Genomic DNA, 72,089 nt, shown 5'->3' with positions numbered 1-72,089 from the left:
ATACATTCTGAAAAATCACATACACACACACGACACACTCAATACACACACAGTGTCTTTATAAACTTGTTTGAAAATAACTTGCCAATACCTTTCAGTCTTTGACTTGTGTCAGTTTGCCAGTGGGGGAGAATGAATTGTAGATGACATTCCAAGTAGAGGAACGAGCTTGTAGAAAGACATTGCGTGCTATAAGGACCTTGAAATTTGTAAAACATGGGAAGGAAAGTACATCTGGCACAGAAAAATAAACACAAAATGAGGTTGTAGCTGTAACTTGGAGTAAAGCTGAGAAGAGCCTTGCATGCCAAGCCTCAGACCCTGGACATAATCCAAACACACGGTGTATGAATCAAGCATCTGAACTCAATCCAAGTGATACAAAGGGCATGAAAATCATTTCAAATAAAATAAAAAGTTTTAACAACTTTTATATACACAATATGATTAAAGTGAATTTATTTAGGGGCGCCTAGGTGGCTCAGTCGGTTAAGCGGCCAACTTCGGCTCAGGTCATGATCTCGCGGTCCGTGAGTTCGAGCCCCACATCGGGCTCTGTGCTGACAGCTCAGAGCCTGGAGCCTGTTTCAGATTCTGTGTCTCCCTCTCTCTGACCCTCCCCTGTTCATGCTCTGTCTCTCCCTGTCTCAAAAATAAATATAATGTTAAAAAATTTAAAAAAAAAGTGAATTTATTTATATTTTCCCCTTAATGGTCAATAAAACATAGAAGCAAATAATTAAAAAACAATAGCTATGCAGCAGTAGGACAGATAGTAGGGTGATTATTGTCCTAAGAATGAGGAAACCAAGATTTGAGGCATTTAAATAAATTTTCAGGTTCACACAATTCCACTGGATTGATGTTTTCAAACTCAATAGCTCAGATAGTACTACACCAGCTGGAGAAGTTTCCTAAAAAGAAACTTGGCTTCTGAAAATGAGTCACAGTTTAGGTGCACCAAAAGATCTCGAAGTTCCCATGGAAAGACGAAGCACCAGAGAAAAGAAGCGTAGAAGTGTGAAAGATTAATATTATATCCAGATTCGGGGGAAGATACTGACAGAATGTTTGCTAGGGGATTATTTATAATGAGAAAAAATGAAAATAATATGTTACTGAAATGAAGTCTAAAAAAATGACATGCATCACATATATATGAATATCATGTGGGCATTAAGAACAATTTTTAATTCAATGGCAAAGGTTCACTGGATAACAAAGAAAAACAAAACATGCAAAATAAGCTCAAAAACAAAAATCAAAAAACTAACTGTACACACAGTCATGCTTTCAAATACAACTATCATTTACCCACTCATCTAGATCTGTATCATTTATTGATCTCTCCACCTAATTATGCTTTCAATCTATTTACCAGGCATATATAGGAGGTTGCAAGGAAACTAATTAGATATTCAGGGTTCCCCCCCACCTGCTTTTTAAACTTTTTTTCCATATGCCTCCCAGTGTAGCAGAGACATCTGGTGAGGGAACACGCACACCATTAGTGTCTAAGGGGGATAATTTTGCCTTCTCCATAAAATGCACACATTTAGTTACTTACTGTCTCGTATTCAAATGGCAAGTGGGGAGTCAGGGTACAAGGAGCTAGCAACACAAAAATTTCAGTGAGTATTTGTCACAAGTGTCTACTATGTGCTAGGCAATGGAGATGCTCTGTGTTCATGGAGTCAGGTGTGGTCTAACAGATGATAAAAAGTGCAGTAACAATGCAAAGTGTTAAATGCTATAATGGGGCAATGAAAGGTATTTGGAAACTACATATTAAGAATATAGAATCGTGCTTAGGACAAAGTCAAAAGACTTATAGAGCAAGAGCTATTAAGACTCAGATCTTTTTTTTTTTTTTTAAATTTTTTTTTTTTCAACGTTTATTTATTTTTGGGACAGAGAGAGACACAGCATGAACGGGGGAGGGGCAGAGAGAGAGGGAGACACAGAATCGGAAGCAAGCTCCAGGCTCTGAGCCATCAGCCCAGAGCCTGACGCGGGGCTCGAACTCACGGACCGCGAGATCGTGACCTGGCTGAAGTCGGACGCTTAACCAACTGCGCCACCCAGGCGCCCCAAGACTCAGATCTTAAAGAGTTGTGAGCAATATATGCCCACAAAGATCAGGAACACACGAAGGCCCTGAGATGACAGATCCCTGCCACATTCGAGGAACTGAATTGTATTCAGATTGGACCGTCTGGTGCGTGATTTAGGGGGAACAAATAAAATGATGAGTCTTTAGAAGTAGGGAAGGGGCAAGTCCTAAATGTTTCTAGAAGCCGGGGCACCTGGGTGGCTCAGTCGGTTGAGCATCCAACTTTGGCCCAGGTCATGATCTCACAGTTCACGAGTTCAAGCCCCATGTTGGGCTCTGTGCTGACAGCTCAGAGTCTGGAGCCTGCTTCAGATTCTGTGTCTCCCTCTCTCTTGGCCCTTCCCCAGCTCCCTCTCTGTCTCTCTCTCTCTCTCTCTGTCTCTGTCTCTCTCTCTCTCAAAAATAAATGAAAACCTTAAAAAAAAATTTAAATGTTCCCAGAAGCATATTTGAGAAACTTGGGATCTATCCATAGAGCAGAAGCATTTTAATGGATTTGGATTTTGTCAGGTAGGGGTCAGCATTTCAGCAGATTTATTCTGGAGTATTGATTGGTTATAAACAAGGCTGGATGGAGGAATATCTGTTAGGAGGCTATTTCAGTAGACCCAGAAAGAGATGATGGTGGGCTTAATTATTGTAATAAAAACAAAAATAAAGGAAAAATTATAATCCATAAATATGAATATGGTGGTAAGGACCTACTTATAAATGGATTGCTTTCTTGAGAGAGTTTAGATGAGATGTAAGTGACAGAAGGTGAAAAAAAAAAGATTTTTCCTGTGAAAAAATTTAAATTATCATATAAAAACATCTTGTCATGGGGGTGCCTCAGTGGTTCAGTTGGTTAAGTATCTGATGCTTGGTTTCGGCTCAGGTCATGATCTCACAGATTGTGGGATCAAGCCCCACACCGGAGTCTGTGCTGACGACATGGAGCCTACTTGGGATTCTTTCTCTCCCTCTCTCTCTGCTCCTCCATTGCTTATGCACTCTCTCTCAAAATAAATAAATATTTAAAAAAATGTTGTCATGTATATTAGTGATCACTTGACAACATTTATAGAAGCCTCAGACCTGAGACTCTCTGAAGAGCTTTTGTTTGTACGTGTGTATGTGGTGTGTGTGTGTGGGGGGTGTAATTTGAGGATCTGGAGGCAAAATAATAGAGGAGGAAGAACTACAGAAATCTTTGGAGAGATGTGGTAAGAATACATTTGAGTCCTTCCAGAGATAATGGGCACTGGATTGGGGGCTACTTGGAGGTTTCTGTATGTGCTGGGGAAGAAAATTTAGTAGGAGATTAAACTGTAAGTGCCTAGAAAAAAATGGAATTGTGACACAAATGTAATTCATACCCACTTCTCAATGACATTTGGGTACATCTGTATTTTTCAAGTTTCTACAATAAGCAGATAGCATAAGACCCTTGACATTTACAAGGGATAAATCCCAAGATCTTAGCAAATTTCTAGCTTTGCAAATACAGAAAAGTTTGTATAGTCTCTTCACTTCTTTAAAAATTATATTTCCTTGAAGGTAAATAAGTTTTTAGTGCATTTCCTTTCATAATCAGCAAATCTTATTGCTTCTAGCTACAAAATACATATGGAGTCAAAACTAACCTCACAAACTGTGCTGTGACCACTCTGGTTTAAACCATATCTTTTATTTTCTTAAAGAACTACAATAGACACTACAACTGCACCCTTTTTTCCATTTATAAACTTCACATGGCCCAGAATATTTATAAAATGTATATCATATGTCACTCCTCTGCTTAATATTTTTCAGTGTCTTTCCACTGCTTTTTTAAAAAACCCGCACTCGGGCGCCTGGGTGGCACAGTCGGTTAAGCGTCCGACTTCAGCCAGGTCACGATCTCGCGGTCCGTGAGTTCGAGCCCCGCGTCAGGCTCTGGGCTGATGGCTCAGAGCCTGGAGCCTGTTTCCGATTCTGTGTCTCCCTCTCTCTCTGCCCCTCCCCCGTTCATGCTCTGTCTCTCTCTGTCCCAAAAATAAATAAACGTTGAATAAAAAACCCGCGCTCATTGCCATAACTGAAAGAAATACTTTATAATCTAAACTTCCTAAATTAGAACTTCTCTTGTACCACCCTTTCCATGTTTAATATGCTGCAGCTGGCCCTTGGGAGGATAAATTGACAATAAACAACATATAGTTTCACCGAAGAAAAATATTTAACTACACACTTAGAAATACTGAAAACAATTTCAAGTCACAGATATTTAGCACTGTTCACTGTTTCAGTCAGCATAAGCTTAGGCTGCTTTAACAGACACAAATCATTTTGGCTTTACAAAACAAGGCTAATTTTTTTTGTTTATAAAAAGTTCGCCTTGGGTCTAGGAAACTCAGTGGTAAAGCTCATCCATCTGGCCCCTGCCCTCTTGAGACTTGGCCATCCATCACAACACAAGGATTACTTCATAACAACTGCAGTTGCAGGATAATGAGATTGGAAAATCCTTGGGGTATTTTCACTGCCTGTGCTTGAAAGACATGCATTTTACTAGCCGGAACAAGTCACATGGTCTCACTTCACTGAAAGGAGATTGGGAAATACAGTGCCTGTTAAGTAAAGGCAGGGAAGGAGAACTGGATACTGATGAGCACTGGTAAATTCTGAGTTTACAGAAGAGCTACAGTTAGCTCTTTCAGTTCTAATATATTAAGTTTAACCTTCCTGCAAAACATATACCTCCTCGCCAAGGAAAGCCATCCTAACCTTGTCAAAAAACAGCTCTAAAGTTTGGGTGTTGTGCAATAACAGTCTGTCTGTCAGATATGGATGTGGCTCTTCTTGGACTGGAAGCTTACGAACTCTAACTCCAATCCTTCCCATTCACACTTAGTATATACTGGTAGAACATAGACAGGATAATTGTAATAAATACTCTCATTCTGAAAGGAAAAATGAAAGATACATAACAGTCATTGGTCCTTAGAAATTCTGAAATTCCAGTGGGCAAACATTGTGTGAATGACCTATCTTGAGAGTAGAGACTACTCCTTGATGAGGCTCTTATCCTGCTGTCCCCGAAGAAGTTCCCTTTCCAGTGTTCTTAGTGGCCTCCTAGTTCCAACTTCTAAAAGCATCTTTCTCCCTTACCCACCTCCCTTATTATCCTCCACGTCCATATCTGAAGTGGACTTGGGGGAATACGCTCTTCTTAGAGACTCTAACAATTTCTCAACCCACTACCTGCCTGTGGAAGCGATCATTCTGACAATGAATGTTAACATTTATTGGATGCTTTCTATGTGACAGAAATTATACTAAGCAATTGCATGCATTCACTTCTCACAATAGCCTTCTGAAATGGTATCATAATTATTCCTGTTTAAATTGCCCAGTGTTTCATGGAGAGTCCATAATGGAACCTGAATTCAAACTCTGCTCTGTCTGATACCAATCTGTAATGTTTCATTTACTTCTATTGTCTTTATACTTCTGAGTTGAAGGGATTGTTCCAGGAATTGTTAGAAGTGATTCCTGGAGTAGCTCAACATAATCAATATTTTTGACAAATGCGAAGGGTAATTTTAGGTCTCAAATAATGACAGGCTTTTTCCATCTAGGCCACAAGTTTCTTTAGCAGCACATACTATATAAACACACAGACACACAGCAGGGCTTTTATATACTTGAATAGATATAGATATAGATATAGATATAGATATAGATATAGATATAAATAGATTCTATATAGATACATATTTTTATGTATACCCATTCAGATCCATCTGCCAGGAACCAAATCCCCAGTTGCTTTAAAGATATCACTTACAGGTGTCAGGTCCAGTATTTTCTCTGTTTTTATTATGGGTTTTTTTGCCCCCTTACTTTTATTGACTTATTGAGTCTGTTTTTAATGGTAGATGAAAAGGCTACACCATAAACCTGATATTTACCCAAAAATATTTTAAATATTGATATTAATTTATTGGGGGTTTCTCTTTCTCAAGAGAAATTTTAACCAAAAGGAAAGGAGGTTTTTAATTTAATCATTGTTGTGTAGCTGTTTTTATAGGCTTTTGACTTTCAAAGTCTTTGTAATGTTAATCACTAATAGTTTGGGATCAAAAGCAGTCACCTTCATGGTTCTACCATTTTAAAGCCGATTCTTTCGTGAACTCATCACTTTCTTGAAATGTCCTATAAAATGTGGCCAACTTCACTCAAAATACGCTAGTAAAATTCTTTCGTCCAGTCTTTTCTGTAGGCTTTTAGGTTAAGAGGACAAGTTCATTGTTTACATGATCTACCTACCAAAATTAAGATTTTTACCACTTTATCATATATAACAAATGTTCACCACTTCTTATGATAAATCACCATATTTCTAGGCATCTGTAACAACGTCACATTTGAAGTTTTTCTTATGAGAGCACCCCACTTTCAGCAGTAATTTTCTGTATTAGGCAAGTATCTTGGTGGTTCCCAAGATCATCTCCAGGTTTAGTGTTTTACTAAAAGGACTCATCAAATTCAGAAGTCATTATACTCTTGGCTATAGCTTATTACCATGAAAAGATGCAAAGCAAAATCAACAAAAACAGATGCATCAGGCAAAGTCCAGAGGAAACTAGGAGCAAGCTTCCCAGAATTTTCTCCCAACGGAGTCAATCAAGAGACACTTAATTTTTTCTGCTTTAAAAATGGTAGCTACATGTGTGAACTGCTGTCTCCCAGGGAAGTTTGTTTGAACCTAAGAGTTTTGATGATGGTCACACATAAAGCACACGATACCTTTATGACTGACTTGAACTTACCAAAACTGCAGAATTCCAAAACGAAAGCACATGCCCACCATAATGCACACTGTTTGCATAAACTGTGTAAACAAACTGCCTATCCTTTCCTTCAAAACTCCAGGCATGCAACACACTCTTATCAGTAAGACATTCCAAGAATTTAATTCCCAGATAGTCCCCCACCAAGAACAACTCAACACGACAGACCCTTCTGGGAATGTGCATGTTTTAAGTAATTCAAACCTGAATTAAGTTTCTTGTACATGCATGTTAGAATGTACTGTGGTAACAACAACAAAAACCTCTACTTTCATTGACTTAAAACAACAAAAGTATTTCACCACCACCATCCCCCAACCCAATTTATGTGAAGTTGACTGAAAATCTGAAGACTACTGCAAGGCACTTGATCACCACACAAAAGCTCAAAAACCCATGCTGCTTCTATCCTTTGGTTCTACCATGTGAGGACAAGGCTTTATCTGCCATTGTTGTGGCAGAGGAAGAAGAGATTAGAGAATCCGGTGGGGCTCTTCAAGGTGTCAGCCAGTAGCACATGTTTTTTTGTTTTTGTTTTTGCTCACATTTCATTGGTTCTCACAGGACCCCACCCAACTGCCAGGGGCAGGGATTTCAGACTCCCTGAAGGAGCACTAGAAGTTGTACAGAAACATCTGAAATGAAATCAGGAATTCAGGAACATCAAGAGGCTTTAAAATGGAGCTAGATAGGGGCGCCTGGGTGGCGCAGTCGGTTAAGTGTCCGACTTCAGCCAGGTCACGATCTCGCGGTCCGTGAGTTCCAGCCCCGCGTCAGGCTCTGGGCTGATGGCTCGGAGCCTGGAGCCTGTTTCCGGTTCTGTGTCTCCCTCTCTCTCTGCCCCTCCCCCGTTCATGCTCTGTGTCTCTCTGTCCCAAAAATAAATAAACGTTGAAAAAAAAAAATTAAAAAAAAAAAAATGGAGCTAGATAGCCAATGGGGCGTTAGTCTTATATACGTCCACACCTGGATGAAATATGAACTTTTAGACTGTACCAACCACCCCAACTGCCACATCCTGGTGCAATTCTCAGAATGGGGCTTATTTCTCTCAACTCCAACCTAGCAGCTGGCATAGTAACCTCTTCTATCTAAACCAACATTAACTGTTTTTCCCTATGCCAATCATAATTCTTTTAAAACAACTTCCATAAGCCTGTAGTTTTTGCCTTTATCAACTCTTTCTCTTCCTTCCTTGTAGCACATTTCAGTTTCCTCCTGAATTTTTGCCTCCCGGATTCAAATTCCTGAATACTCGAAATGCATTTTTGGTTTGCTTTACAGCCTCAGTTCTGTCTTGTTCAACAAAGGAACACAGATCCAGTTATCAGTGAGAACTAGAGGCATCCATCGTATTTACAAATTGTCGATATTGTGGATGTGAAATCTATGAATGACAGAGAAGTTATACATAGCTGTAACCAAAAAATCATATTTTGAAAATTGCTGAGTTGTAAAAAAAAAAAAAAAAAAAAAAAAGCCAACCAAGGGAACTAGTGGTCACAAAAAGCTTCCCTTGAATTTAGAACATTTTCATTTGTTCACTCATGTCAGTATCAAATCTTCTGGAAAAAAAAAAAAAAGAAGAAACAAAAGCCTGCCTTTGCCAGAAGTCAGAAGGCAATGTCTCATAATAAAAACAAGTAAACATGTTTATTCTCTAGAGATCATTTGGAGAAATCTGAGATGGTCTTTTCTTCTTTTAATTTTTTTTAATGTTTATTTATTTTTGAGAGAGACAGACAGAGTGCAAGCAGGGGAGGGGCAGAGAAACAAGGAGACACAGAATCAGAAGCAGGCTCCAAGCTCTGAGCTGTCAGCACAGAGCCCAACGCAGGGCTCAAACCCACAGAATGTGAGATCATGACCTGAGCTGAAGATCATGAAGTGAGATCATGACCAGATGCTTAACCAACTTAGCCACCCACAGGCCCCAATCTGAGACCGTCTTCTAAGGAGAAAGGAAATTTCTCCACAGCCTGGTAGAGTAAACCCTCCAGAGGGATAGGGATTGGAACTTCTACCCATTTTGAACAGTGTAGCTATAGAATATTTTCTACACACCTGACCTTTTGGTAAGAAATCTACATAAATCAGATTAATTATTCCTTACAAGAATCTTTTGAAATAGGCATTTTAAGAATGCCGTTTTAGAGATAAAGAGTCCCAGGTAAAATAGAGAGGTAAATTAGAAAGTGATAGAATGTGAACCCTGGTTTGTGTTGCTCTGAGACACATGCTTGTAACTACAAGGTGAATTGTTTCTCAAAAGGAGATGACCTCAGAGCTGTGAGTAAGGCTGTGTCACCAAGAGTGGACAAATGAAGCAATTGAGAATGCCACTCACTCTCAATTCTTCTGCAGTCCTATGCATTCTTCCAGCCATTATCATTTAAATAAGAGTGTATCTGGAATACGAAAGTTTATTTACTGCAATTTCTACTATTTTTATGAGGACTTATTATTGGGCTGATATCTCTTGATGTGTAGAGAATTGTACTACAAGTCAGGGCAGGGATGCCTAGGAGGGCAGGGTAGGAGAGAGAGCAGGGGGCACAGGAGGCCAAGAGCTTGGGGGCAGGGTGTGGGGGTCAAGGGTTCATGGAAGAACGAGCAGTAGAGTATGGCCAGGGGTGACACAGGGCAGGCAAAGAAGAAATAGCCAAGAATATTGCCCTAAAATCCTTATTGCTTAGTCAGAAAAATAGAATAGATGCATAAAAGTGGTAGCCAAGCATCTTGAGTCAATGCATTTTTCTTTCTAAAAGTCTAATTGATGATTAGATAGGATGTCACTCAATAAAAACGTTTATTATAGTCTGCTTCATGGAAGATGTTGCAAATTATGGAGGGAAATGGTAAGAAAGAAGGGTCACTATGGTTGAAGTGGGTAGAACATGGGATTCAGAATCCAATTTGAAACGAATTTCTTCCTCTTAATAGTTACACAACTGGTTATTTCATTGTTGTTAGCCTTGTTATCTGTAAAATGGGGATAATGATAACTATCTTATATTTTATGGAAGAGTCAATGAAATAATGTATATGTCATACTCAGCACCTTTCTTGAAACAGTGTGAGCCTCGATCTGTATCTGTTCTTCCTCATCCTTGCTTCAAAGCTGGAGTGATCCATGGTCTTCTGCCAATTAAGGTCTCCTTAATTAAGGAGATATTTACTGAATTCTCACTCCAGAACAGTAGTCACTGTTTCAGTTGCTTAGGATTGAGCAGTGAACAAACCAGGTTTCTGCTTTCTTGGAGCTTATATTCTTGAGGGAGTTCATTCAAAAAAAGAAAAAAATAAAACAAAAACAAGTAACCAAATAATTATACATGCCTATCTCAAATGGTGATACATTTTACAAAGTGATTCAAAGTGTGATGTGAGAGTGAAGGGGAGGTAGTATAGTTGGGGGAACCTCTCCGGTAAGAGGATATCCAGATGAGCAGACCTGGAGACAACTCCAGTGGGAATAACAATTCAGTGGGAATAACAATTTCAGTGGGAATAACATACGTAAAGACATGGATTTGGGGGCGCCTGGGTGGCTCAGTTGGTTAAGCGTCCGACTTCAACTCAGGTCACGATCTCACGGTCTGTGAGTTCGAGCCCTGCGTCAGGCTCTGGGCTGACGGCTCAGAGCCTGGAGCCTGCTTCCGATTCTGTGTCTCCCTCTCTCTCTGCCCCTCCCCCATTCATGCTCTGTCTCTCTCTGTCTCAAAAATAAATAAACGTTAAAAAAAATATTAAAAAAAAAGACATGGATTTGATGGATGAGCTTCACGTTTACATGGAAGTAGACTGGCTGAAGCATAGTAAACACCAGGAAGAATGACAGGACAGAGGCTGGCATGAAGGTATGCTGCAGACAACATAGGTCCTGTTAAACCACAGAAGAGCCTCTGGATTTATTCCCAGAGGCAGCTGTGACAATGGCAGAAGGGCCATGCCAAGGAATCAGAGAAGTGCCGTGGGGGTAATGCCGTGGGTAGATGGTGAGGATGCTGAGTGCCATGATTGGGGATTTAAACAGTCTCATTACATCACTTCAAAAACTCAATCCGCCTCTTCCTAAGCAGCCCCAGAACCCTTTTTCTTGCTTGACCAAATGTGATCATTAGCCAATTCACATTTTTCTCAACCCATTTCTTCCAGGCCATTGATCCATGTGGCCTGGTCCAGCCATGCTGAATTTTCCTTCCAATGAATAAACTCCCTTTCACTGCCTCTCTGACTGTCCCCTGTGCAATTTCCCGGGCGTTTCTTCCATTTGGTTCCTGGTCATGCCTCTGTTACCGTTTTCATTATTTTAAAAATGGAGAGGATGTGTTTCTGCTGAAGTTGCCCAATCTTGTTTTCACTCTATTGGACTCCAAAGTGTGCTGTCTGGATGCCGGCAGATGGATGAGGCAGAAAAGCCACTGATTTGATTTTCCCTTTCAATTTTCAGATCTTTCACTGCTTGCCTGGTTTCGTTTTCTCTTCTAACAGTGCATCTAAATATGTGCCTTTTTCTTCCCTCTTGAGGTAATCCTTTTTATTGCTTTTACCTGTAACATTTGCCTTTGATGGTTTCTGGATATGTGTTTAGGATCAAAGAAGTTCTGTTGTATGCTTAGTTATCTGTCTGTGCTTTAACTTAGTTATCTCTCCCTTTGTTCTGTGATTTTTTTTTTCTGGCTTACTTTTTCAGCTCTCTCTTCTTAGAGATTCCTTTATTTAGGGTGTCACAATAGTGTTTCTTAAATAAACTTTTTGGCCTCCAGAATTTTTTATGTGTCAGATGGTATCCTATTACTGGTATTTTGAAAGACAAGTACCACCTCAGAGAAGCTCAGTAGCCCTGCGCAGGGTTTGATGCTTTGTTCTTCTTCTAATGCCCAACAATCAATTAGTCAGTATACATTCCCTAAATCCGATCTCCCCTCAAGCCAAAAAATAGCTACTCATCTGTCTCTGCTGATGGGCAGTAAACCTAAGAGGCTTGTTTTACTAAGTATCTGCAGGAAATTTAAAATAATTTCCTAACTGTCGTTGCTCCCTTACCTCCCAGAAATCACAACTGTAGGGATTCCAAGTAGTATCGTATGTCTATGGTGGGCCAGGATGCACTCAAATCACATGATTATGCTAAATATTTGGAATATCTATATATTGCAGACTGTCACCCTTTATTAGTTCCTTCTTTTGTTTTATTTTTTTTTATGACACCTGGCTTGCTTTATTAGCTGAATCTGTCCTCAGCTACATATACCGTGTTTTTGTGACAATACTTTCACTAAATTATTTGCAGTTTTCATGCATTCCTACACTTCTCAACCACATAATAGAATCGACCTCAATGGGCATGCCACATTGCTTTTTTATATAGGTTTTCTTCAATTTTGCCCCCAGATTTCATATCAACATTTAAAGTTTGTCACGAAATATATCATAATTTCTCTAGGTATTTCTAAAATTTGCTGGTTGAAGGATGGTATGGATACAATTATAGGTAGACATGAATTTGTATTTGCTTCCTGTTTAAATGCACTTTTGATCATTATAAAAACAATATAACTACAGTATCAAATTATGAGCAATTGAAAAATAGAGAACAATACTCTCTTAATATAATCATGCTAGAAACACTGCTTACACTTCAGATCCTACAGTTTCTGTTTCAGAGAAACTTATGATGCTCCTGCACATCCAGGACTTGTTAGACTCTAGGAATATAAAGAAGAAATGGAATAGTCTTTGAGCTCACAAGGGACCCCAGGGAGATGGCAGTCTCTTACAAAGCCTACAAGGAAAGTATTTTAGAGTAATGTCTCAGACTCTGGGATAAAATGAATTAGGGGAAACTTAAGTGTTCATGAAAAGGAGGCAGAGAAAAATTCTGAGGAAAAGGGACTCCCAGGTTTTATTTTAAGGGATAAATTGGGCTAACATAAGACAGGAAGGATAGGAAGGTCATTATGGGAAAAAGAAATGCTATGAATCAAGGCACGTGCCACAGTTTCATTTGGTATACTATAAGCAACTCACTGTTGCAGAAATATAAGCTATGTGGTGGGAAATGTTAGAAATAAACTTCTTAGCCAATTTCAGGCTAGTCTGTGCATGATACTTTGAACATAGGTTTAATCAAGGAACATGTAGATATAGAGCTGTGTTTATTTTTATACATATACGTATATGCTTGCATACATACATGTATATATGTTTATAGCACATTGCATTTAATATAAAGTCAGGTGGCTATACCTTATTACTTATTATTAAATATTACCTATTATTAAATATTTTAAATTTCTAAATAAGTATCATTAAGTAAATAAAATAACATTATGGCTATTGCTCAAATTAGTGTCATTAATCCCAAGTTTTTTGTGTTTGTTTTTTTTTTTTTTCCTACAGACTGAATCATTCCTTTAGAGTATGTTCCTAGGTTGGCAGATAGTCTAGCAAAATATAAACATTTGTACAATTCTTGGTAGATATTAAAAATCACTTAATAAAATAGTTTTTACTGATTTAAGCTCCCACCTACATGCAAGTTGGAATGTATATACATTTCCCAATAGTCACTCCCAACACTGGGGATTTTTTTTCCTCAAGTTTTGCTAATTTATTTGGCAGATTATTTCTTAGTCTTTAGTCTCAGATCCTTGTGATGCAAGGAGAATTATTCTCATGCCTTAATGATATTATAAGGATTAATGGAAGTAATGAATGAAAATTGCATAGCACGCTGGCACATACAAGTGTTCGATAAATTATAGCTATCATGTTATTATTATCTCTCTAATAAAAACTATCTTGATCTATTTTTCTCTTCCTGGATCTATCGGAGAATTAATAACTTAATGAATACTTAATGCTCATGTTAGAAAGCATTTTTATTTTATACTAGTGATTGACTACCAGCACACAAAGCTCACAACTATGATGAGGTGCAAAAAGTAATGTGGTAATTTCAAACCTCTCAAAATCCATCAGTCCACGTAGACTCTAGGTTAAATACAATTTAGGCAAATCCCTAAGGTTTAAACTAAGAAAAACACTTAAAGTAGCCCAATATAATACCACATTATAGCCAGGGCAAACTACTATTACCTCTATTTCTTAAATCCAAGAGTTTTTATTGTAGTAGAAACCATTCAAATGTGGAAGTGCATTGTTTTAAATACAAGTTCTGTTAAAGAAAACTGGGGGAAGGAGAGAGTGTGAAAATAAATGTGTTCTCAGATAGTAAGAGATTAAACTTCAAGTACCACTGTAGATCTTACTGTTGCCAAAAATGTTAGGCTGAGGTATAAAAACAAAACAATTAAATAAAACACATTGATGGTTGTTATAGCAGTAGCACACTCTGTCTCCTTTCCTAAGTAACCCAATCTATTTATTTATTTTTGGTTATGGTTATTGAAATATAACTTAAAATAAAATTCATCTGTTTTAGCTATTTCTCTTAAAGAATCTGTCCACTTAAGCTGACTTATCAAATTAATAGTCATAATATTGTTCTTCAGGTTACTTTATACTTTTAGTGTCTGTAGGACCTGAAGTGATGCCCCCTCTTCTGTTCTTGATATTGGTAATTTATGTCTGTACTCTTTTTTCCTTAATCAGTTTGACCAGAGTTTTATCAATTTTATTATTAATAATTTTAAATGACCAGTTTGGGTTCTAGTAATTTTGGGGTTCTAATAATTTTCTATCTTTAATATTTTCAGTTTCACTGATTTTTGTTCTTCTTTCCTTTCTTCTTTTTCTCTTAAATTTAATTCACTTTTTTTTTTAATTTGTTTTATTTCTTAGGTTGAATCTTCAAAGATTAGTTTGAGGCATTTTTTCCCTAATGCTATCATTTTTAAGCAATGCTTAAGCTGCATCACATAAAAATTGTTTCATTTTATTTTTATTTTTTAAAGTTTATATTCATCCATTTTGAGAGAGAGAGAGAGAGAGAGAGAGAGAGCGAGCACAAGCAGGGCAGAAGCTGAGAGAGAGAGAGGGAGACAGAATCCCAAGCAGGCTCCACACTATCAGCACAGAGCCCAATGCAGGGCTGGAACTCATAAACCATAAGATTGTTTATGTTGGCTCAAGACCTGAGCCAACATCAAGAGTTGGATGTTAAACCAACAGAGCCACCCAGGCACCCAAAAGTTGCTTCATTTTAATTTAATTCAAAACATTTCCTAATTTCATGTTTGTTTTCTTCTTTGACATAGGGTTGATTCAGAAGTATGTTTTGAAAGATCCAAATATTTCAGAAATTTTCAATTATTTTCTATTGATTTCCAGTTTCATTCCCTTGTGGGCTGAGGACATATGCTATGCAATTTCAGTCTAGAAGTTTTGTTACACACCAGTGGTCTACCTTGGTAAAGAGTGTGTGTGCACTTGGAAAAAAAAATGTATTCTGTTGGGTTTTTCCCTGTGTCCCATGAAGGTCAGTTAGGTCAAGTTAATTGATAGTATTGTTGTTCATGTCTTACACTTGCTCACTGAGTTTCACTTTACTTATTTTATCAATTACTAAAACATCTCTCACTATAATTGTGGATTTTAGACTAGTCATTTTTTTTTTATTTTTTTTTCAACGTTTTTTATTTATTTTTGGGACAGAGAGAGACAGAGCATGAACGGGGGAGGGGCAGAGAGAGAGGGAGACACAGAATCAGAAACAGGCTCCAGGCTCCGAGCCATCAGCCCAGAGCCTGACGCGGGGCTCGAACTCATGGACCGTGAGATCGTGACCTGGCTGAAGTCGGACGCTTAACCGACTGCGCCACCCAGGCGCCCCTAGACTAGTCATTTTTAAAATGCTGTGTGTAGTGGCACTGATTCTTAATGTCTAATAAATTAGCAAATTTTCTTTTATTTAAAACCGTATAATTATCCAAAAAGTGTCTACTGATGCTGAAATTCAATGTAATTTAGGGCTTAGTCAAAACAAGAAGCACCAGATACTTTTCATCGAGCAGCACATAATAACAACTATTTATGCATTCATGTATAATTAAATCAAAGACATATTTTAGTATTTAGGGATCTATCCCTACTCAAGAAATTTTCTAGATATCATTAACCAAAAAGCCACATACTAGATTTCTTCTGACATTATGATCCTAGGGATGGTTTTTAGAAAATTCCCATTTTGAGGCTCAATTATATCAGTTGTAAAAGAGAGAAGGGTAGACCAAATGGGATTTTAAGAAGCTTTACTTTCGAGAAAACCGCCAGAGGATTAGCAGAACAGAGTCACCGGACCCAAGTGCAGACGAGAGGCCCACGGAAGAGGGTAGGAAGGGCGGCGAGGCGGTGCGCGCTCCACGGACTGGCGGGAGGGAGCCGGGACGGAGGGGCGGCTCGCCGGCCAAGCAGAGCCCCCGAGTCCGGCTTGCAAAAGCGGAGGGGCCTGACGGACTGTGTTCCGACAGCAAGCGCGACTTAGCGTCTGGGAGGTCATAAGTTAACAGCTCTGCTCGGAAAGCGGGAAGGCTGGAGGACAAAGGGAGGGTGAGCTGCGGAGCCCCCGGACGACAGAGGTCAGTTTGGCGGGGAACAAAGGCGCTAGCCAGCGCCATCTCCCCCGCCCATCCCCCAGCCAAAATCCCAAAGGGAACCGGCTCCGGCCAGGGAAATTGCTCGCTCCGCGCGAACACCCAACTCTGTGCTTCTGCGGAGCCAAACCTCCGGCAGCGATCTGACTCCCTCCGGCTGCCACAGGGCCCCTCCTGAAGTGGATCACCTAAGGAGAAGCGAGCTAAGCCTGCCCCCCCTGCCGCCGTGCACCTTGCCTTCCCACCCCAGCTAATACGCCAGATCCCCAGCATCACAAGCCTGGCAGTGTGCAAGTAGCCCAGACGGGCCACGCCACCCCACAGTGAATCCCGCCCCTAGGAGAGGGGAAGAGAAGGCACACACCAGTCTGACTGTGGCCCCAGCGGTGGGCTGGGGGCAGACATCAGGTCGGGCTGCGGCCCCGCCCACCAACTCCAGTTATACACCACAGCACAGGGGAAGTGCCCTGCAGGCCCTCACCACACCAGGGACTATCCAAAATGACCAAGCGGAAGAATTCCCCTCAGAAGAATCTCCAGGAAATAACAACAGCTAATGAGCTGATCAAAAAGGATTTAAATAATATAACAGAAAGTGAATTTAGAATAATAGTCATAAAATTAATCGCTGGGCTGGAAAACAGCATACAGGACAGCAGAGAATCTCTTGCTACAGACATCAGGGGACTAATGAACAGTCAGGAGGAGCTGAAAAACGCTTTAAAGGAAATGGAAAACAAAATGCAAACCACCACGGCTCGGATGGAAGAGGCAGAGGAGAGAATAGGTGAACTAGAAGATAAAGTTATGGAAAAAGAGGAAGCTGAGAAAAAGAGAGAGAAAAAAATCCAGGAGTATGAGGGGAAAATTAGAGAACTAAGTGATACACTAAAAAGAAATAATCTACGCATAATTGGTATCCCAGAGGAGGAAGAGAGAGGGAAAGGTGCTGAAGGGGTACTTGAAGAAATCATAGCTGAGAACTTCCCTGAACTGGGGAAGGAAAAAGGCATTGAAATCCAAGAGGCACAGAGAACTCCCTTCAGACGTAACTTGAATCGATCTTCTGCACGACATATCATAGTGAAACTGGCAAAATACAAGGATAAAGAGAAAATTCTGAAAGCAGCAAGGGGTAAACGTGCCCTGACATATAAAGGGAGACCTATAAGACTCGTGACTGATCTCTCTTTTGAAACTTGGCAGGCCAGAAAGAATTGGCACGAGATTTTCAGGGTGCTAGACAGCAAAAATATGCAGCTGAGAATCCTTTATCTAGCAAGTCTGTCATTTAGAATAGAAGGAGAGATAAAGGTCTTCCCAAACAAACAAAAACTGAAGGAATTTGTCACCACTAAACCAGCCCTACAAGAGATCCTAAGGGGGACCCTGTGAGACAAAGTATCAGAGACATCACTACAAGCATAAAACATACAGACATCACAATGACTCTAAACCCGTATCTTTCTATAATAACACTGAATGTAAATGGATTAAATGCGCCAACCAAAAGACATAGGGTATCAGAATGGATAAAAAAACAAGACCCATCTATTTGCTGTCTACAAGAGACTCATTTTAGACCTGAGGACACCTTTAGATTCAGAGTGAGGGGATGGAGAACTATTGATCATGCTACTGGAAGCCAGAAGAAAGCTGGAGTAGCCATACTTATATCAGACAAACTAGACTTTAAATTAAAGGCTGTAACAAGAGATGAAGAAGGACATTATATAATAGTTACAGGGTCTATCCATCAGGAAGAGCTAACAATTATAAATGTCTATGCGCCGAATACCGGAGCCCCCAAATATATAAAACAATTACTCATAAACAGAAGCAACCTTATTGATAAGAATGTGGTAATTGCTGGGGACTTTAACACCCCACTTACAGAAATGGATAGATCATCTAGACACACGGTCAATAAAGAAACAAGGGCCCTGAATGAGACACTGGATCAGATGGACTTGACAGATCTATTTAGAACTCTGCATCCCAAAGCAACAGAATATACTTTCTTCTCGAGTGCACATGGAACATTCTCCAAGATAGATCATATACTGGGTCACAAAACAGCCCTTCATAAGTTTACAAGAATTGAAATTATACCATGCATACTTTCAGACCACAATGCTATGAAGCTTGAAATCAACCACAGGAAAAAGTCTGGAAAACCTCCAAAAGCATGGAGGTTAAAGAACACCCTACTAACGAATGAGTGGGTCAACCAGGCAATTAGAGAAGAAATCAAAAAATATATGGAAACAAACGAAAATGAAAATACAACAATCCAAACGCTTTGGGACGCAGCGAAGGCAGTCCTGAGAGGAAAATACATTGCAATCCAGGCCTATCTCAAGAAACAAGAAAAATCCCAAATACAAAATCTAACAGCACACCTAAAGGAAATAGAAGCAGAATAGCAAAGGCAGCCTAAACCCAGCAGAAGAAGAGAAATAATAAAGATCAGAGCAGAAATAAACAATATAGAATCTAAAAAAACTGTAGAGCAGATCAACAAAACCAAGAGTTGGTTTTTTGAAAAAATAAACAAAATTGACAAACCTCTAGCCAGGCTTCTCAAAAAGAAAAGGGAGATGACCCAAATAGATAAAATCATGAATGAAAATGGAATTATGACAACCAATCCCTCAGAGATACAAACAATTATCAGGGAATACTATGAAAAATTATATGCCAACAAATTGGACAACCTGGAAGAAATGGACAAATTCCTGAACACCCACACTCTTCCAAAACTCAATCAGGAGGAAATAGAAAGCTTGAACAGACCCATAACCAGCGAAGAAATTGAATCGGTTATCAAAAATCTCCCAACAAATAAGAGTCCAGGACCAGATGGCTTCCCAGGGGAGTTTTACCAGACGTTTAAAGCAGAGATAATACCTATCCTTCTCAAGCTATTCCAAGAAATAGAAAGGGAAGGAAAACTTCCAGACTCATTCTATGAAGCCAGTATTACTTTGATTCCTAAACCAGACAGAGACCCAGTAAAAAAAGAGAACTACAGGCCAATATCCCTGATGAATATGGATGCCAAAATTCTCAATAAGATACTAGCAAATCGAATTCAACAGCATATAAAAAGAATTATTCACCATGATCATGTGGGATTCATTCCTGGGATGCAGGGCTGGTTCAACATTCGCAAATCAATCAACGTGATATATCACATTAACAAAAAAAAAGAGAAGAACCATATGATCCTGTCAATCGATGCAGAAAAGGCCTTTGACAAAATCCAGCACCCTTTCTTAATAAAAACCCTTGAGAAAGTCGGGATAGAAGGAACATACTTAAAGATCATAAAAGCCATTTATGAAAAGCCCACAGCTAACATCATCCTCAATGGGGAAAAACTGAGAGCTTTTTCCCTGAGATCAGGAACACGACAGGGATGCCCACTCTCACCGTTGTTGTTTAACATAGTGCTGGAAGTGCTAGCATCAGCAATTAGATAACAAAAGGAAATCAAAGGCATCAAAATTGGCAAAGATGAAGTCAAGCTTTCGCTTTTTGCAGATGACATGATATTATACATGGAAAATCCGATAGACTCCACCAAAAGTCTGCTGGAACTGATACATGAATTCAGCAAAGTTGCAGGATACAAAATCAATGTACAGAAATCAGTTGCATTCTTATACACTAACAACGAAGCAACAGAAAGACAAATAAAGAAACATCCCATTCACAATTGCACCAAGAAGCATAAAATACCTAGGAATAAATCTAACCAAAGATGTAAAGGATCTGTATGCTGAAAACTATAGAAAGCTTATGAAGGTAATTGAAGAAGATTTAAAGAAATGGAAAGACATTCCCTGCTCATGGATTGGAAAAATAAATATTGTCAAAATGTCAATACTACCCAAAGCTATCTACACATTCAATGCAATCCCAATCAAAATTGCACCAGCATTCTTCTCGAAACTAGAACAAGCAATCCTAAAATTCATATGGAACCACAAAAGGCCCCGAATAGCCAAAGGAATTTTGAAGAAGAAGACCAAAGCAGGAGGCATCACAATCCCAGACTTCAGCCTCTACTACAAAGCTGTCATCATCAAGACAGCATGGTATTGGCACAAAAACAGACACACAGACCAATGGAATAGAATAGAAACCCCAGAACTAGACCCACAAACATATGGCCAACTCATCTTTGACAAAGCAGGAAAGAACATCCAATGGAAAAAAGACAGCCTCTTTAACAAATGGTGCTGGGAGAACTGGACAGCAACATGCAGAAGGTTGAAACTAGACCACTTTCTCACACCATTTACAAAAATAAACTCAAAATGGATAAAGGACCTAAATGTGAGACAGGAAACCATCAGAACCTTAGAGGAGAAAGCAGGAAAAGACCTCTCTGACCTCAGCCGTAGCAATCTCTTACTCGACACATCCCCAAAGGCAAGGGAATTAAAAGCAAAAGTGAATTACTGGGACCTTATGAAGATAAAAAGCTTCTGCACAGCAAAGGAAACAACCAACAAAACTAAAAGGCAACCAACGGAATGGGAAAAGATATTTGCAAATGACATATCGGACAAAGGGCTAGTATCTAAAATCTATAAAGAGCTCACCAAACTCCACACCCGAAAAACAAATAACCCAGTGAAGAAATGGGCAGAAAACATGAATAGACACTTCTCTAAAGAAGACATCCGGATGGCCAACAGGCACATGAAAAGATGTTCAGCGTCGCTCCTTATCAGGGAAATACAAATCAAAACCACACTCAGGTATCACCTCACGCCAGTCAGAGTGGCCAAAATGAACAAATCAGGAGACTATAGATGCTGGAGAGGATGTGGAGAAACGGGAACCCTCTTGCACTGTTGGTGGGAATGCAAATTGGTGCAGCCGCTCTGGAAAGCAGTGTGGAGGTTCCTCAGAAAATTAAAAATAGACCTACCCTATGACCCAGCAATAGCACTGCTAGGAATTTACCCAAGGGATACAGGAGTACTGATGCATAGGGGCACTTGTACCCCAATGTTCATAGCAGCACTGTCAACAATAGCCAAATTATGGAAAGAGCCTAAATGTCCATCAACTGATGAATGGATAAAGAAATTGTGGTTTATATACACAATGGAATACTACGTGGCAATGAGAAAAAATGAAATATGGCCTTTTGTAGCAACGTGGATGAACTGGAGAGTGTGATGCTAAGTGAAATAAGCCATACAGAGAAAGACAGATACCATATGGTTTCACTCTTATGTGGATCCTGAGAAACTTAACAGGAACCCATGGGGGAGGGGAAGGAAAAAAAAAAAAAAAAAAAGAGGTTAGAGTGGGAGAGAGCCAAAGCATAAGAGACTGTTAAAAACTGAGAACAAACTGAGGGTTGATGGGGGGTGGGAGGGAGGGGCGGGTGGGTGATGGGTATTGAGGAGGGCACCTTTTGGGATGAGCACTGGGTGTTGTATGGAAACCAATTTGTCAATAAACTTCATATAAAAAAAAAAGAAAAAAAAAATAAAAACCTTTTAAAAGCCAAAAAAAAAAAAAAAAGAAGCTTTACTTTCTATGACATCATTATCATCATCAAAATCAGCATACTTGTTTTATTTACATTTGTTGGATTTAATATGTGTTTTGTGGGCCTACCACTATTCTTCTATGAGATAACTTACTGAATTGAGCTTCACTTTGTCAGTTGTAAAGTAATACAGTAACCACAGCCCTGCCTATATCCTGGGAAGTTGTAATAAATGAGAAGTTGAATAGGCAATTTATTTTGGACTAGTCAAGAGCTGTACACAACCAAATAAACATTATAATGATTATTATAGAGCAAAAGCATTCACATGCTAGTGGAAGTTGCTAATTCTGAAACACACACACACACACACACACACACACACAGTAACCACTTATGCCCCAGAAGCTTAATTATACCTGTACTATCACTTGTATAAGTCTTTGAATGATCTTATATTGTTTCTAACTCAACATTTCATGATCTCTCCTTCCCTAGGCAGCTAATTAAATCAGCAACTGAACTCTTCAATTCATACCAAGGCAATCAAGAATGTCTATTTCTTTTCAACTAGTTCTCTCACATAATTGCACAGTTCCTTTTTTCTAGAATCTTGAAAAAACAAGATAGAATGGACTTAATCGGTTAATTTCAGAGTCACAAACAAGACTGACTTCTAAGACTTTGGCCAACTGGTATCTGAATGGAAGATGGTTTGATTGGCTGAAAATGAGCTAGTCGATGTCCTAATGAGGGTTTTGATTAATTCACACCAATGATTCTGAATTTGTGCCATCTACTTTAAAAAGAAACCTAACTTGTGAAGCATTATTTCGTATTTTTCATCCAGAGAGGATTAGTGGAGAGAAAATTAAGTTCCCTCATCTAAGTAAGTACCTCAGGGAACTATTCACCTATCAATGTATGGGAGAGTTTCAGCCTGTAACTTACCCAATTTCATTAGCATTAATGGGAGTTTTGTGTGAAATCCTGTGTGAATCATTGCTTTAGGAGATCTGTAAGAGTTGGTTGATTACTTTTATTTTGTAATGGCTCTATTCTCCAGCTCAAACTTTTAACTCGTTAGGCTTGCAATAGATGCTAACTTTTGGAAGGAATCAAATTTGGTCTCTTTAAGGTAATTAAATCAGAGGAGCATCACATGGAATTATTCACCATTGTGAATGTTAGATCCTTGCTGCATATTAGGTTCCCAGATGTTCCACTGGACTGCTGTCTATAGTGTGTGAAGACTTAAATTTGATTTTTTAGCTTTTATCCAATTCTGTTTTATTAATATGCACTTATTTATAAGTATTCTTACTCAAGCCCTCTATTTTTCCCTCATTGCTGGGCCATGAATTCTGCACCCATTTGGGTGATCCTTCATGCACCCGGCCCTTGCCTTTCCTTGGCTTCTACTTACCAATGATTCTTACATGGTATGAAAAATAACTTGTGTCCAAACCTGGACGATGTTGAAAATTAAAGGGGAAATTTGAGAGTCTGCATGGCCTGGGTGCACATGCACAAATACCCAGGAGATGCACTAGGGGACCTGAGCAAGCTGGGCTCCTCTTGGGTCCTGTGCAGCCTTAGTGACTGGGATGAAAACAGAGCAAGAAGCCCGGCTGGTGGGCAGCCCTGGGCCCTCTGACTGAGGTCTTGCTGGGTTTTTTTGCTGTCAGGGGCCTCCTTCTTTGGACCTAGGGTGCTCATGTATCCCCAGGCCTGGGATTTAAGAGCATTTTGAGAATTAAGAAGAAGAAAAGAGAACTTCTGACTCGGCAAAAATGTGGATGAATTACCTGGTGAATGACAAAGAGAGCACCCGAAATCTTACAGTATTTCTCTTTCTTTGATGAAAGCCTCACTTTATGTGTTATAAGGGAGATATAGTGTGAAGAAGCAAGAGCAGGGAATCCAGAGATTCCAGCAAATCCGGATCTTGATTCTGGGGTAAGTGAACATTTGGGTGGTTGGATCAGGATTCAGTTTTAGATTAAATTGCTGTAGAATTTGAAGCTGAATCTCAATTCAGAAGACTGTAGCCTTAGTGAAGAAGAATAACTCTCAGAGGAAGATGATAAGGTATATCAAGGTAAAACAGGCAGGAGAGAGTGAAGTAGATTCACTTGAAGAAGATGCTGAAATTTCCTTGGCAGACTACTGGAAGTATACTTTATGAAAGGAATCCTTCCCTTCCACTCCATTGCAACAGATGCTGGACAATTGGTGAGAACTGTCTTCATAAAGAGAAAGTATCTGTACAAGCCTATCTAGAAAAGTCAATACAAGTAGAAGAGGGCTTTGATGTTCCTGACTGTAAACAAATGAACAAACAAAAAACTACAGTGGATGATTCCAAAGTGTCATATGTTGAAGAAAATGATGATCACACAAGCCTCCCAAAATCTAACAAAGTAAGCACTACACTCAGCCATCAACTTCTAATTGCATTACTTACAGCAGCCAAGAAGATGTCAAGGAATTTGAATGCGAAGAAACACAAGATAAAGAATAAAATATGGAATCTAGTTTTCTCCTTAATGCAATTGATTCTCGTGTGATTTGCCAAGGTTGACCTAAAAATAGGTGCACTGTCCACTGCAATATCTTATGGCATATTTTGCATGTGCAAAGAATCTTAAAAAAGTATGCAAGATGAAAAAGTCCTAGAGATATGCTGTACAACATTGTGCATACAGTTAACACAGTATGAGGTACTTAAAATATGTTGAGGATCAGCCGTAGCAATCTCTTACTCGACACATCCCCAAAGGCAAGGGAATTAAAAGCAAAAGTGAATTACTGGGACCTTATGAAGATAAAAAGCTTCTGCACAGCAAAGGAAACAACCAACAAAACTAAAAGGCAACCAACGGAATGGGAAAAGATATTTGCAAATGACATATCGGACAAAGGGCTAGTATCTAAAATCTATAAAGAGCTCACCAAACTCCACACCCGAAAAACAAATAACCCAGTGAAGAAATGGGCAGAAAACATGAATAGACACTTCTCTAAAGAAGACATCCGGATGGCCAACAGGCACATGAAAAGATGTTCAGCGTCGCTCCTTATCAGGGAAATACAAATCAAAACCACACTCAGGTATCACCTCACGCCAGTCAGAGTGGCCAAAATGAACAAATCAGGAGACTATAGATGCTGGAGAGGATGTGGAGAAACGGGAACCCTCTTGCACTGTTGGTGGGAATGCAAATTGGTGCAGCCGCTCTGGAAAGCAGTGTGGAGGTTCCTCAGAAAATTAAAAATAGACCTACCCTATGACCCAGCAATAGCACTGCTAGGAATTTATCCAAGAGATACAGGAGTACTGATGCATAGGGGCACTTGTACCCCAATGTTCATAGCAGCACTGTCAACAATAGCCAAATTATGGAAAGAGCCTAAATGTCCATCAACTGATGAATGGATAAAGAAATTGTGGTTTATATACACAATGGAATACTACGTGGCAATGAGAAAAAATGAAATATGGCCTTTTGTAGCAACGTGGATGAACTGGAGAGTGTGATGCTAAGTGAAATAAGCCATACAGAGAAAGACAGATACCATATGGTTTCACTCTTATGTGGATCCTGAGAAACTTAACAGGAACCCATGGGGGAGGGGAAGGAAAAAAAAAAAAAGAGGTTAGAGTGGGAGAGAGGCAAAGCATAAGAGACTGTTAAAAACTGAGAACAAACTGAGGGTTGATGGGGGGGTGGGAGGGAGGGGCAGGTGGGTGATGGGTATTGAGGAGGGCACCTTTTGGGATGAGCACTGGGTGTTGTATGGAAACCAATTTGTCAATAAATTTCATATATAAAAAAAAATAAAAGTATATAAAGCGTAAAAAAAAATATGTTGAGGATAGTTCTCATGTCAAGTGTTCTTACACAGACACACACAAATTCACACAAAAGAACAAAAGGAAATTGCTGGAGGTGATGGATATGTTTAGTACCTTGATTGTGGTAATAATATCATGGGTGTATGCTAATGTCGAAACTTACCAAAATGTATACATTAACACGTGTAATTTTTTGTAATTTATATCAATTATACCTCAGTAACCTTAAAAAGAGACATAAGCCCTACCCAGTATAAAGAAAACCAATTCAAATGACTGTGATATTTCCACTAGTTGACCTGTCCATAAAATAGAATTACATATTTCTAACAGTATAACCCAAAACATTTAGATGAACATGAAATGTATTATTTTTTATATATGTCAAAGCAAGAAAGTATTTAGTCCATGCATATTTCTTGTCTTCAGTGTCATTTACCTACTGGGAGTAGATAATGAATATTTGCCTCCTTTCAGGAAAATGTAAATTTGTGTTTATATTGTATATTTGGTTTTTAATGTAATTTGGGTTAGACAGCTCATCCTTAACATCTATGCCTTATATTTTAAATCTTATCCACTTTCTCTTAAATGAGAAGTACCTGATTTTACTTTTATATAAGTAGGGCATTTAAATGTAACTTATTTAGTACTTTTCATGTAAGGAGAAAAAGTTTGTGTGAAAGATTTAATATAAAATTTTTCAATACCCTTTAATCTTGCGATTCTTAGTTTCTCTGCTCTTTCAGAGCCTCTTAAAATACTTTTTCCAGATAAAAAATAAATTGGTAGTTATTTTTGGTGCTATGTAATTAAAGTGTACTTCTTCTTCAGCCACTTTGGTGTATAAGGGATTAGTGGTAAAGATGTTGTCACTTGAGAAGTCTGTGGGAATAGGCATCATATATCATATACCCCACAAGACAAAACCTTTTAAGGCTCCCTAGTAGAGTATGAAATTGTCCTGGTGGGGAGAGATATAGCTTGGTCTAGCAGTCTCTTCTCCATGGGTGATTTCAGGATTTGGTGGAATCAGTTGTTTCCTCTAAATTGATACACAAATCTAACACAATTTGAAGTATCTTCTTGGGCTGGCTTACAGAGATCCTCATTTTCCCCAGGTTTCAGAACTTTGTTTATGGTACATTCTAGAAACTAGTGAATTCAGAAAGATATGTTTGGAAATCTTATAGAAAAAACTAGTCATTTTAAAACTAGCTAGAAAGGTCATACCTTTTTTCTAAATTATCCAGAAATTATGCGTCAACCTTCCTTCAAGAAAGACAGAGTCAAAGCGTAGGATTCTAAAATAGCTCTCAAATTATATAGACTAATTTCTTGATTTATGTTTATTTTTTTAACTTTGAAAAATTTATTTTTTGAGAGAGGCAGAGACAGAGTGAGTGGGGGAGGGGCAGACAGAGAGGGAGACAGAGGATCCCAAGTAGAGTCCGTGCTGCCAGCACAGAGTCCAACGTGGGACTCAAACTCACGAAACTGTGAGATTATGACCTAAGCCAAATCCAAGAGTCAGATGCTTAACTGACTGGGCCACCCAGGTGCCCCATCGTGATTTATGTTTAAGTGCAAATCTTATTTGAAGCAAAATATTGTGAATAACTACTTTGATTTAGGGTCCCAGTGTTTTTCTCCTATGACAGCTGTACATCTCCTATGACCGCTGAGGACAATAACATCAACTGAACTGTAAGTTTAGAACAGAATGAAGGAGTCATTTTGCATAACTTTGTGTGCCAGTCACTAATAGTATATTGTTGTTATAAACTTCAGAATGAAAACTTACATACACACGTGCTTACCCATGTATGCCTATGTAAGCAAGAAACAAATGACTGGAGGGATTAGTACTTTAGCCACAGAGTGGTCCTCAAATTCAGTAAAACTTCATTAGTTTGGAATTTAAGACACATCAACCAGAACTAAGTAGAATTCATCCTTTTTGAGGAGAGTTGGTGGGATAAATGAGATTATCAACACTGTATGTTCAGGGTATATATCTGCAGTGATTATGCTATTTATAAAACATTCAAATCTCTGCACAACTGGAGTCTCATTTGGCCTGCCTATGGATTACTAACGAATTTAGTCTTCATTTTTCACATTTTTTAGGTTTAGTGTGCTTATTTATTGATTTACAAATAAATAATTCATTAAATGTTTGCTTAAGAAAAACAAAATGAAAGAGGGACCTTTAATGGTTATGTAAGGATGACAAGGAGAAAATGAGTGACCTTACCTTTACCTCTAACTTTCCGAAATACATACTCATTCACACGGATACAAGCCTGCTCCTTAAAATCTAGAAAAGTTCTGCTTATAAAACCCTAGGTTTTTTTTCTGTTATTTTTGTTTTTTTCACACTAAAACTTTCCACCCTCCTAGGCCTCCAGTTAGTTTTATTCCAACTTACCTTTCCTCTGACCAAGGTCTCCATACTTCTATCCTTTCTACTTTTCCATTACGTACCAACGGATGTCATCTTCCACCCTTACCCACTTATTCTGCTTTCAGATTTCAATGGCACTTCCCTAATGAAGCACCAGACTAGGGACACTGTTCAGAGAAAACAAGAACTTCACAAAAAACTGTTCCTTTAGGCGTGTTATCTCTGGCATCCGATGGGCACAGGGATAGTCTGACACACTGTTGTCTCAGTAAACTGTCTCTTGCCATCACTCCACTAGCTATTTAAAATCTTCATCTTCCTGAGGCCTTCTACTCACTTGCCCTGTAACCTACTGGGAGCTGATAATTCTCTTGCTTATTTCAGAACAAACAAAGGCCATTAAAATTGGAAATCTGTTAATGTCAAACTCATAAAGCTAAATGGACCCGAACCCTTATTTTTTATCTTTTACATATACCACAATGTAAGAGAGACCTTCCTCCTTTGAAAGATTCATTCACCAGAGTTATTGAATCTATAGTCTGCTACCTCCCAAGAGACTCTGCTACATTGATTTTTCCCTCTTTCTGCAGCGGCCTCAAAAACACACACACACACACACACACACAATTGGCTAACATTGGTTGAGAGGATATGGACCCACACTGACAGATGAAGAGAGGAACACCTAGACAAATGTCCAAAACCATGCTGCTTGAGAATGGAAAGGCTAGGATAAGATAGAAATGTAAGACCCCACAGATAGAGAAATTATTTGCTACTGTATATTGACTGTATCACGTAATCATTTAAATATCTTCAGGTCTCTCTCATCTTAAATCAAGTTCCATGAAATGGATACAAAATCAATGTACAGAAATCAGTTGCATTCTTATACACTAACAACGAAGCAACAGAAAGACAAATAAAGAAACTGATCCCATTCACAATTGCACCAAGAAGCATAAAATACCTAGGAATAAATCTAACCAAAGATGTAAAGGATCTGTATGCTGAAAACTATAGAAAACTTATGAAGGTAATTGAAGAAGATTTAAAGAAATGGAAAGACATTCCCTGCTCACGGATTGGAAAAATAAATATTGTCAAAATGTCAATACTACCCAAAGCTATCTACACATTCAATGCAATCCCAATCAAAATTGCACCAGCATTCTTCTCGAAACTAGAACAAGCAATCCTAAAATTCATATGGAACCACAAAAGGCCCCGAATAGCCAAAGGAATTCTGAAGAAGAAGACCAAAGCAGGAGGCATCACAATCCCAGACTTCAGCCTCTACTACAAAGCTGTCATCATCAAGACAGCATGGTATTGGCACAAAAACAGACACACAGACCAATGGAATAGAATAGAAACCCCAGAACTAGACCCACAAACGTATGGCCAACTCATCTTTGACAAAGCAGGAAAGAACATCCAATGGAAAAAAGACAGTCTCTTTAACAAATGGTGCTGGGAGAACTGGACAGCAACATGCAGAAGGTTGAAACTAGACCACTTTCTCACACCATTTACAAAAATAAACTCAAAATGGATAAAGGACCTAAATGTGAGACAGGAAACCATCAAAACCTTAGAGGAGAAAGCAGGAAAAGACCTCTCTGACCTCAGCCGTAGCAATCTCTTACTCGACACATCCCCAAAGGCAAGGGAATTAAAAGCAAAAGTGAATTACTGGGACCTTATGAAGATAAAAAGCTTCTGCACAGCAAAGGAAACAACCAACAAAACTAAAAGGCAACCAACGGAATGGGAAAAGATATTTGCAAATGACATATCGGACAAAGGGCTAGTATCTAAAATCTATAAAGAGCTCACCAAACTCCACACCCGAAAAACAAATAACCCAGTGAAGAAATGGGCAGAAAACATGAATAGACACTTCTCTAAAGAAGACATCCGGATGGCCAACAGGCACATGAAAAGATGTTCAGCGTCGCTCCTTATCAGGGAAATACAAATCAAAACCACACTCAGGTATCACCTCACGCCAGTCAGAGTGGCCAAAATGAACAAATCAGGAGACTATAGATGCTGGAGAGGATGTGGAGAAACGGGAACCCTCTTGCACTGTTGGTGGGAATGCAAATTGGTGCAGCCGCTCTGGAAAGCAGTGTGGAGGTTCCTCAGAAAATTAAAAATAGACCTACCCTATGACCCAGCAATAGCACTGCTAGGAATTTATCCAAGGGATACGGGAGTACTGATGCATAGGGGCACTTGTACCCCAATGTTCATAGCAGCACTGTCAACAATAGCCAAATTATGGAAAGAGCCTAAATGTCCATCAACTGATGAATGGATAAAGAAATTGTGGTTTATATACACAATGGAATACTACGTGGCAATGAGAAAAAATGAAATATGGCCTTTTGTAGCAACGTGGATGGAACTGGAGAGTGTGATGCTAAGTGAAATAAGCCATACAGAGAAAGACAGATACCATATGGTTTCACTCTTATGTGGATCCTGAGAAACTTAACAGGAACCCATGGGGGAGGGGAAGGAAAAAAAAAAAAAAAAAGAGGTTAGAGTGGGAGAGAGCCAAAGCAAAAGAGACTGTTAAAAACTGAGAACAGGGGCGCCTGGGTGGCGCAGTCGGTTAAGCGTCCGACTTCAGCCAGGTCACGATCTCGCGGTCCGTGAGTTCGAGCCCCGCGTCGGGCTCTAGGCTGATAGCTCAGAGCCTGGAGCCTGTTTCCGATTCTGTGTCTCCCTCTCTCTCTGCCCCTCGCCCATTCATGCTCTGTCTCTCTCTGTCCCAAAAATAAATAAACATTGAAAAAAATTAAAAAAAAACAAAAAACTGAGAACAAACTGAGGGTTGATGGGGGGTGGGAGGGAGGGGAGGGTGGGTGATGGGTATTGAGGAGGGCACCTTTTGGGATGAGCACTGGGTGTTGTATGGAAACCAATTTGTCAATAAATTTCATATATATATATATATAAAAAGTTCCATGAAATAATCCTGGAATGATTGTCTATTCATATGGTCTCCAATTTGTACACCTCCTGTTTGTTCATCAACTCACAACAATCTGGCTTTGCCCTACTTTGTTCCCCTGACACCTCATTTCCCTGTGATTATCTGTGAGATTTAAAAAAAAAAAGTTTGTTTATTTAGAGAGACAGACAGAGACAGAAAGCAGGGGAGAGGCAGAGAAGGAAAGGAAGAGAATCACAAGCAGGCTCTACGCTGTCAGAGGAGAGCCCAACGCGGGGCTCAATTCCATGAATCATGAGATCATGACCTGAGCCGAAATCAAAAGCCAGACATTTAACCGACTGAGCCACCCAGGCACCCCAGTCTGTGAACTTTTTGTTGCAAAGACCACTTCTCCTTTCTGAGTCTTGATATTTGACATTTTTAATCACTCAGTGTTTTTTAAAAATGTTCTTTCCCTGAGTTCTATGACACCACATGAGATGGCTTTCTTTTGACCTCTTGTACTTCTATGTCCTTAAATGGTTCTCTCTTATTGAGTGTCAGAGGCTTCAGGTCTATGTTACCTCTTCTATTATGATTACTTGGATGAGGACCTGTTTGCTGATGCCTCCCCGAAAGTTGCAAGGAAGTTCGGTTTGAACTCTTATTCACCACCATCAACTCTAGCTCTCACACACCTATAGTTTTAAAGGTTTTTTTTCTTTTCACAACTCAGACATGCAGTGCAAACTTTAGAGCAGTTCTAGTGATTGGCAATGTAGCTAAAGAAATATTTTGATTGCCTTGGTCCTTTGGTTCTTCATTATGTAGCTGGGCTTTCTTGCACCCACTTCTGATGCAGCCTGACAAACAGATACTTACTGTCATTTGTTTTATTTCATCATCTCTCTCTTATTGGTGCTAAGGTTAACATAATTGTCATCGGCAGCCTTTTTCTGCCTTTACAAACGTCCAGGCAATAGCTTGGGTTCTCAATTTGAGTTACCAATTTGTGGGTTGTAGAGAAGAAAATGATAGTTCCCAATTTTATGGAAACAATAAGGTGGGACTTACAAATTAACAATCATAGGAGTTTTCTGATGGAAGTCTAAAGCCTGTGGCTCCTCTCACTTACAGAGCTGGAAACTCTGATCTGTCATTGGTGTTCTTGGCTCATACACAGTCTATATCTGCAAACATCAGTGACTGTGCAACAAGGGTACTTTCACTGGTAAATCAGCAGTGAGATACATCAGCATATTTAGGGACCAGCCCTGGTCTGGCACCCAGCATATCCCTCTCTACTCAGTGGCATACAGAGAACAGGTAGATACAGTTGTACGCAAGTGCCAGGATATATACTATTAGCAAAATTTGCTGCCAAGTTCTTGGACTGGTCTTGCCTAAAGGTAATTTAATTTCCTTTGAAGACAGGGTCTAGATTAGGGTGTACTTCTGTTTAATTAGATTTCTTTGTCCATTGTTTGCCTACCCATTATCCTTTCTTTCTTCCCATTGTACTATTTTAGTCACCACAGAACAGCAACAGGTGATCAGAGAACAAAGAGAATGCTAGTTCAATTGGAAGATTAAGACCTGAAGTCAGTGCCCCAGCAAATCTCACACAGACCTCTGAGCCTATCTATGTCACTCCATAGATCACTGCGTACTTTTCAGTATCCTCTTTTAGAGAGTAAGATCTCCAAAATAAAAGGAACATTCCTTTATTAGTCTAAATGAACTAGTACCTAACCCAGAGTAGTCCAACAATGCTTATAAGATTTATACTAAATTATCTTTTGCAAGCACCAAGGAAGCCTCAGTGGAGTATTTGTCTTCTCAAAAATAACAGCAACAATTTTTACTATACCCCATTAAAGGCTATAGTTTCATTGTTACCTCTGGATGAATCTCTTATATGAATCTTTCTATGCAATGGTCATAGCCTGCTAAAATTTTAGACTTTCATTGTGCCATTTGTTATAGAAATGTTTGTCAAAGAAACAGGAAAGGTAAAATACGGGTCAAGTCTATCATAGTACCTTTGTATCCCACACACCCAGGGGATACATTTCTGAACTAGTCTGATACCACAATGTAACACTTACCCTGACATAACACATTCAACCCCACAGTTAAAGAGTCAGCTGTAAGATATGTAATAATACCTGGTAGAAAATTTTTTTTCTACCTTTACCTTTTTCTACCTTTTTACCTTTACTTCTTTCTATCCACTCCAGGTATCTGTATCTATATCAACTATATCTATCTATATCTATATCTGTATCTATCTATCTCAATATATATCTACATATTCTATACACACATATGTATATAAAAATATAAACTTATCTACACACATGTGTATATACATATAAATGTATGTGTTTTATGTATTATAGATATGTGCATAAGTATTATATATACACATACATATTTATTATACAGATTTACATACTGGAAAATAAAATTCACCTTGTGAATGAATTTCAATTTGGCAATATGCATTAATATTTCCTCTAAATATTCACAATTTTAATCCAAACAGTCTATATCCAGTAATGTATTCTAAAGTTATTGAGAAATGCAAGCAAAATTTTAAGTATAAGAATGGTTTTAGCAGTATTATTTGCAATAGAAAAAATTGACAGATAATAACCATCTACTGTTTAACTAAATATAATATACCCATTTTGTCAAATATTATTCAGTCCTTCCCGGAAATCAGATTTCAAAAGAATATTAAATAATGCAATCAAATATCCATAAAGTAATTTTAAGTAGAAAAAATGCAGCATATAGAATTGTTATACACATAATGATAATGGTGATGCCTTAGGCTATATATATATACACATATATACAGTGTGTGTGTATATATATATATATATACGTATGTATGTGTGTGTATATATACACACACACACACACATAATGGCCCTACTTTTGTCTAATATTGTCCATTTTGTCCTATCTTTTTCACTTTTTCTGTACTAAAAGGTGTTTTGTTTTTAATGTCATAAAAATTAAGTGGGTTGTTAAGGAAGATCTAATAGTTAAAAACAGACAAAACTAATAGAATGGGATATAATAGGGCTAATTGCAAATGTCTGTGTTTAGGTACAAATATTTGAGAAGACAAAACACATTTAATAAATATTCCTGATCTTAATGAGTCAAGATCCATTTTAGGCAACTGTTTGCAGGGTCTCCTGACAAGACAAATGCAGTCTGTGAATTGTAATATATTTCTATAAGAAAAACTGAAAGTGAGAATTACTCCATTCTTTGACTCCATACTGGGAATACTGTGCTTGGCTCCAAGGACCACACACTGAAAGAGGTTTAAGGACCTGTAACCTAGTGTGACCAGAATTACAAATGGCTGCCTTGGGGGATTACAAAGTCCTCCAGAGCAGTAGTGCTGGCAGGGGCATCTGTTTGGGTTAAATATAAAGGCATATTTCTTAAGATCAGGACTATAAAAAAAATGGAACCAGTTTTCCTGTGACATCATTATCTTACTCTCAAAAAGAAATTGGGAGAGCTTCTGAGTCGTCCTTTGACATGAGCCCTGTTCCACAAAGAAAGTAGATTACTTCCACTCACTCTCCCCCCACAAACCTGCAGAATCCCGAGAGGTATATAGCATCTGGGCAAAACGGTCTGGGTGTTTTCAGGATGAAGACATTTCCTTCATTATGAGGATTCCTGCCCCATTAATAAAACATAGAAAAATATCAAAGAAAAAGGGGGATGAGTATGAATCACAGAACAGAATTACTTTTGTAATGTAGCATGTTTTAAGAATATTCAAGCAGATGTACATAGAAACAGTTTGCCAAATTATTTTACAATAATATTATAAAATATTTTTTCTCAATGAAAACGCTTATGGCTATCAACCTAAGAAAATCCTGTTGGAATGTATGTGTTCAAACCTGTCTTCAGAAACTACTTAATATGTCGATAATTACTTATGAGTCTATTTAATGTCTGGTTTTGAATTGCTTTTTCTGTGATTCACAAAAAAAGTACAAGTATGCCAGATGGCAGTGCATAAAATGAGAATAATTTAATCTTTTGCTTAACAAAGTACTGTAACTTGGCTTACTGTGAGAAGGAAAATTTATTTTTAGGATGTCAACCTTCACATCTAAATGTATGTCTGTATGTACGTACATGCGTGTATGTATGTGTGTGTATATATATATATATATATATATACACACATATATATTTGTGTGTGTGTATGTGTGTGTGCATGCATTATACAACTATATAGGGATTTTTCATATCTGTATATTACTTAGCTACTCAAGCATTTTGTGTATTCATCAACAAAATTTAATGGGCACATGCTTTGCAGTGAATTTTCTTTGTGATATGTTTATTCCTTATAGGCGAGGGATGAGACAATGGATCTGACAGAAAAGAATAAAAAGTATCTGCATTAAGACCCTATTTAACAAATGCAATATGGCTACTCACCAAAGTTGATATAATAAATGCAGGAGGAAAAACACATTCAAACCTTTCAATTGTAGCTGTGTGGGCTGCACAATTATAAAACATATTTACTAATAAAGTGCAACCTAAGATTATACAGCATGGAGGTGCTAGGTAATTATGAGTTAATTCAATGAAATATATAATTTTGCTTATTCTTGATCGGTAGTTGATTTAAGGTAATGCATACATTTTTAATGAAATAACTGAAAAACTATTGAAAACATTGGGCAAAAATGAGGGTCCTAATTAATAATCTGTTCTTCTTTTATTTCTTGTTGCAGATTTTAGCCGATGTTCTCTATTCAGCTGTAATAAAACCCTATTCATTTAACTTCCAACTGAAAGCAGGAAAATGTCTTCAGAGTGTCCCATACTTCCAATGCATTGCCAAATTCTAGCTTCTAAATTTTCATTTCATAAAAATAAAAATAATCTCAGGAAGTTATCTTTAGTGCCTCTCCACAAAACCTGAATCTTATCTCCGCAAAATCCTTGATCTCATCTAAAATTGTGAAAACTAAAGCTAACTTCCTTGCATTTGAAACAAATTAACTTGTCCCCTTTTATTCTCATCTCCTAGTTGCCTTAACTTTTTGCTGCCAATTGGTGAACATCTGCCATTCCAAACCATGCTAAATCATTTTACTCTCCTCTGGATCTCTCTTCTAGTCACATTCAAGCATTTTTAATTACTAAAAAGCCTTGAATGCTTGCATGCTCTAAGTAAACCTCAAAGGCATCTGTTTTTTGTTTTTTGTTTTTTATTGTTAAGAGTTCCTCTATCTTCCAAATGACAGCCTTTGTTATTTTGCCTGAAGTTAGGCTGCCCTTCCAGAAGTTCCATGTGTTAGGGCTCCTCCATTAAACCTGTCATAACTCAATTCTACCTTCCTGTTTAATCTAGCACACAGAGCTAATCATCCTTGGATTCTCCATCAACATCGAGTACCTAATCAACAAGTAAATTTCCCAATATTTAAGTCAGGGTTGGGTCAATAACTAAAGTAATGTATGTGTTTGATTTACTAACTTGATGGCTGAATAACCATGGGGTACTAAATCAGGCTTCATCCATCCAAGTGAACCAAAATTAGTAATGAGGACATTCTACACCCTTACAATGATGGTAGCATGCTGTGCATCACTCAGAGGTCATGTCTCTAGTACAAAATTCTGGGGAAAAACGAGAATCTGCCACTTAACTGCCCTTGAATCCCTAGGATTCTGGAATCCCAGTAGAAAGAATAAGTGTATTGATACCTACTTAGCATTTGAAGTCACAATGCCAATCTGTCACCATCTTGTAAGCAATATATAAATTGTGCTGGCAGTTGGGTAAGAATTCCTGTCTTCTGTGCTGTATTCATTTATTTGAAAGGAAAGTAACAACCTTGCTCCATACCTTTTACAGGTATGGTGACTGCTGTGTCTGCAATTGATTAAGCTCCATTTGTTTACATAATATTAAAGAGTATTTCAGGCACCAGTCTTTCAAGTTGCCAACAAAAAAACATATTGTTTTCAGTTTTTTAAAACATAATTAATCTGTAGACTTCTGTGCCAGGTTAACTCAATTGATTTTTTTTTCCTGCTCCCCTCCCCCCCCCTTGTCACTTGACAGCTTGAAACTGGGCTTGGAAAAGCTCATTTGCATTCTTGCAGCAAGGCTGGAGAATAAACCAAGCAAATGTGTCTATTTGTGTACTTCAATATATGACTGTGCTTGCTTCAATCAAGACTTATTTTCAGTATCATGGCCAACAAAAGCATTAAACGAGTTTTCTACGACATGAGTGATAAGCTATAGAATGTATTTCTTTAAAGGATTTTTTTTTCTGTGACGCTTATGGAATGCAATAAAAAAATAGAAGCAAGAGTGCCAATCTCACTAGAAATTCATAATGCTACCTTGCCATTTGACTCTTTCTCCTTGTTTCCTGACATGTTAAGTACCTTCATTATAGTTTAGGTTGTACCTGATTATAAGTTTAAAAGATTACAGATATTTCAAAAGGAATTATTTTTAAAAAATCAGTATTTCACATTGAACTTTAAAGATTTCATTCTCAACCCACGATTGTCATTTCACATACTGATCTCTTTTAGGAGTTGATGCTGGTATTGGCTTCTAAGAGTGAAAAACATCTAAAGTCTATTTTTTCAGGCATTAGTATTGTTTCAACATAATCTCTTCTGAGTATATTTTTCTAATTCTTCCCCCATGAAAATACTTGGTGCAAATTCATTTAAATTATTTCTTCCTTAACTATTTCCCTGCCAGGGACCAAATATTTAACTGAACCCACATTATTTATGTGAATATTAATGTGTGGTTTCATCTACAAAACGGAAATCCATACGTGTGTGTGTGTGTGTGTGTGTGTGAGAGAGAGAGAGAGAGAGAGAGAGAGAGAGAGGAGGGATAAGGAATGTGTATTACTGGAAAGGTACAAGTGAAAGAAAAAAATCATGTTTCTTGTATTTTGCATAATGCTAGAGTATAGTGCTAATGACAGAGGTGATGTTCTCAGTCATTCCAGTCAACACATTCTTCTTTTCACAACCTAATCTCCTTCATCTGAAAGAGAAATATATTTTTAGCCAACTCTCTGGGACCAAGTCATTGATTTATGAATATAAGGTGAAGGACTTCATGAATTTTTTCCTGACCTCCATCTGTCATTTTCTCAGTCATATCTATTTTAAGAAATATAAAACAAATTGTCCTAATGGGGCACATTATCACCTTGATATATCACACAGGAAGAACTCCCTCTGCTTCTTATCACACCCACACAGAAAATTAGCTTTAACACTGCCCTAAGCTGATTTTCTCTCTATTCTTTATTATTTTATACTGATAATGATATACATTACTCAAATGCTGATTCATTCTGAATATTCTCACCAAAGATTGGAGTAAGTCCCTTCAAGTCTTATGTAGATAAGGACAGAAACCAGAAACGATTGTTCCTGCAACTGAGAATTCCTGGAATATTAATCCACCAAAGCTGACCAAAGGATCATGGTAGTGACTGCCAACTTTTTCCTTTACTACATATGAGTTCACATTTTAACAACACTACCGGTTACGTCTTTGACAAACATGACACCTATTAAGCATCAAGCCTCATCTGAAATAAGAAAAAAAAATCACTTACCTCACTAATAATTAAGGAAATGCAAATGAAAACTACAATGATATACCATCCCACATCCATTAGGATGTCTACTGTCAAAAAAAAATACAGAAGAAAAAACAAGTGGTGGTGAAGACACGGAAAGAATATAGAACCCTTGTATACTATTAATGGGAATGTAAAATGGTGCAGTTGCTATAGGAAACATAGTATGACAGTTCCTCAAAAAATTAAAAATATAATTACCATATGATCCAGCAATTTCATTTCTAAGTATACACTCCAAAAAATTAAAAATAGGATTTGTACACTCATGTTTATAGCAGCATTATTTGCAATGGCTACAAGTTTCTATTGACAGATGAATAGATAAGTGAAATGCAGTGTTTACATACAAGGAAATGTTACTTAGCCTTAAAAAGGAAGGAAACTCTGAGATATGCCACAACATAGATGAACTTTGAGAACATTATGCTAAGTTAAACAAGCAAGTGTCTCTCTCTCTCCCATACACGCACACAGCAAATATAGTAGGATTCCACTTGTATGAAGTAATTAGAGCAGTCAAATCACAGAGACAGAATAATGTAGAATGGTGTTTCCCAGGGACTGGGAAGAAAGGAGAAAGGGAGTTTATTTTTAATGGGAATGGAACTGTAACTTTATAAGATGAAGAGAGTTCTACAGATGGATGGTGATGATGGTAGCACACTATGCATGCATTTAATACCACTGAATTGCACACTTAAAAATGGTTAAGATGACAAATTTTATGTTTGCATATTTTGCCATATTTTTAAAAATGGAAAAAAAGCATAATCACTTAGTTTTTTAAGGAAATATAGTTAGATAGGAACCAAAAAAATGTTGATGCATAATTGAATGAAACTCCATGTAGTCTCATTTTACTGCTGTTTGTAACCACATGTAGGAATTATATTATTCTCTACACATTAACACAATCTCTCTCTCTCTCTCTCTCTCTCTCTCTCTCCCCCTCTCTGTCTCTCTAACACACACACACACACACACACACACACACACACACACACACAATCCACCACTACTACTACTACAAAGTCTGGATAGAGGAAGATATAAGACTATGAGTAGTGACAATTTATTCTCTTGGTAGATGCAGACTGGGCATAAGCTAATATATTCTAAAAGAATCAATCAGAAACTGACACACAAATAGGTTCCATTTTGGGACAAGATACAATATGTTTCATGCAGTCTGATGTTAAAATAGTACATTTTCCTTGTAAAATATTGTGAGCCTTCCTGTGTGGTCCTGGAAACCCTGATAATATAATATACTTCAGAATGGAAGAATACCACCTTAATTCACATGCACAGACATGGAGCTCTCCTTAGGGGTTGTTATTGTCACTAGGGCAAAAATCAATGACAGAACATGAAAGGGGCCTGATTTAAATTAGGCTTACTAATAAGGAAGTTAGCAACCAGAGTTTCATTAATAAAATCATGATGTACAAATAATTACATCTCTTGCCTTTGATCGTAGTTGAGTATTTTGTGTTATTCTGACTTCTACTCTTGAAGAACATCGACAAGATGAAGTTCTGTTAGAGGAGGGTGATCTGGAGGATGATATATCTAGAATTCAAATTAGAAATGAGAAAAAAGCTATTGGTATGGTAACTGTTTAGCTTGGATACATAGGAAAAACATTATACAGTTTTACACATCTGAAGCACTATCAAAAAAAAGAATAACATATTGTGTAACTGTGGATAATAAAAATAGGTCAAATGGGATAAAGTTGAAATATGTTAGAGTTTATATCATGTTTCTAAAAAGTTTTGAGCAATTAATTCTGCTCAACAATGCAACATGACCCTTCTGATGCACCAGTCTTCTGGTCACTGGGAGAATTCAAGGGTAATGGTCATCCATGAGGAACAGAATCAAAGAGAATCCTGCATTGGTAAAAGTTGTGATATGAGACCTTAAACCTATTTCTAGCCCAAGAGTTAAAACTTCTAGTAAACTGGACACCTTTGTAACTTTCAATTTTCCCTTTGGAAAACTCTTAGACTTAGAAATATGTGGATGAGCCAAAGTACCCATATCACTTTTACAATTAAAGAATAAAGAAAGTCATTTAAATGACATTTCAAGTGGTAATGATCACTAGATTGAGTCCATGCCATATTAGGACAGAACAAAACCCATTTTTAAATTAAGTTTGTAGAAACACATGACAGGACTGTTATGTGAAAGTCATTATGATGAGTGAAGTTATCACAAAAATAGTAATGATCTGGTTAGCTATGACACAAATAGTATGCACAAAAAATAAATAAATAGGTAAATAAGACCTCAATAAAATAAAAAAAAAAGTTTGAGCATCAGAAAACATCCAGAGAGTGAAAAGACAACTTTTAGAATGGGAGAAAATATTGGCAAATCATATATCTGATGAAGGTCTAGTATCCAGAATATATAAAGCACTCCTTCAACTCAACAATAGAGACAACCAAATTAAAAAAAGGGCTGAGTACTAAAATTGACATTTCTCCAAATATGATATACAAAGGCTCAGTAAACGTATGAAAAGATACTCAACATCACTAGTCATTATGAAGATGCAAATCAAAACCACCTTGAGATATCATTTTATACCCAGTAGGAAGGCTGGAATCAGAAAAATGGAAACTAACAAGTATTGGCAATTGGAGGAAGTGAAGAAAATGAAACCCTTGTACATTGCTGGTGGGAATGCAAAACAGTTTGACTCTTGTTGAAAAGAGTTTGTTGTCTCCTCAAAAAGTTGAAGAAAGAATTACCATATGGCCCCTACAATTCTACTCCTAGGTATATACTCAGAATTGAAAACAGGCACTCAAATAAATACACATATATGCATGTTCAAAGCAGCACTATTCACAATAGTGAAGGTAAAAGGTGAAAACAACCAATGTTCACAAATGGCGGAATGTTTACCAATGGAGGAATGGATAAAGAAATTGTGTTATATACACACAATGGAATATTATTCAGCCATAAAGAGAAATAAAGTACTGATACATACATGAATGAACCCTCAACACATAAGGTCACATATTGTACAATTCTATTTGTATTAAATATTCATTACAGATAAAGCCATGGAGAAAGAACACAGATTATTGCTTGTCACAAGCTGGAGGGAAGGGAATATGGAGTGAAACCATAGAGAACAAACTGAGGGTTGCTGGAGGGAAGGTGCATGGAGGATGGGCTAGGTGTGTAATGGGTATTAAGGAGGTGAACCTATTGCGATGAATATTGGGTATTGCATGTAAGTGATGAATCACTAAATTCTACCCCTGAAATCAGTATTACATGATATGTTAACTAGAATTTAAATAAAAACTTCAGAAAAATATGTAAGGGGTTTTACCTTGGAGTGATGGAAATGTTCTAGAACTAGATGGGGGTGATGATTGCATAACATTCTAAACATTCAGTACAACACTAACATTCAGTAACAAGTGCTAAATGCAACTTAGTTGTTCATTTTTAAATGATGAATTTTGTGTTTTGTGAATTTCACATCAATAAAATATTTTTTAAATAATATTATATTCTGGAGGGGATGGCAGAAAGGAGTTCAATCTTTAGATACCTAAAAGATTCAAGGGTGGTGGTCCCTCTCATATATTTATTTAATTCAAAAATCTGACTCCTTCAGGAACTGGATGGATCCTGGGGAATGACTGTATTCTATGACAGACTTAATCAAGCACTAGGCCCATTTGCAGCTGTAGCACGAAAGGTCTTATTGTTACAACAGATTAATAAGGTCTCAAGTACATGGTATGTAGCCATTGATTTGGCAAATGTGGTCTTTTCCATTCAAATTAGAAAAACAAGATCAGAAATAGCTTGCATTCATATAGGACAGAACAATGTTTATTCACGATTATGACTCAGAACTATGTTAAGTCTCTCATCCTATGTCAGGAATCCTAAGAGATCCGGGCCACCTGGACATCTCCAAGAATACTGCTATGTTCCACTGTAACAACAGTATCATGTTAAGTTGGCAAGATGAGAAAGAAGTGGCTAGTCTTCTACAGGCCTTAGTAAAAGAAATGCATCCCAGAAAAGGGAAAATAAACCCTACTAAGATTCAGGGGCTGGATACTTCAGTGGAATGTGGGGGAATCTAGTGTAAGGGGAGTGCCATAATATTTCTTTCTTGTTTTTAAAATATGTTAAATACACACACACACACACACACACACAAACATATACACACATATCCTCAAGTTAGTTAACATACAGTGTGGTCTTGGCTTCAGGAGTAGAATCCAGTGATTCATCTCTTATATATAACACCAAGTTCTCATCCCAACAGGTGCCCTCCTTAATGCCCATCACCCATTTTCCTTTCAAAGTAAAAGGCAAATTGTTGCATCCTGCAACCTCCCCCAAAGAAGGAAACACATTGCAGCAGGTCCAAACCGTAGAGTGATCACTGCTACCACTTGGGCCACACAAACCAGTAAACACTCTGTTGTTAGAAGTGTCTGTGATGAGAAAGGATGTAGTATGGAGTTTATGGCAAGCTCTAGTGCAGAATCACATGTAGGCCCCTGGGATTCTGAGGCCACATTATTTACAAGAGAGAATTATAAGCCCTTTATGAAATAAATATCTTTTGGGGTGCCTGGGTAGCTCAGTTAGTTGAGCGTCTGACTCTTAATTTTGGCTCAGGTCATGATCCCAGGGTTGTGGGATCAAGCCCCATGTCAGGCTCTGTGCTTAGTGTAGAGCTTGCTGAAGATTCTGTCTCTCTCCCCCTCTGCTCCTCCCCCCCCCGAAACCAAAATAATAAAAAATATATTTTGGCATCTTACTGATAGACCACTTGAACATGGGACATGAAGTGACAATGCCTTTGGAATTTCCCATTATAAGCTGGGTTCTGTCAGGTAAACCAAGACATAAGGTCCTATAGGTCTGGCAGTAATTGTCCATAATACAATGGGAATTTACATTTGGGAATGAACCTGAGCAGGGCCAGAGGCACAAGTTACATTCATGAACATGTAGTCCAAACCTTGTGTCACCTGTAGAGTCACATAAGTGCCTCTCCATCAACTTGTACCAATGACCATAGGGGGGTTTCTATGCAATCAGCTGAAGGAGAAAGGAAGTGACTGGTCGTGGTTTGGAAATAGGTCATGTTGGTGTGTGGGTACAAACCGAGAAAGCAGTGGCTGTAGATCCATATTCAGGGGTGGTCCTGAAATATAGTCAAGAGTGATAATTTCCAAAATGGGCTAAAGTATGAGCAGTTAATCTACCTATTTTTTGTGGCAGGATAAATGACTCAAAGTGACAGTCAAGGTCCTTGGAGGAAAAGAACTGGAATACTGGAGACATCTTCCAGAGAGAGGCAGTGGAGGTCATACAGAAGTGGGAACAAAATATAATTATTTTGTTAACTCCCATAGGAGAACATAAACCACAGGAAAGGCACTGAACAACCAAGTAGACAATGTGACTGAGCCAGTTATCTTTAGCCATCCTTTGTTATCAGCCATCCACAACTGGTGTGTTGAGCACATGAATGGAGTGGTCATAGTGACAGAGCCAGAGGCTATAAATGGGCCCAATAACACAGACTCCCACTTACCAAGGCAGATCTATTGATACCTCTGAATTCCTAATTTAGCAGTAACAGAGACCAACACTGAATACCCAAAATGACACCATTACTTGAGGAGATAAACTGGCTACTCTGTGGCAAGTTGACTACACTGTGTTCCTTCTATACCGAAAAGACCATCTGTTCAACCTCACAGCGATAAGAAATAAATTGGGAGTTTGGGCATTGCTTTCCTGCCCACAAGGCAAAAGGCATAGCCAACACCACTATCTGGGAGTTTAGAGAATGCCTGATCCATAGGCATGAACTTCTCTACATATATCTTCAGACCAGGAAACTGATGTTCAGTGGTGGAAGTGAAGAAGGTGCTGGAGTGAGATTCACTGGTTATATCATATACTATGCCATCAGGAGGGTTCTGGCCTTTTACAGAACACAAGAATAATGTCCTATAAGTGCAATGAAATGCCAGCCTAGAGGAAACAGTCTGAAAGGAGTAAGTATGATTCCTCACAGCCCAATGCATTTATTAAATGTCTCTCTATAATGGTTTGTCCCCACTAGGAAGGATACGTGTGTTCAGAAACCATGGGGTGGAAGCAAGGGTGGCTCCACTTACCATCACTACCAATGATTCATTGGGGGACCTTATGATTTCTGTTCCTATAACTCTAGGCTCTTCAGGTTTGTAGATCCTGGTCCCCAAAGGTGTACATTCTTGCTAAGGGACACAGCTAAGAATCCTGATGAACTATAAGTGATACCTGCTACTAGAGAACTTTGGACTCTATGACCAGGGAAAAGCAGGCAATAAGAGTCACTATATTAGCAGGAGTGGGGCACCTTGGTTTCTCAGTTGATTAAGCGTCCGACTCTTGGTTTCAGCTCAGGTCATGATCTCACGGTTCATGAGATGGAGCCCCGTGTCAGGCTCTGAGCTGACAGCATGGGGCCTGCTTGGGATTCTTTCTTTCTCTCTCTGTCCCTCCCCCCCACACACACACTATCTCAAAATAAATAAAATAAGCTTTATTAGCAGGAGTAATTGGGCTTGATCATCAGGACAAGATATGGCTCTTTCTACACAATGTGGGGGCAAGGAGAAATACCTGTGGAATCCAGGAGAGGTACCCATGGAACTTGGTCACCTCCTGGTACTCCCCTTATGCACTGAAGTGTACATGGGTCTGTGCAGGAATCCAGAACCAAAAAGAGAAGGGCCATCGAAGCTTTGGACTCTTCAGAAGTGAAGGTTTGGGTCACACCACCAGGTGGGAATGATCACTCCACCAGGTGAGCCACCAAGACTTGCTGGGATGGGTACTTGAGGACAGAAGGGTTTTAGAATGGGTAGTGAAATGTCGTTACAGTTTGGGATCATTTGTAGCAATGGGGCCTCTAGTCTAACCCATTAACCCTGTTCTTCTTTTCTCCTCAGGAAAGGACGGGGAACACGCAGAGGAGCTGCTCCTAAAACTGGTGTGAAGAAGCAGTTCTGAACAGTGCAGGGAGCAGTGTGGTAGCCACAGAATGTGCTTCAGTGACCTCTCACCACACAGAGTGGGGACTGACGAGGGCCTGCGCTGCTGAGCCTTGGAACCCACTGCTGAGTTGTCCTAAGATCGTGCTCCTTGAGCTGCTTCCAGCCTATGACTGGGCATGGCAGGGATACAATGAACGTCTACATATTGATATAGAAAATTATAAACAAGTCAATAGCACAATAGATTGAGAGATCATCAGGCATTATCAAAAAAAGGAAAGCAAACAATAAACATGAAAAACTGTTCGATTCACAAATAATGAGGGCATTTAAATGGAGACGCCCGTTTGCTCCTGTACAATTTTCAGATGGAGAAACAATAATGATAATAATGAGAAAGAGGAGAAGCAGTAATAATCTGACAACTGACCATCTCAAATGTTATTGAGGGTGTGGGGAAACAGGAATTCATACATGGGGTGATGTAAATGGATCCAATATTCTGGAAGAGCAACATGGTAAAATCTAGTAAAAAACAAAGATATCTAATTCCTAAAACCTGGTGCTTCAGCCATGGTTCAGCCAAATGTGAGGAAAACGAATCTAGATGTCTGAAGCAGAAAGCAATTCAAAACAGGAGTGTAGGGGCATCTAAAATTCTCAGAAAGGCTGAAGGAATAGCCCCACGCAGGGGCCTTTGGGAATGAGCGCACAGCAACCCTGTCTCCACCACACCTGGGACACTGATATCCCCGCCACAACGAGGGGCCTGGGAACCAGGACAGAATGTACCCCCACATAGCTGTTACCCCAGGGTCAGGAAGCTGTCACCACAACTGTCATCTCCAGAGCCACAACACATCTGCTGGTTCACAGGCAAAAAAAAAAAAAAAAAAAAAGAATGTTCCCTGTATGCTGGCTCTTGACAGTGGGACAGCATCTGCTGTGGGAAAGATAAATAACTAAAAGGCCTCTGTCTGTGCCTGCTTGTCAGCAGAGCAGGCCACCTTCACCTTGCTGTTTCCCTTCCAAGTCTCCATGTGAACACCTGCCTGGGAAAGCTAACGTGAATCTACAGCTGCAGGTAGAAGGGGGCTTCTCGCTTCCCATGTTTTGCTATAGGTCAGGGGGGCAAGGAGCTGTTTGAGATGGACGTTGAGCAGGAATCTACTAAATACAGTGCATCCAGCGATCTCACTTCTAAGCATCCGACCTAGTACATTGTTTATCCACAGGGGAAATATTGCTGTTTTGGATGGCTAATTCTTTATTATGCTAGATATTTACTGAAGAATGCAAAGTGTACCTGGCCCCCTAGGATCATTTGCCAGGAGTGTCCTCCAGCCATCACAAGGAACAAGCCTCACACATGCAATTTCAAACACATCCTAGGAGGAGAGTGTACCCCCCACCCATGAACCATTTCCCTGAAGTATCTCCACCATATATGCATACAGATATTCATAGCACCATCGTCACTTACAGTGAAAATTGTGAGTCTAAATGACCATCGGAGTGAAATAAAATGGAGAGAGACAGTCAGCTGTATAACTTGCAGTGCTTCGAATGGATCAATCATCTACACGTATCTTATCAATAATTCTCAAACAGGTAATCTTTTGTGGGGGAAAAATTAAGTTGCAAAAGGGCTGCTACTGTTGATTCCCACATGTAGAAATTATCTAAAGTTTCAGGACAATTTTTGACAAAATTTGCCTCTTGAGCAGTATGAATCCAGTCTTGCGGAACTAGAAAAGGCTCCCACTATTTTGTTTATTCTTTTTGTATGTCTGTTGACATCAAATGTCTAGAGTTTAGAAGGTAGCGTAGGCCTTAATGACATTGTATACTCAGAATATGCTAATATTTGTACAGCACACTGTGGCAATTTGATGAGACTGTTTGAAGCCAAGGGTGACAAGCCCAGGGGCTACGGCAGCCTCAAGGCTTGTCCCAGCCTCCACAGGGACCGAGAGGATGGATACAGCTAGCAACTTTAGCCCACCTGATACACAACCTTCGGGAAGATCTGTATTAACAAGTATCAAAACAGTGTTCACGCTGCCTTGCAGTTAGTTTATTTGGCCCAACCTGACTTTTCCTTCAAGGAGTTATGTTTGGGGACTAATATCACCATATAAACAAATTACATAAAAGGAAAGGAAATCTATCTAGAAGAGATAGCCAACAAGAATAAACACTATGCTAAGTCCATTTTTGTATTTCCAACTGCTCCCTGAGAGCTAAGCAGGGCTCACAGTACACCTGAATGCTTGTTGACTTCATGGAGTTCTGTTTTCATTGCCATGGGTCCTGTGCTGTTTGCCATTTGAATCCCTAGATTCCTGCCACAGTCTTCATTATGGGGTGATGAAACAGGCAGATAATAAAAGGTTTCTGATCACCAGGTATTCACATAGAAGGCTTTTGTTTCAAAAAGGATGCCCAAGGTCCTGTGGTGAGCAAACACATACCACCAGACAGTCCCTAAATCCATGAAATTCATCCCCCCATGCCCCCCCCCCCCGCCAAACCCTGAAAACCGCCCCAGTCTTAGCAGTCACTTAACAAAATCAGTTAGAGAGCAATACACAGGCTAAATTTTACCTGCACGGTGTGTTCAAAACCTTTTGTTACAAAATCTGTCAAGCTTATTTCAGAACAACAGGGTGTGTGTGTGTGTGTGTGTGTGTGTGTGTGTGTGTTAAGAAAGAAGGGAAAAGATGATGAAGCTGGAGGGGAAAAAACACAGCAGCAGCGACACCACCACCACCCATTTCTTCCACTGCTCTGCAAAGGAAATCAGAAAATACCCACTTAATGCCTTGTGCCCTTTGAGCTAATCACAAGGTCCCGGAAAGCTCTTGCTTTGTGGGAGGCAAGTCTCCTTCTCCCCTCCTTGGAAGGAGCAATGCCCCCTTCCTTCTCCAGGATGTTTTGGGATCGGTTTGCTCCACACTGCGCCCTCTGCCTCACCTGCTCCCTCTGATCCGTTTTGAACCTGAAAGCGCGGGGAAGAGACGGCTGGCGAAGCAGCACGAACGTTGGAACTCAGACGCAATACTGCTCCCATCACTGCTTGATCCCTCCTTTCTTCCCCAGCCTCTATTTTAGTGCCTCCTGCTCGTGCATCAAATGTTTGCTGCTTCTGAACCACATCATGCACCTGCCGGAAGCACTGCTTAGATTTTCTCTCTGGGGTATAGTTTGTGTGAAGCCCACTGAGTTGAAAGACCTTCAGCATTTGCTCTTGCCGACACCCGGGAGGCAGAGCCTCAGCAGACCGTTTTGTATTCTAGCCGCTGAATGTTAGAAAGTCAGATGGAGACAGAAAGTTCAAGGTCTGGCCACATTAAGCTTTGGTATCACAGGGCTGCACACTTCGACTATCATTTGTGAGGCAGGAGCACCGGCTTTAGAAACATTTTACATTTAAGACGGAAGAACGGCCAAATCCTGTAAGTCTGCAATTTTATTCATTCACCAGACCAAAATCATAAACCCTGTCACAAAAATCACTTGTTCTGAGGCACTGTCCAAATGAAAGGGCAGGGTTTTCTCATGTTTACAAGGAGACCGAACACGGATTCTTCCAGCTGCTAGAATACAAAAGTGAGAGAAAGGGCCTAGGATGGCATGTTCAGCTCATTGTTTTGTGAAGAGGCTATGGGGAATAACAGCAGTGGGAATTTGGCTTTGATATGGTAACACATTTATCCTGGAATCCAAAATATAGAAACAAATAACAAGATATTTCTCCGAGCATCATAAAATGGTAATCGAGGGAGGGAGAGAGCCCAGCCTGCTGCAAAGAACCGAGGCTTTAGAGTATCACAGAATGAAGAAGTGGACATCTATACAGGCTCAGCTACCTTCTGGCTGGATGAACCCAGGGAATTCTCTTCCCTCTCTGGGCTTCAGGTTCCTATCAGTAACATGTGGTTAAAGCCATCTGACTTTCAGAATCATTTTGAAATTTGTGAAGTATCTACTTTGTGTACCCAATTAGGACCTTAAACGCTATAGATTTCACAATGATATGATGCGTTTTGAAAATCAAAGATATGATTTCTCCTGATGGTGTAGTGTTTGGTGTCTTGAGTGCATTAACAGAATTCAAAGCCTTCCTGAAAGCCACATCTTTGAAAATCTTGGTAGATCAAATGGGACCTTGCTTCACTCATTCATTTACTTAGTACAAACTTAATTGCTCACCAGGCTCTCAACGCCTTGCTGAGAACAATTCGGTGGGTGATCAACCCTCCCAATGTGTATGTACACGCAAGGATTGGGGACATGTATGGTGAGATTTTTGGACAAACTCAAAAACCCAACCTGAAGGTTCTCTTTTAATAAATTAACAAGTACAGCTTGTAGAAATTTATGTTTGATTATTTTTAAGGCAAAATCATATTTTTGAGATAATGTCGATACTTAGGAGTCTGCTAAGATAATTAAAATCTATTGAAAAATTCTATGAGTGAAATGGAAAATTAAACAGATTTTTATGATGTATGAAAATAAGACCCTACCCCCAGTGGGTGGAGCCCTGGGGTACAGTGTGTTTCTAGGCAATTAAACAGACACTGAAAAGGAAAACTTAGAAAATCATTATTTTTTATTAGTGAAACCAAAGATGTTTTATGATAGCCTGGGGAGACTACCTCCACCTTAGGGGAAACTTAAAGCTGCCCAGGGGGCTTTAAAGTCCAGCCCCAAACGTCTTATAGTCAGATGGGGACTTTTCAAGTCTTACCCTCAAGGTAAATATTTCAAAACCTCAGCTCTGCTTACTTGCTTTTCACAATCTCCCATTAGTGAAAGGCCATTTCCTCTGAGACTCTTTTGAACCATGCATTTTAAACTGCTGAATCTGCTCTGAAATTATGTCTCAGAAATCCACGCTTTCTATTGTTACTCTTCCCAGGGCCCCCTACTCCCAGATCAGCTGAAGTTGCTACAATTATTGATCAGTCTCAGGAAAGGCTGGGTTCAGAGCCACCCATCTGCCAATGCGTGGTTGTGAGGAACCTTCATTAATTGCCCAGGGGAGGGAGCTCCATTGAACCCTTTAGAGTTGTAAATTTCATGCTTACAAGGATCTCTTCCTTTTCCCTAATTTTACATGCCAGCTCACCAGCCTCCTCTTTCTTACAGCCAACTCTGACATCTTAGCTTTGACTCTATTCAGAGCCGAAGCAGAATGGCATGAAATAAATTCAATTCTTGTCTCCGTTTTCCTAACACATTAAGTCTGTCACCCCCTTTTAGTGTGTGTCCAATCAGGATACCTTAGGTCTCCATTTATAATTGTTTGGGCATTGTATCCTCTAGTCCCTTTTATTCTTGGGTTGTTGAAGGAATGGGAAGTTTCTCTCCCCTGAGATCTAGGGCAGCATTGTAATGACGGACAATGAAATTTGTGAGGACAGCTCAGAGTGGAACAATTCCTGTGAGATAAAAGTAGAGAACTTTATAGTGTTTCATTATCTGACAGAGTGGGGAAATCATTATTAATAAAGTTTACTTGTATGAATTATTCACAGCCTTAATGAAACATTAGAGACGTAGATGGACATAATGTTGTGGATGATATAACTGGACTTAAAGCCAATTGAGTCAGCTTCCTAGTAAATGTAAGCCCATGGGCTAGCCAAGTAACCTCTACACGAACCTTCTTTTCTTCATTTGTAAAATGGGGATAATAATTCCTATTAAACACTGTTTCAGCCTTGCTGTGGGAATCAAATGAAAACACATTAAAGAGTGAATTGCGATGTGAAAAGCATGACCAAATGGCAATTCAACACAATTAGATCCTGAAATGTGTCATGTTAAAAGGAGACTATGTGCTAGCAGAAAAAAAAAAAAAACAACATTTTCCTTTAGGACAATTAATTACTCTTCAATCAGATAAAAACTTGCATGTTGTCGGTGAACAATAAAGATGCATCAAGTTGAAATCCACATCAGAAAATAAATTCTGAAACTCTACGGTTGCATGACCGCAAGAGAGTTGTTTAACTACATATAGTATCTTGTATTTTTTAATCCAGAATTTTAAGATAATATGAGGTACGCATTTTATAAGATTGTTGTTAAGAAATTAAGTGAACACAGGCTTGATACAGTGCCTGGCACAACGGTGCTCAAATAATGGTTTTATATATACACCACAGGAAGAGACCATATAACTGAAGGAATACACATATAGCTACATAACCTGTAACATAAAATGTTACACTGAAAGAAAAACATAGTAATCTTTTAACCACCATTACATTGCTTTTTGGTTTAAGACATGGTTAAGACTATAAGCTCCATAATTGCTGGGATTTAGTCTATTTTGTTCACATTTCTGGCCAGTGCAGTCCCTCACTTGATCATTATTGCCTAAATACAAGTATTTTTTGGTTCCTTGTTTATGGCACTGAGAATATGAAATTTAACAGAGCCTGTTTCCTCATGTTGAATAATTAAGGAAGGCTTTGACAAAACTGTAGGACCTGAACTAGGCATTTGATTTTTAACTATTTTGTAGTCCCTAATATCTATGCGTTTAAAAACTGGAGATGTAATTTACATACCATAGAGGATTGAATTGAGTCCCCCCTAAATTCATGTCCACTCAAACCTCAAAATTGTGACCTTATATGGAAATTGGGCAGATTTAAATAGTATCTCAGAATAAAATAAGGTAGCACTGAGGGAAGGCCTTAAATCCAGTAACCAATACCTTTATAATAGGAAGGAAGGAGAGTGGACACACGGACACACAAGGGAGGAGGTAGCAGGGATCAGAATCTAGAAGGAACAGCCAGGCCCACCAGAAGCCAGAAAAGGCTAGGGAGGATACTTCCCCCGAGACTTCAGAGAACGTATGCCCCTGCCAGCATTTTGATTTTGGACTCAGCCCCCAGAGCTGAGAAAGAATACATTTCTGTGGTTTCAAGTTGGGGTTATTGGTTAGGACATCCCTAGGAAACAAATACACATACATCCAAAATCCACTCTCTTAAAGTATACAATTCAGAAAGTTTTGGTATATTCACAAGTTTGTGTAACAAATTCCAAAATATTTTCACGACCTCAAAAGGAACCCTATGTCCATTATCAGCCACTCCTCATTCTTCCCTTCCCCCAGCCCCTGCAACCACGAACCTACTTTCCATCTCTATGGATTTGCCTAGTCTGGACGTTTCATGGAAATGGAATCATGTATGTATGGATATGCCATATTTTGTTTATCCATTCACCAACTGATGAACATTTTGGTTGTTTTCATATTTTGACTATTATGAATAATGTTACTTATGAACATCTCTGTACAAGCTTTGTGTCGGGAGTAGGTTTTCAATTCTTTTGAATATATATACACATATATGTGTATATGTATACATACACATATATGTATATATATACATATATACATATATGTATATATATATACATATATACATATATGTATATATATACATATGCACACACACACATATATACATATATATGCATATATATATGTATGTATACACACACACATACATACACAGTAGTGGAATTGCTGGGTCATACATTAATTCTGTTTAATTTTTTTAATGTTTATGTGTTTATTTGGAGAGAGAGTGATCAAGCAGGGGAGGTGCAGAGAGAAGGAGACAGAGAATCTCAAGCAATTTGTGTTTGATAAATATGTTCGAACCTGATGTGGGGCTCGGACCCACAAACCATGAGATAATGACTTGAACCAAAAACAACAGTCGGACGCTTAACTGACTGAGCCACCCAGGTGCCCCTCTGTTTAAATTTTTGAAGAAACTTTCCAATATGGCTGGACCATTTTTTTATTGCCACCAACATTGCATAAACCTTCCAATTTCACTATATACTTAACAAGACTTGCTATTTTTCATCCATTGATTACAGCCATCCTATGGGTATAAAGCAGTGACTTACTATGGTTTTGATCTGAATTTCCCTAATGATTAATGATGTCCTTTCCCTGTGCTTGCTTATTGGTTGTCTGTCTCCTTTGAAGAAAAATCTGTTCAAATCCTTTGCTCATATTTTAAATTGGATTGTCTTTTATTGTTGAGCTATAAGAACTCTTTTTTATTTGAATACTGGACCTTAATCAGTCATGATTTGCAAATATTTTATCTTATTTTGTGGTTTGTTTTTTCCCTTCCTTGATAGTGCCTTTTGGCATTAAAAAGTTTTTAATGTTAGGTTGCTGGAGTGGCTTAGTTGATTAAGTGTCTGACTCTTGGTTTTGGCTCAAGTCATGATCTCACAGTTCATGAATTTAAGACCCATATCAGGTTCTGTTCTTACAGGGCAGAGCCTGCTTGGAATTCTCTCTCCCTCCGTCTCTCTCTCTCCCCTTCCCACCTGTCTCAAAATAAATAAATAAACTTAAAAAAAGTTTTTAATGTTGATGAAATCCAATTTCCCTAATTTTTTTCCTTTGGTGAGAGGTTTTTGGTGTCATATCTGAGAAATTATAGCCTAATTCAATGTCACAGGCTTATGTTTACTTTTAAGACTTCTGCGGTTGTATCTCTTACATTTAGGTTTGACCCACTTTGAGTTAATCTTTGAGTATAGCATGACATCTGGATTAAATATGGATAAAAGTTACCCAAATCCTTGGATGAAAAAAAAAAAAAACATTGTTTCTCCAATGAAGTATTTTGTACCCTTGTTGAAAAGCAATTTATTACAGACATGTAGGTTTATTTCTGGACTCTCAATTATATTCCATTTATTATTCATCATCCACAATGAAATAAATTCTTTTTTAAATTGCAAATCTGATCACTCTACTCACACAGTTAAAATAATCCAGGGGTGCCTGGCTAGCTCAGTCAGTTAAGCATCTGACTCTTGGTCATGATCTCACAGTTCCTGGGATCGAGCCCTGTGTGGAGCTCTGCACGGACAGCGTGGATCCTGCTTGGCATTTGCTCTCTCCCTCTCTGCCCCTCATCTGCCTATGCTCTCCCTTCCCTTCTCTCTCTCTCTCAATAAATAAACAAAACAAAATAAAATAAAATAAAATAAAATAAAATAAAATATCCAGTAACTTTTAATTTTCCTTAGGACAAAGTCCTTCATGTTGTGGCCTCTCTCTTGCTCTCTAAACTTGCCTTGCAAAATTTTCTTCTCTCCAAATGACATTGCCCTTTGAGCAATCCCATGATGTATATCTGTCTATTCCTACACCAGGTTTTCTTATCTGCCATTTTCATCTTTCCGAAATGTCCACATGACCACACTTTATCAGAGGCCCTTCTCTTCTCCTCCTAATTTTATTGAGTTTAAATACCACTTCTTTAAAGGATAATATTTGATTACTCATATTCATTTGCTTTCTCTTAAAACCTTATAATTTCCCTTTATATATTACATCTGTAACTTACCGGTTGTATGTGTGTTTTCTATCTTACTCATCGACCATGGAAAGAGATCCACTGTACTTTGTTCACCACTATAAACCCAGATTGCAGTGACATGCCTGGCACATAGCAGAAATGGGGCAAATACTAGTCAAATAAATGAATAAATGACTCGATTTAGTGCTCTACACCCAGACCTAGACAAATGTGCCTTTTCACAGAATGTTCATATCAGGGGGATTAGATACCCCAACATATTGACAACATTTTTGAACATGAAGCACACTAAAATAATATCAACCATGAAGTATAATTCCTTATTTTTATCTGATATTTTATGAGTTACAACTATTCCAAACTAAAAATAACATTGACAGACTTGGATTTTGTATCAAAATGAGATTTCTTTTTCCTGGAAAGAGCCATCAATTTTGTATATTGCGCTTCCAGTGATGATGCAATTGTCTAGTTAGAAATTCCTACTTTTGCTAATAGCAAAGAAAAACTGCAGGACAAGAAAGCAAAGTCTCATTATTTTACTTCATATAGGATTTCTGTTAAAAAAATATAAACCCTCCCAGCTTAGGCAGGGGATAGGCACCCACCATGATTGCATTTTCCTTTATAATCTTCTTCTAACATAATTCTTTGTTCACAGATATTCAAAGACATCTCGAAATTGTTAAGCATTTAAGAAGAAAAAATAAATAAATTTGAAAGAGAATGCCAACAAAGAATAAAGAAGGACCACTGCCTGAGAAAAACAGACAAGCCAGTAAACAGTCACAAAATTTTAAAAATGTACTCATAAAACAGGATTGTTTTAGATGGATTACTCTGTGACTAAAAATGTATATGTCCATATACATCATATTTATAAAATAATTATATAATGTGGCATATATTAATTACACAATATATACTTGGCATATATTAATTACACAATATATACTTAAAAAAGTTAAGTTTTTTAAAGAGTAGATCATTTGAATAACAAAATGGACATGAATAAAAAAGATGATTATCTGAAAATATAGTTGAAATAAACGTCCAAAATATAGAGAAACAAAGAACAAAGAAATTGGATAATGCAAAGTAAATATGTGAGAAATTAGTTACAGGTTTTCAACTTATTTCCAATAAGAGTTCCAGAATGAAAAAGCAGAAATAATGGAAAGGAGCAAATAATAAGAGAAACAATGGATCTAAGGGAAAACATTATCAAATATTAAATGTCTAGGTGATCTGAAATAGAATTAATGGCAAAAGAGACAGAGAGGGAGGGGCAAACCAGAAAACAGACTCTTAACTATAGAGAAAAAACAGGGTTGATGGAGGGAGGTGGGCAGGGGATGGTCTAGATGGATGATGGAGATTAAGGAGGGCACCTGTAATAAGCACTGGGTGTTATATGTAAATGATAAATCACTAAATTTTACTCTGAACTAATATTACATTCTGTGTTAACTAATTGGAATTTAAATAAAAATTTGAGAAAGGAAAAAATTAACATCAAAAATACCATAAATGGACATTCATTCATGATTTTTTACAACTACAAGGATAAAGACAACATTATAAGGTTTCTTAAAAGTAAAACAAGTTACTTATTCCAGACTATTAGACTTCATTTTAGGAATACTGGATCTACAGAAAAATTACATTTTCAAAATTTTGGTGAAAAACATTTTCCATAGATGTGTAGATCCAGTCAAACCATTAACAGTCAATGACATATTAGGAACAAATGTAAAACAATTCTGTTTACATGCTTAAAAGAAAGATAGTACTGAACCAGATCTACACATGGAAGTTCATGAATTATTGACACTAGATAGATTCTTCTTTAAGCAGTAACTTTTAATGACATGAGATTATATTTTCCTCTCTTACTAAAGATACACTCATTCTATTCGTTCTGTAGTGAATTGTGCTTGGAGTTTTATAATGATATCATGTTTTAAAAACAAACCACAAACACAATACAAAATTCAATTATAGACACAAAAGATAATGTGATGTTATAACCCTTGATGTAAAATAACAAAATGACTAAAAAAAAGGAAAAGGACTAATGGGATTGTTAGTAAAGAACAGTAAGTACCCTATTTCCACATCTTTCATTAAGAGAAGAGCAACAGATTCATTCTAAAATTGATACAAGAAATAAAATTATTTGAATTAATATAAGTCAAAAGAGAAATGAAATACTTGCTCACACATTTATACATGTGTTCTAACAGGCAGTAAACTTGGGAAGGGTAGGTGTTTAATGGTTAAATGGTTAAATATTATGCATTTCCAATTTTCATTGTCATTTCAAAAATTCTATGTATTGATGATAGGTACAGAACAGATCTAGGAGTTCACTGCTTAAAGAGAAAAGATAACCACATCAAAAGAAAACCAAAAAGCTGTTAACACTAGTTGTCTCTTGGGAGTGAAAGACTAACTTTTTTGAGTGGGGGGAGGAAACTTTTAATTTGTATTTTTTTATTTTTCTTTTCTGAGTGGATTATTTTGCCCAAAGGCATATATTAATTCTATAATTAATAAACTACCAGGTTAATGAAATAATTCTAAAAATTATGTACCCTGACCTCATCTCTTCATTTATTTACCATAATTAGACCTAAATCAATCAGGGCTGGTTTTAATAAATAAGTCCTTAAGAGGTAAAGATTCAATAGTAGAGAGTATTAAAACTTTATGAATACCAGGACCTTTCCTAGCAGTGGGCCTCTTCTGGTCCTGAGGGCAATGTAGGATTAGGCTATAAAATCTTGAACTATACTAATATCCCAGTGCTAGGGGCACCCAAATAGAGTACATACTTTTCAGTTGACTCTAAAGAGACCTTAATGGTCCACCTCTGGCACCCATAGAGACAGAATAGAGGGTAGTACTATGTAAATGAAGACATATTTCTATTACTCTGGGATCCAAAACTTTCTACTTGAACAGTAGACTTTAGTGTGACTAATAGTAGTCACTGGAGCATTTGTATATGTTATACAAACCCTTCAATACCCATAAAAAGTATTCATGTGTCTCTTTAGAATATAGGTTTTGCATCTTCAGTGCCCCAAAACAGTGTGTAGGCATCATCTTCCCTGAGGACTAAGGACTACTTTCCCGGGCACGTCACTCATTAGATGGGTAAGCATTGGATTGTTAACTATCAGATACACTGATGGCCACACAGAGGGATTTCAGTGTCACTTGAAGGATTAACCCATTTCATTAATGTTAAATGAGCAACCAGAAATAAGTGCATCGCATTATGTATGTCAACAAATTAGTTTTTCATTCTGTTTGTTAAGAACATCTACATTCTGGCACCAGAGATGGAGAGGTTACAACCCATGGGTATATCTTGTTTAATTTAACATTTGTAATATAGTTGAATATATCACATTTTGGATTTTAAGATGTGACACCTGTAAAAATGACGGTTTTATAGACTTTAGGAATGGATGCAGTAGGAAAGTACTCAACATCAGGACCCAGCTTACTTAACTTTGCCTGCTTATGCTATTTATGTCGGTATATTACTAGGCTTAGTAGATGGCATTGTGAATCTAATTTTGCTCCTTCTAAATCAAGACCAACGCAAGTCCCTTCCCACTATTCCTTCCTCAATTTTGTCCTGTTCCATCAGATGCCCAGGACTTAAAATAGCCAAGAGCCCTTCCTATTAGGAAATCAAGCTATCTAGCAAAATATATCCTAATAGCATGTTAATTCTATTAATTATAGAACCCCAAATACCATAAAGATCAGATTCTAAATCTTTAGAAATTGAGAAGAAAGACACAGAAAATTAAGATACGTGGTAAGGACCATATAAACGCAAAACATTGGACCAGAGGTCTAAGGAGATTTCAAGATCAGCCTGGGCTAAAAGGAGAGGCTGGGCTGAGGGAAACACACCTATACTCCAGGGATCCATAGCATCACTCTGCTCCCTTCTGGCTTCCACTCCTAGTTTGTACGGCATCCACCTCCAAATTCAGTTTACAATACAGTGATATTGAGGTTTAGAATATCATAATTGGATTTAAAATACCCTGCTCTCAAGGCACGTTCCACAACTACCATAAACATCTTCTAAAATCAGGAGGGCCTGGGGTCATGACCATGGTGTCCTTGCCCCTTGCCCCTTGCCCTGATATTGTATGATCGCTTTTTCAGTGTTTTTTAAATGCTGTGTTGTAATCAAGCTCTTTCCCTGGTTTTATTTGAGAATACAATTCTGGGAGACAATATGAACAGTGGAAACAGTCTGCTTTGGGACCAATGTCAAACATCATAAGCCTAACAATATAGTGAATACCTTTCATTCTATGGAGCAGCTTCAACTTACTTTTTTTGTTTTACCTAGTTTTTTTTCTAATTTTATTTTTAATGTAATTTTTAAATTTAAATCCAAGTTAGTTAACATATAGTGTAATAATGATTTCAAGAGTATAGTGATTCATCACTTACAATATAACACCCAGAGCTCTTCCCAACAAGTGCCCTTCTTAATGCTCATCACCTATTTAGCCCATCCCCCTACCCAACACCCTGTCAGCAGCCCTCAGTTTGTTCTCTGTATTTAAGAGTCTCTTATGGTTCATCTCTCTGTTTTTATATTTTTGCTTCCCTTCCCTTATATTCATCTATTTTGTATCTTAAATTCCACATATGAGTGAAGTCACATGATATTTGTCTTTCTCTGACTGACTTCTTTCGCTTAGCATAATACACTCTAGTTCCATCCACAGTGTAGCAAATGGCAAGATTTCATTATTTTTGAGTAATATTCCATTGTATATTATTATATATACCACATCTTTATCCATTCACCAGTGGGTGGACATTTGGGCTCTTTCCATACTTCTACTTTTGTTAATAGTGCTGCTATAAACACTGGGGTGCATGTGCCTTCGAGTCAGTACTCACGTATGCTTTGGATAAATACCTAGAAATGAAAGTGCTGGCTTGTAGGGTAGTTCTATTTTTAATTTTTTGAGGAATCTCCATATAGTTTTCAAGAGTGGATGCACCAGTTTGCCTTCCCACCAACAGTGCTAAAGCGTTCCTTTTTCTCCACATCCTCACCAACATCTGTTGTTGGTTGAGTTGTTAATGTTAGCCATTCTGATAGGTGTGAGGTTGTATCTCATTGTAGTTTTGATTTGTAATTCCATGATAAGTGATGTTGAGCATTTTTTCATGTGTCTGTTGGTCATCTGGAGGTTTTCTTTGGAAGAGTGTTTATGTTTTTTGCCCATTTCTTCACTGGATAATTTGTTTTTTAGGTGTTGAGCTTCATAAGTTCTTTATAGATATTGAATACAAACCCTTTCTCTGATATGTTATTTGCAAATATCTCCTCCCATTCCATTGGTTGCCTTTTAGATTTGCTGATCATTTCCTTCACTGTGCAGAAGCTTTTTATCTTGATGAGGTCTCTATAGTTCATTTTTGCTTTTGCTTCCCTTGCCTCTGGAGACATGTCAAGTAAGAAGTTGCTACAGCTGAGGTCGGAGAGGTTGTTGCCTGTTTTCTCCTCTAGGATTATGATGGCTTCCTGTCTTACATTTAGGTCTTTCATCCATTTTGAGTTTATTTTGTGTATGGTGTAAGAAAGTGGGCCAGGTTCATTCTTCTACATGTTGCTGTCCAGTTTTCCCAATAGTATTTGCTGAAGAGACTGTCTTCTTTCTATTGGATATTCTTTCCTGCTTTGTCAAAGATTAGTTGGCCATACATTTTTTTGGTCCATTTCTGGGGTCTCTTTTCTGTTCTATAGATCTATGTGATTTTGTCCCAGTACCATACAGCTTGATGTCTGGAATTGTGATGCCTCCAGATTTGGTTTACTTTTTCAGGATTGCTTTGTCTATTTGGGGTCTTTTCTGATCCATACAAATTTTAGGATTGCTTATTCTAGCTCTGTGAAGAGTATTGGTGTTATTTTGATAGGGATTGCATTGAATATGTAGATTGCTTTGGGTAGTATCGACATCTTAACAATAACAATAACAATATTTGTTCTTCCAATCCATGAATATGGAAGGTTTTCCCATTTTTTGTGTCTTCAATTTCTTTCATAAGCTTTCTCTAATTTTCAGTGTATAGATTTTTTTAACCTCTTTGGTTAGGTTTATTCTTAGGTATTTTATGGTTTTTGGTGCAATTGTAAATGGGATTGATTCCTTGATTTCTCTTTCTGCTGCTTCATTATTGGTGTATAGAAATGCAACCAACTTCTGTACATTGATTTTATATCCTGTGACTTTGCTTAATTCATGGATCAGTTCTAGCAATTTCTTCATGGAGTCTGTTGGGTTTTCCACATAGAGTATCATATTGTCTGCAAAGAGTGAGAATTTGACTTCCTCCTTGCCAACTTGGACACCTTTGATTTCTTTGTGTTGTCTGATTGCTAAGGCTAGGACTTCCAACACTATGTTGAATAACAGTGGTTATTGTCATGTTCCTGACCTTAGGGGGGAAGCTTCAGTTTTTCCCCATTGAGGATATTATCAGTGGGTCTTTCATATATGACCTTTATAATCTTTATATAATGATCCTTCTATCCCTACTTTCTTAAAGGTTTTTATCAAAGAAGGATGCTGTATTTTGCCAAATTCTTTTTCTGAATCTATTGAGAAGATCATGTCTTTCTTATCCTTTATAACATGATATATAACATCGATTGATTTGTGGATATTGAACCGACTCTGCATCCCAAGAATAAATTCCACTAGATCATGGTGAATAATTATGTTAATGTATTGTTGGATCTGGTTTGTTATCATCTTGTTGAGAATTTTTGCATCCATGTTCATCAGGAAAATGGTCTGTAGTTCTTCTTCTTAGTGGGGTCTTTGTCTGGTTTTGGAATCAAGGTAATGCTGACCTCATAGAATGAGTTTGGAAGTTTTCCTTCCATTTCTATTTTTTGGGACAGCTTCAGAAAATAGGTCTTAACTTTTCTTTAAATGTTTGGTAGAATTCCCTTGAAAAGCCATTCAGCCCTGGATTCTTACTGGGATTTTTTTTATTATTAATTCAATTTCACTTACAGGAATGGACAGATCATGTAAGCAGAAAATCAACAGGGAAACAATGGCTTTGAATGGCACATTGGACCAGGTAGACTTAACAGATATTCAGAAACTTCCATCCTAAAGTAGCAGAATACACACTCTTCTCAAGTGCATGTGGAATATACTCCAGAATAGATCACATACTGATTAGCCCTCAACAAATTAGCCCTCAACAAATGCAAAAAAATAGAGATCATACCTTGCATATTTTCAGACCATAAAACTATGAAGTCAGCCACAAGAAAAAATTTGAAGTCCCATACTATTATGGTATTATTATCAATGAGTTTATGTTTGTGATGAATTTATTTATATATTTGGGGGTTTTCATGTTGGGGGCATAAATATTTACAATCGTTAGCTCTTCTTGGTGGACAGACCCCTTAATTATGATGTAATGCCCTTCTTCATCTCTTGGTATAGTCTTTATTTTAAAATCTAGTTTGTCTGATGTAAGTATGGCTACTTCACCTTTGTTTTGGTGACCATTAGCATGATAGATGGTTCTCCAAACTCCTACTTTCAATTTGCAGGTGTCTTTAGGTCTAAAATGAGTCTCTTAGCATAACATTCTCCAGTTCCATCCACGTTGCTACAAAAGGCCATATTTAATTCTTTCTCATTGCCAAGTAGTGTTCCATTGTGTATATAAACCACAATTTTTTTATCCATTCATCAGTTGATGGACATTTAGGCCCTTTCCATAATTTGGCTATTGTTGAAAGCGGTGCTATAAACATTGGGGTATAAGTGTCCCTATGCATCAGCACTCCTGTATTCCTTGAATAAATTCCTAGCAGTGCTATTGCTGGGTCATAGGGTCGATCTATTTTTTTTAACAGAAGACCATGGGGAGGGGAAGGGACAAAAAGTTAGAGAGGAGAGAGCCAAACCATAAGAGACTATTAAAACCTAAGAATAAACTGAGGGTTGATGGGGGGTAGGAGGAAGGGGAGGGTGGGTGATGGGCATTAAGGAGAGCACCTGTTGGGATGAGCAGTGAGTGTTGTATGGAAACCAATTTGACAATAAATTTCATTAATAAAATAAAATAAGTCTCTTGTAAGCACCATAGAGATGGGTCTTGGTTTTTTTTATCCATTCTGATACCCTATGTCTTTTGATTGGAGCATTTAGTCCATTGACATTTAGAGTAAATACTGAAAGATATGAATTTAGTGCCATTGTGTTGCCTACAGAGTTGGTGTTTCTGGTAATGTTCTCTGGTCCTTTCTAGTCTTTGTTGCTTTTGGTCGTTTTTGTTTTATAGGTCTTTTCTCCACTCAAAGTGTCCCCCTTAAAATGTCTTGCAGTACTGGTTAGTGGTTATGAACTCCTTTAGATTTTTGTCTGGGAAACTTTATCTTGCCTTCTATTTTGAATGACAGCCTTGTTGGATAAAGAATTCTTGGCTGTATATTTTTCCAATTCAGCATGTTGAATATATCCTGCCACTCCTTTCTGGCCTGTGGATAGGTCTGTTGCAAATCTGATATGTCTTCCTTTATTGGCTAAGGACATTTTGTTTTTGTTTTTACCTTGCTGCTTTAAGAATTCTTTGTGTATTTTGTGAATTTGACTATGATATGCCTTGATGATGGTCAGTTTTTGTTGAATCTAATAGGAATTCTCTGTGCTTCCTGGATTTTGATGTCTGTGTCTTCCCCCAGATTAGGAAAGTTTTCCACTATAATTTGCTCACATAAACCTTCTGCCCCTTTTTCTCTCTCTTCATGTTTTGGGACTTCTATGATTAGGATATTATTCCCTATTAATAACTCACTGAGTTCTCCAAGTCTTTTATTGTGATTTCTTGACTTTGTTTCCCTCTTTTTTATGCATTATTCTCCATAATTTTTTCTTCTATATCACTGATTCACTGCTCTGCTTTGTGTATCCTTGCTGTTGTGGCATCCATTCAAGATTGGCATCTAAATTATAGCATTTTTAATTTCGACCTGACTATATTTTACTTCTTTTATCTCCACGGAAAGGGATTCTATGCTTTTTTTCAACACCAGCTAGTATTCTTATTATCATGGTTCTAAATTCTGGTTCAGACATCTTGCTTGTATCTGTGTTGATTAAGCCCCTAGCTATAATTTCTTCCTGAGCTTTTTTTTGGGGTGAATCCCTTCATTTTGTCATTTTGGAGGAAGAAAAAAATAATAAATAAATTGTATTTAAAAATTAAAAACAAAACAAAAATTCAAATAAAGTAAGCTAGATCGTAGGTGTGCTTTGGTCTGCTTATTGAAAGAAGCTTGATAGAATAGAGAGAAAAAGGAAATAAAAGAAAAAAAGAAAAATTAAGAAAATATATAATGCAATAAAATTAAATCAAAAATAGAATAAAAAAATTAAATAAAAAACTAAAAAAAAAACAAAAATAAAAACAAAATTTTCTCTTTCTGTATCCAAGAAAGATGAGGAAAAAAGAATACAATTTAAGGAAAACCAGAAGCAAAGAAAATGGACAAATACATGAAACAGCAAACAGAATAAAACCTGAATGAAGTTATATCCAGTTTCTTGTACAACTCAAACTATGAAGCCCTCCATAGTCCGTACACTAAGCAGGTAGAGAGGCTTGTGCTGGTCTTCTAGGAGATGTACTTGGAGTGCACAGTTGGGCAAGTCTTGTTGTAACAGTTTCATTTTCCACTAGGTGGTGCTGCATAGCTTACTGGGGTGGGTCAGTATGGCACAAATGAGGGAGAGGAGGAAATGGGTTCACCCATCTCCTTAGTCTCTGGCACAGGACCCTATCAAATGCCCCTTCTTTGTCTCAGGTCTTTGTCTACTTTATCCAGTTCACATCCAAGCTGTCTGCCTGCCAGGCAGCACCTTCCTCTCAGATGGAGTTGTGTTTCAAAACCCGACACTTCAGAGACCCCTATGGCTTGAACCTGCACCAACACTCTGGGGGAAGGTCTCACTGAGCAATGGCTGGGTGCCAGCTTGCCCCAGAAAACATTTGTGTGATCACTCAGTGGCAGAGGCCCAGAGATTATGGAAAACCATAACACACAGCCATCACTAGGTTTCACCACACTCTGGCATCTTTGTCTCAATACCAGCAAATGTGGCTGCTCTCCAGGGTCTGCTGACACCTTTGCCTGTGGGAAGGCCATATGGCCTCTACCAAATGACTCCAAGTAGGAGAACTCCTTCTTCCTACATGGCATATGGACCCCCCAAACCCCCCTGCCTGCTCCTGGAAATTCGCTGTGCTTCTTCACCAGAACACTGCCATGCACTGAGCTCTGAAACTTCAGACAAGGCACTCCAGTGTTTATAGAACCCTGGTGGTATTGAAACACTCTTCTTTCTTCCTGTCAATGGTTCTGGGGAACAGATTTCTTGTTGAGTCTCCTGCGAGTATTTTCTCTCTTTCTCTTTGGCTATTTTCAGGAGAGTGCTTTCTTGCATCAATCCCGATGCCCTTTCTCTCTGTCTTCTCTCTGCAAAAACAGCTCCCTACCCTCTGCGGCTTTTCTCTCCCTCAGTTCACCTCTTTTTTTTTTTTTTTTTTAATTTTTTTTTTCAACATTTATTTTTCGGACAGAGAGAGACAGAGCATGAACAGGGGAGGGGCAGAGAGAGAGGGAGACACAGAATCGGAAACAGGCTCCAGGCTCTGAGCCATCAGCCCAGAGCCTGATGCGGGGCTCGAACCCACGGACCGCGAGATCGTGACCTGGCTGAAGTTGGACACTTAACCAACTGCGCCACCCAGGCGCCCCTCAGTTCACCTCTTTGTACAATGTCCCTGCTGAGTTCTGTGGCTCAAGTTATGCAAATCATTGTGTTAATCCTCAACTCAATTTCCTAAGTGTTCACAATAGTTTGGTCCTGATCTAGCTGCATTTCAGGGATGAGACAAGACCAGGGTCTCCATGCTGTTGTACCATCTTAACTTCTCCTCAACTTATTATTTAATATCAACAGCATCCTACTTTCAATACTGCTACCAAAACAGAATTTATATCATGTCTGGGTTAGCTTCTATGAGATACATATAAAATTCATTCTTTAATGCCTCACAACTAACTGGGGTGGTCCCCAAATAAAACCAACTTATTTAATCTTACTACATGCTTCTGAAGTTGTCAGAATTGGATCTGTAAGCATTTGTGAAACTCCATATAAAAGGAAACCACAACAAAATGCAATAATCATGCATGTTTAAGACACTTAGTTTCCTTCTGTTTTCTCTAAAATGACCCACACTGAGAAAATTGCTTAACATGCACAAGGTAAGGCCCATTTTATAAGCCACTAATGGAGAAGCTGCAGCAACTAATTAGCTCCAACCAGTATAAGTCAAACTGTTATTAACAAAATCTGAAAGTTAAATGGAGGTTCATTACTCCCCCAGTCATTGGCTCCCCCTCCCTGGGGAGTGTTTAACTTGCAGCAATGGTTTTGGCTTTGCTTGATTAAATCTCATTATGACAAAGGAAAAAGCACTTGTGCCCAAGTCTGAAGGAACCCGTAGGTATGCCAAGCCATCCATTAGGATATGCAGAAAAGGAGTTGGTCAGGAATTGGCATGGAAGACACTTCTCTTCCAATTCAATCTGGAACATGGTGAGAAATACCATTCCAATGCTTTTTTCTTCCTGATGGGTTATTTTTAGACTTCATGGAAAAATGGTTTATATGTGTCTTTCAATTCAAGAAAAACACTGCTAAATAGCTTTGTGTTATTCTCTACTTTTCTAAGGATCCTGCAAGGGAACATGAGGACATTGTATGTCCAACATACAATGTTGGACAGTGGCAGTATGTAAAGAAGGAACTAAGATGGTGTGTATAGTCAGCTTTCCAAAGAAAACAAAGGCTGAGGCAGGCATATAGCTTAATAACCAGAGAGGAATCTTATAAACAGAAACAGCCTTATAGGCTATCACCTGCCATTAGCCCTCCATCCTGCTTATAAGACCAACTCTGTTTGTTATACCCAGTGGTAAAAGATGGGCTATTAATGGATAAAGCCTCTGTCTAAGTGCATAGTCATTTCTATCCTTTCTCTGACTTCAACTGGGAGGAATTTGTTGGCAGAGACAATAAAATTTTGTATACAGAAGTTATTTGATTTCTGCTAATTGGATGAAATAGGATTTATAATCTGTGGTTTATTACATTTTATTGGATAAGTTTTGATTTAGATATTCAACTATTTTAATGTTTTGTTTATTTTTGAGAGACAGGGAGACAGCGTATGAGCAGAGGAGGGACAGAGAGAGAGGGAGACACAGAATCTGTGAAGCAGGCTCCAGGCTCTGAGCTGTCAGCACAGAGCACAACATGGGGCTCAAACTCATGAACCACAAGATCATGACCTGAGCCAGAGTCAGAACCTACTGAGCTACCAGGTGCCCAGATATTCATCTCTAAGTTAAGGGGTATATATACTTGGCCGGAAAAAAAAATTCACAGCATCTAGAGTTGATATCAAGAGAATATCATTTAATTTTGGCTCTTTCTACCAATAATTTGGGTAAGTCACATATGACTTGTGTGAACACCACCATCTGCAATCCTAACTATGAATCTCTCTGTGGAGTAAAAGGTAAACAGGTGTCTTTGCTGCTGCAGGACTTTTCAGAATTTTAAATTCTATGTTAAAATAAGATTTAAAATATAATCCTCATAGAGATTATTCAAAAAGGGAATAGACTATGTAGCATGTCACAAAATTCATTTTTTTAAACCACAAAGCTGTTTTTCCTCATATACAGAAGTTCCATGAAACCATTTGGGGAATGTTTGGCTAACCCAGGCTTCTCAATCTTGACACTATTGACATTTTCAATCAGATAGTTCTTTGTTGTGGACAATATTCTGCACAACGTAGAATATATAGTAGCATCTCTGACCTCTACTCACTAAATGTCAGCTAACACACCTCCTTCCCTCAATCATGACAATAAAAAATATCTCCAGACATTCCCAAATGTCCCTCAGGTGCAAAATTGCCAACGGTAAGAACCACTGGACAAATCAAATTTCAGGTTCTCTTCTAGCTGGCATGTTCTCTAGTTGTCTGTTCAGAAAATATGTCCTACAGATCATTGACAGGCAACATAAGGTAGTCATTAATGATACAGGATCTAAAGGTAAACCTTTGGAGTTCTAATCCAAGTTCTATCACATCTGTTAAATACTACAGTACCTAACACCTGGGAACTTTAGTTTCCGCATTGGCAAAATGGCAATAATAATAATGACACTTAGTAGTTGTTATGAGGTTGAAATGAAATGCTTGAAGATCATTTAGTACAATGCCTGGTACACAGTAAAGGACTTGAAAAATCACTCTAATTTTCTCTCTAGAATTCATTCTCTATTAACCTTTTTTCATCTAGTTGTTAATTATTTGTAAAAGTCACGTGTATTTTTAGAAGCAAGTTACATCTCAAATAATTTCCTTTTCCTATTAATTCTCTCTTATTTTCTTAAAGAACTCCCATCTGTCCACTCATCAAACAACTTTATTTTTTAATCTTCTGCATTCTCCTTTAATATTAGACTCCTAAGATGGGGTTCTGATTCACTTAGAGCTGTGGAATATATCTTGGTCTTGAGTTGTTTGTTCAAGATGTTTTACTGTAGCTCTTTCAAAAGAAATTCCTAAACAACACAGGTTTAGTGCAGGAAAACAAAATCATTCTAGGTTTTTCAAGCAAAATTGGGTTTAATGTAGAAATCACTTAAAAGGCTAGAAAGCTAAAGTCAAGGGGCTACTACTAAATCTGCTTTTCAAGGTGACACCTTCATGACACAGACCCAGGAGCAGGAAATATCTGCTTCTGTAGTGCTGCTGTTGCCACCACAACTGTCACCACCCACAAAGCTGATGACAAATGAATCCCGTGCAGACACTTATGTCTAGTAGAGTTTACTTGTCAGCCATCATAAACAGAGAGATGAGTCTGTTGTCCTAATCTCACGTGAGTATATTTCATCGGTAGAAGCTAATTGATACCTAGAACCTTAGCTGCAAGAATCTGGGAAATTTATTTTTACCTCTCCAAACCTTCCAAATGTAAGGAAAGTGAAACAGAGGTTGAGAGGTCCAATCCAAACAGTCAGCTACTCCACCAACACACACTGCTTTATAGATATATATTCTTAAACTTCAATAGTGATAATACCCAGATCCACTTGCTTCTTTTTAATGTAATACAACAATCTCTTGTATATATGAAACTTACTTATTTCCTCCCTTAAAGAGGAAACCCATCGTTCCTTCAGTCCCCATTTCTTATTCCTCCCTGTTGCTCATTCTTCATCCTGTCAAAATCCCACCTTGAGATACTATAACCTAAAGATTAAACTATAAAGTTCAAAGCCAATAACATACCTTATATTGCAAAGTCCTGATTTTACCCATAAATATCTCCAAACAATATTTTGCATGCAGTATTGTTCTGACACATTTATGCTTTCTTCTACTACTTTCTTGTTCACCTTTTTTCTATAATTATTCATTCTTACATTTATCAAAGCAAGGAAATGTGGTTATTGTTACTGGTATTATTATAACTAATGCCATTTTGAACACTTACATAGCTACTGGGTAAATACTAGGAGCACATTACTCACTTAATCCTTTTATTAATTCTGAAGGTAATGATTGAGATATTTTATACATAAGGAAACTGATGTAAAAGTTAAGTATCTTGCACAACATCAAGCAGGAATAATAATGGAACTCAGAGCTCAGATTTATCTGTCAGGCTCCTTAGGGTGTTCCTGATCCCTTGACGGAGAGTAGGAATGGAGACTCAAATTTTCCTCAAACCTGTCAAAGCTTTTTATACAAATGCCCATTCCTCAGTAACCTTACATATTTTCCTACCTTCATACGGATCACTGAGAAATTAGATGCATCTATTCTTACATTTTCCCCTTTTCTTACAAGGTAGGAGATGAAAGCCTAAAAATATAGTAATAACCAAAATAAGATGGTTTAAATCCTGTTTCTCACAAATGCAAGGACACATTTTTTTCTTGGTTTTTATCACCTTTTAGCTTGTCAACTACCATCTTAGTTAAATTATATATTTTTCCTCTCTCAGAAATTTTGCAAGACAAATATTTTAAATGGAGCTGTCTCTATATATCCAAGCAATGAAGTAATGATTGATTTCTGATTCATCTCTCATAATGCTACTTTTGATCAATTATTGAACATCCCAGGAGTGCTCAGTGCTGTTTTAAGTATACGTCTTGACTCTACCATGTGACTTGGACAATCAATTACTCTTAAGGTCTTTGGTGTGAGCCTTGTTTGATGAACAGCTCAGTATTTCTACAGCTGATATTCATAACAGATCTTACTCCATGGGCATATAGCCTGGCTTTGTGCATTTCGTGGTCAATTTGCATACAGCTAAAGAAGTGTTCCCCCAGCTATCACTGATAAGTTGGAAATAGGTATATCAAATACTGTAGCTATCCTAGAGGAAAAAGAGATGTAAATCAGTTAAAATGTTTGTCTAGAAGTCTACAGTTTATCACTAAGTGATGATCCCTTTACATTTTTACTTTGCACTGAAATGCATAAAACAATTCCAGATGACACAATGACAAAATAGAGCATTACACACTGGAATCTTTAACCTGAGACTGTGATTCAGATTTGTTTTGCATTTGAGATTAGCATTGAAGATCCCCCAAATTTACAAATAAGTTATTCCTAAAACTACAATTTTATTCAAGTGGCACAATCCATACTGTTTAACAGAGATCGTCCCACTTAAAACAAAATCAGAGATGACTATCTCCATTAATTCTGACAGTTCATCATGAGGGCTGCTCCTATTAATATGATCTCCTAGTCATAATTTCTACCTGTCATAAACCTATTTTAGATTTTTATGAGAAAGCACACTGTAAATTTGTTTTGGTTTGGAAACCACTGTCAAGCTAAATAATTGTTTATATAGTGTTTATTTTTTCATTTGTCCTTTTATTTGATCATTCATTGAAGAAATGGATTAAATGCTTCCTCTATGATTAATGAAGATATGTACTCCTAGACACCTGAATGTTGACTTTCTAATGAAAGATTCTAATGAAGGATTAATCTTGACATCAGTAGTGTTGATCTGCCCCTCTCCAACCTATTTTCCACATAGCCAGAGTGATTTTTTAAATTCTAAACACATAATATTTAAAAAAAAAATTACACATCATTTTAGTATACTCTCTCCTTGAGTCTATTTCCTGTCTTCATACTGATCCCCTACTTCTCCATAAACACAAGGTCTCTTCAGCTACCTTGGGACCTTTAGGCTTGCTTTTTTCTCATCCCAAACTCCATTACCTTAGTGCTTTGTAGACCTGACCCCTTCATTCTCAGGCAGGCCTATCCAAACCACCCAGTATGGAAAGGGTACCGTCTGATAGTAGCTACTAAAATTCCATGAGTAGATCTTCATAGCACTTTTCACGAGTATTTATCTATTACCTATCTACCTACTGATCTATTGCTTACCCTAGCCACCAAGCCCCATGCTGTCATCCATGTGCATATGCACAATAAAATTTACTTCTATAGGGCAGGGCACTCATTCTGCCTGGAGGAGACAA

The 72,089-nt window shown here is 38.1% G+C and overlaps 1 pseudogene; it reads left to right on the top strand.

Annotated features, from left to right (window-relative positions):
• The first annotated feature begins 23,518 nt into the window (after positions 1-23,518).
• On the top strand, positions 23,519-46,001 carry LOC124503981 (E3 ubiquitin-protein ligase Mdm2-like; annotated as a pseudogene).
• Positions 46,002-72,089: the final 26,088 nt, after the last annotated feature.

Source organism: Lynx rufus, unplaced genomic scaffold (assembly GCF_022079265.1).
Source record: "Lynx rufus isolate CCGP_SWC_20201006 ecotype Redwood Valley unplaced genomic scaffold, mLynRuf1.p SCAF_8, whole genome shotgun sequence".
Classification (NCBI taxonomy): domain Eukaryota; kingdom Metazoa; phylum Chordata; class Mammalia; order Carnivora; family Felidae; genus Lynx; species Lynx rufus.
Note: the sequence above shows the minus strand (reverse complement) of the source record. Positions and strands in the feature narration are given on the sequence as shown.